This window comes from Chlorocebus sabaeus, chromosome 29, assembly GCF_047675955.1.
Source record: "Chlorocebus sabaeus isolate Y175 chromosome 29, mChlSab1.0.hap1, whole genome shotgun sequence".
In the NCBI taxonomy this organism is placed as follows: Eukaryota; Metazoa; Chordata; class Mammalia; order Primates; family Cercopithecidae; genus Chlorocebus; species Chlorocebus sabaeus.
The window spans coordinates 16,959,158-17,021,609 of record NC_132932.1 but is presented as its reverse complement, the minus strand read 5'-3'; the positions used below and the strand labels follow the sequence as shown (position 1 = coordinate 17,021,609).

Here is a 62,452-nt window from a genome sequence, read left to right as displayed (position 1 = left end):
GACAGAGCCCACAAGAATCATCCGAGGCTGCACCGCGCCCAGTCCCTCAAGACAGAGCGAGACCTAAATAACCCCCGCGCGCGGACCCGCAGCGTTCTGTGACTCTACCGCGGAGTCCAAAAGGCAGCTGAGGGTGGGAGCGGAGGGGACAAGAGGGGGGCCGCCGGCGCCCGGCGAGTAAGGCGCGTCAATGGGCCGCAGGGGCCGGATCGGTGGCCTAATGGATTCAGGCCTGCATGGCAGAGGCGCACCCGGCGGCCTGTCCGCGCTCTCAATAGCGGACAATGGAGTCCCGGGGTGACCTGAACAAAGAATTTGGAAGTAGTTAAACTGCAGAACACGTTCTGGGCCTGGGTGCCTCCTTTCAAAAGGAGCGCTGGGAGAAGAAAAGAAAGCACTGGGGGGTGAAGGGGGTGAGAAAATGCCCAGGGGAAAAGTTGGTAGGTCGCCCTAGTTGCCGCCAGCTACCAGACGCCAGGAATTCAATAGGAAATGGGGGAGGGGTGGCCTAAGTCTACCAGACCTCAAGCAGAGTCAGATAAAGTTCTCCAGGAGATGACTGGGGTTCAGGAGCAGGGCTGAGCTTTCGCCCAGGGCAGGAAGCACCTACCCCCACAACACACACACACACACACAAACACACACACACACAAACACACACACACACGGTCAAGGCCAGGAGAAGCTTCCCTAGGGCTTTGGAGCTAGAACAGGGACCAGTGAGTGGAGGGGGTGTCTGCGCCCCTATGTCTAACCATACATGGCGCTGCTTCCCTCCTTGGCTGCTCTAACAGGAGGACAGGGCCTCCTCTTTAAGCCCTTTCGCAGAGCTTGTTTTAGTTTTTCCTTCCCCATCCACTTCAGAAAGACTGGGTTCTCTCAACCCCTTTTTCACTCCCCACCCCACACAACCAGCAATCTAGGTTCTTCTATGAGAATATATGTTTTTTATTTTAAAGTCAGGCCTCTAGGTGTAAAATATAGGGCCAATTATTATTTTATTTCATTTTTTTCTAAATTTTCTAATTTTTCCACAATGAGCACAGCCACAGCATAGGAAAAGAAGACATTTAAAAGGCAGTCAGTTATACTGGTATCAAACTAACTTAGAAGAGGAGGAACTTGAAAGACTGTGGAAACCAAAAGGGTAAATAAAATGATGGAATAAATGGTTAGGAGAGGAGCCGAAAAGAAGAAAGGAGCGGTGGCTGCCACGTTCGTGGGAGGCGGTGCCTCTGGAATCCTAGAGAACACTCCCTGGCCAGGAGGCTTCCCCGTGTGGAAGGCGCTTGGCTTGCAAGGGGTTAACAGTATTGCTCATGAACTTGGCCTGTCTGGCTGGCTCGTGATGAATGGTGAGACCTGCTGACAAGTTCAGCCTAGGGACCTCCCCTGCTGTGGAAGTGGGAGAAACACACGCAGGCGGAGGGGACCCGGGGCGAGTCACCAGGGGCGCGTGGTTCGGCGTGCCAGGAGTGCTGCTCTGCCTGCTCTCTTGGCTTCTGTCTCCCTTCGGCCGATCGCCCCCTGTCCTGAAGCTTTCCAATATCATCTTGGAGCCCCAAAGTTTCCTGGGTCCTCCGCGTTGTGTGTCCCAGAACCCCTTGCCCTCCCCTGCGGGAAACGTGGAGCGGGACTTCGGGAGCCGGCCCAGGGGAGGCCAGATTCAGCATTTGGACAGCGGCTCCGGGGCGCAGTCAGCCCCGCAGCGCCGTCGGCCCCGCGAGTTTGCAGGTGCACAGCCTCGGGCAGTTGGCGGGTAGGAGGGCCGCGGGGTTGCTCTGGGTCTTGGAGAAGCAGGACCCAGCCTGGAGGGCATTCCAGCTCCGAATGGGACATGTTTTCCCGAGCTAAAAGATCCCTTCTGAGCTCACACGGGCCCCCCCCCCCCCCCCCCCCCCGGCACCAGCCAAGCCAGCGTGGATATCCCCAGCATAACCAACACCTATGCTGGGGGTGAAGACAAGACGCCCCCTTTCAGCCCGGAGGTGGACTCCCCTCCTGCTCTCAGCTCTCCATTCTTCCCAAAGCAGCCCGGATCCCTGAGTCTGGAGCTGCCAGCGAGGCTTCCAACCCGCTGCTTGCCATCACCTCCCAGGTCGTTGGCGGCTCCGGGAGAGTCTGGCGGCGCAGGAAGGAGAGAGGGGACGAATGGCGTTGCGACTCCCAGGGAAAAGCTGGGAGGCAAGCGGGGCGTGGGGAGGAAAGGCCAAAGCACACGGCTGGGTGCCCCTCACAGCCTGCCTCCGCCCCCTCCATTCCGCACTGGTCGGGGTGAAGGGGGGAGCGGGGGGAGTCGCGCTGACGTCACTGCGGGCCGTGCCCGCCCGAGAAGGCGGCGCTGGGAGCCGCTCAGAGCCCAGAGAAGCGGCGCGCGGCCAGGAGCCCCAGATCCGCCACTGCCGTGCCTGCCTCCCGCAGCTGTCTGCCATGCGCTCGCCGGGGCAGGGGCGCCCGGAGAGCGGCGGGAGCTGGGCCTGAGCCCGGGAACGCGCCTGATCGGGGCGGAGGAGCCGCTGTCCCCACAGCCGCCCCACCCGCGCCGCTGCCTCGCTGGGGCCCGGGCCCCCTTCCTGGTCCGTAAGTGCCACTGCCCGCTGTGTCTCGGCGAGGCTGGGGAGCGAGGGCTAGGGAGTGAGGGCGGTGGCTTCGGCCAGGGCAGCGTCAGGGAGCTGGGCTGGACTGAGAGAGGGGGCTGGGGCATCCCTGCCCGGCCCCCTTGGGCAGCTCAGGCAGCTGGGGCTTCCCTTTGCCGCTGGGGCGGGATGAGGGGTGCACTCCCACTGCGGGTGGGAGGCAGGACCCAGTCATCCCGGGCAAAGGGTTGTGGGGCAGTGGGAAGCGCCCAGAGGTGAGGACTTTGGGTGAGCGGAAAGGGGAAGGGTGCAGGGTCAGTTGGAAGTTGTGGACATCAGACAGGTTTAGCAGAAAGGAAGGTTTCTGAAGTGAGGTTCCTGTGAGTCCCAGGATCGCCCTCTCCCTAGCCACTGCCCCCTACCCCTTCCTTCTTATCCCCTCCCCCACAAAAAATAATAACCTAGAAAGCAGCTTCCTGAAAAAAATATTTTGAGAAAAATGCACCACACAGCACCCACTCTAGACAAGATTTACGACGTTTTTCCCCCCCTGAAATGGGAAGTTGTTGGGAAATCCTATCCACTCTGCTCCCCACTCCGCGCCCCAGAATAGGCCTCTTTGGTCTGTCCGTGGGCGTCTCTGCAGCCTCCTCCAGCCTAGGCTCCACTGAGCTGGAGAAGAATAAGGGCAGCAGTGGAGGTTGAGCCAAGTGAGGGGCTTCTTTGGGAGAAGGGTTGGTGGGGGAGTTGGTCCAGTTTGGATCCATCAGAGCAGGAGGTAGCAGAAGCTGGGAGAAGTTCCAGGGTCAGATCACAGAAGCAGTACTGGAGTCCAGAAAAACACAAGGAGCCTTTGTGGCTGGGGATAAATCGAGGTGCTGGGCCTGGAGGGAGCCCCCTTTTGTGTCCCCATATCCTGGAGGAGGGGGATTCTTAAGCCATGGAGTGGAAGAGGATGGAGTTTGAGGGTCTACCTTTCAATCAAGGAACAGTGGCCAGAGGTTAGGCTAAGTAGACACTGAGATGGGGGCAGCATACAGGGTCCCCCTCAGGACTTCCATTAGCAGTATCTGCTGCTGGAGACCCCAGGGAAGGGGTACTCCTTTGTCCAGGTCTTTTCAGGAGGGGTGTTTTCAGGTTCTTGCCCAGTTTAGGCCTCCCCAGAGCCCACACCTCAGCTGCTGAGGAGAGAGGCTGGATGTGGGAACCAAAGAGAACATTAGCGCACAATTGACCATGTGTACGTGAAGGTGGGTGTGCAGGCTTTGGGACCTCCTGGGTACAGGGAGCTGGGTCTATCTGAACTGGGCAATGCTGGGTCTCTCAGCTAGCAGTCCTGCCAGCCTCCAGACAATAGGGAGATCAGCTTAATCAAAGCTTGGGCCTGAGGAAGGAACAAGGGAGGGAGGGGGCAGTGGGGTGAGGGCACCCTGGACTTAGCCTAGATTGTGGCTGGAAACACTGTCTCCTAATTAAGAACCTTTGGGGCTCAGGAAAGGAGCACTAGCTCCAGGTTGAATCGCAGGCTGGGTGGCTGCATCTACCTGGAGTAGTAACTGGGGAGTTCCATTGGCCTCCGGCTCCCAGCCTCTAGATCAGGGCAAGTCTGATCTCAGTAGAAGGGTACCTGCACAGGGCTATTGACTAGGGTCAGAACTGTCCCCTTCTCCTGCCACTTAACCCCTTAATTTGTTATGTCCTGAAATAGAAGACACACTCCTGTGGATTGTCAGGTCCCCTGCACTGAGTTGTATAACTACCAATAGGAAACAGGAACTTGGGCCAAAGCCAGCTTGGAGTCCAAGCAGCTGCCACTGCCAGTGGGTACAAGAGTGTACACGTGTACAGACATGGGCAAGGTACCAGCCACCTGTCTTAGACTGGCTGCTAGATGGGTGTATGGGCCAAGTGTGTGAGCGGGTATTGTGCAGATTTGCTGAGTCGAGGGAGTGCAGGACCTGCATGTGTTTGCAGTAGGAATGGGCATTTCCATTGATCTGGATATGGGAGTTTCATGGCCCAGGGGCTCTCTTTCCTTGGTAGAGGTTTGAATATGAAAAATTGAGTCCCAGGCCCTCAGTGGAGGCACCTAGTTGCTGAGGCTTTCTCTTTCTCTGGCTGTTAGCTTCTCCTGGTAGCTGCAGGTGCCCCTGGAGCCTGGGTTCAGGACTGAGGGGAGGAGGTGGAAGAAGTTCAGGGCAAGTTGGGAGGTGGAGAGGCAGGCCTGGCAGGCAGCTGTCAGCACCATGGCCAGGGCCCGACCACTGCCACTGGTGCTTTGGCCTGGGTGCCCAAGTGGCCAACCAGACCCAGTACCTGATCTTCCGAAAATTTAGGGACTGTGCTGGGGCTGAAGGCCGAGGCTGGGGGTTTGGTGTGAGGAAAGCCCATGGAACCCAGACCCAGCCTGAATTGCAGGCAAAGGGGCAATCTGGGTCAATGCTGGTGGCAGGTTAGGTTCTCCCAACTTGGTCTCTGAATTGGCCTGCCCAGCAGTCTGCCAGCCTCAGCTGGCAGTGCCCAGCCCACACAATGCGCTTTTGCCTGGTGTCGACCTGGATGGCTTCCCGGGCTCCTGTTAAGCTGTGTGTGGAAGCTGGCTGCCAACCCACGGAGACTGCAGCTGCCTTGACCCACCGGAACAGCCTCCTCTCAGGAGCCTATGGCCTTGAGTCTCCGTCTTTCTGTGGCTTTCTTCCAGGGAATGGGGCTGCAGTGAGGTGGAGGAGGCACTGATTTTGGGGCAGGTCCCACTCAAGCAGGGTGTGGGAGCCTCCCCCTGGCCAGCCTCACTTGCTCCCAAAAGGGACTCGATTTCCCAAAAAGACACTAGAGTTGTGGCTCTGATGCATCTGAACTGAATTAAAATCAGGCTTTTAATTTTTTCTCCCAAAGCCCCAACCCGCCCTAGGCTTGCAGGCTGGCCTCCGCGCGCGGTTACCGTGAGTCTCGCTGAGGAGCCATTTTGTGCAGCATCCTGCTTAAATCACACTCTGAGGGGCTCGTTCCTCGCTCTCTCTTCCCCCTCGCTTCCTCTCTTTTTTCCCTCTCAGGTGAACCATGCTTCTGGGCCTCTCCCTGCCTCCGCAGCCCCACCCTTCCCACCCCTGGGTGGCCCCAAAAGGACTAGGGCTCTGAAGGCCGCCCACACACACATCAAGAAGGGAAGAGGGTGCAGGTTCCTGGAGCTGCAGGAGGAGGGGAAGCAAGGGGCGCCTCCCAATTATGGAAATCCCAGGAATTAACTGTCTCGGGCCCAAATTCAGAGCTTCCTTCCTGAACCGTGAGGGGCCTCTCTGATCCTCTGCTGGTTCAGCTGTCCAGCCCTTGTTCACCTTCTGGAAAAAGGAATGTGTCTGTGAAGTGGGATTTCGAGGGAGACATGTAAATGGTAGGTTTGGTTGGTCACAAGCTGGCTGGGATGAGAGCAGGATGTCACCTGCCTCGGATTTAGAGTTGGGATGAAATTAGAACAAACTACAGACAAGTAGTGGGGAAAGAGGCACTTGACAAAATCCGAAACTTGACAAAATCCACGTGTGTCATTTTTAGGGGAGTATACGGAAGGAAGGGGCTTTTAGTAAAATCATGAAATATTTTCCAAACCATCCACTTTTGGCCCCTTCTTTCCAACCCATCCTACCAGGATTTTGCCTGGCCCAGAGTGGCCCAGTGCCCCAGACCCCACTAAAATGAATCTGCGCGTGTAGCTCCATCTAACCCCACAGTGCTCACTGTAGACAGCAGCAGTGAGAGTCTCTGTGACTCCCGTGTATTGACGGCTGGCATCTGGGAATCCACTTGCCTAGTCCCACGTAAAATCTCTCCCTAGCTATTGGGCTTAAGATTTTTCTGGGGGCATCTAGGAGCAAAGATATTGCATTTTTCATATTTAATCCTTTGCCTCTTGGGGATGGCTGACAGGTGGAGGTGAATCATAGGGCTCAAGGCTGGAGGGTAGCCACAGCAGCAGGGAAGAAGGGGGTGATGGCTGGGATGAGCACAAAGTGGTACCCATAGGCCACTCACTTCTGGAAGGCTGCAATGTTACCACCAATTCAGCTGCCAGGCTCAGTTTAGGGGTGATTCTGGGAGACCCAAGGTGGCAGTCTCTTTCCACTGTTGTGGCTCCTTGGAGTGAGTGGGACACGTGTGTGCTGAGAGCTGGAGAAGGAGAGTGGAGGCATGGCTTTGTGCTTTAATTTTTGGTGAAATCTGAATTTAACCAGGAGCCAAGATAGAGCCTAGGACTTCTCCAAGGTGCTTGGCACAATCAGTTTTACACTGCTAGTGTGGTTAGGAACCGAGAGAGAGAAGGGACCCAGCAGCCTGGTACTCAGGGCCAAGGCCAAGGCCTGGCCCAAGGGGAGCATAGCTCAGGAACCTCTGAGTGCCAGGTGTTATGGGTAGGACACCGACCTGCGCTCACCCGGACACTTAATTCCTCCCCCAATCTCTGGTCTCTGCCGTGTGGGTTAGATCTACTGCAAGTGCTGGGCATGGGGAAAGGAAGAGAGAAGTTAAACGTGAAACGGCTTCTGCTCTCGGCCTCTCCGTGAGCGCTCTCGGCCCTCCTGTGGAGATCTCCAGGTCCTATCACACGAATCCCTAAACCTTGTCACTCGAGCATTCTTGTCTCCCAAACTCTGATGGTCCGCAGTGGCTACTGGGCTCCCTGGGCCCTGGGAGGAAGACGGAGGAGTTTGGGGGAAAGACTAGACGGTGCGCACCCAAGCGCGCAGCCCTAAAGCTTCTGAGGGCAGAGGGGGCGCTTCCTTGCCCTCCGGGCTGGGAAGCCGTGAACGCCGAGGCCATTGTAAGGCTGGGTGGTGCGGAGCGCGGGAAGGGGGCTGGGATTTGAATGAGAGCCTGTGATTGGCCGATCCCTGGACTGACGTCACTTCCCCGCGGGGCGATTAGCCTGCGAGAGAAGGGCCGGCGGTCCAGTGCGCTGGGGGCGGCAGGGGCGCCCGAGGCTCTCTAAGCGCTCGGCGCGGGTGCCCTCCGTGCGCCCCGGGACGCCGTCGAGGCAGGCCGCCAGCGCCGGTGCCTGGACGCGCGGAACGGGGAGCAGGGGAGGAATGCGCCGGGAAGGCGAGGGAGGAAGGGAACTGGGCGGGGGCTGTCGGCCTCTGTGGCGGGAGTCAGCGTGTGCATGTGTCTGTCCATTCCCTCTGGTTCTCCGCTTGCGCCCCGGGATCCGGGAACGGCGTCAGCTCAGGCTTCCGCGCCCGGCCGGCAGCAGCACGTGGAGCCCACGGCGCGGCAGCGGCAGTGGCGAAGGGAGGCCCGTTTCTCTCTTTGGTTATCTAGCTGTATGAGTGCCACAGAGCCGTCATAAAGCTAGATAACCGAAAGTAGAAATGACTCTCACAACTTCTGCGTGCGAGCGCCCGCCCCGCCGACCGCCCCGGCCCGGCCAGCAAGAGCCAGAGGAGCCGAGAGGAGCTGAGAGGAGCCCAGCGCCGGCCCAGCGGACTCCAGCTCCACGGAGCGGCCGCGCCCCGACCAGGTACCTGACCTCGGCTCTCTCTCTGGGGCCACTTGCAGTGCCAGCTTTCCCCCAGTCCTCCTCTTTCCTGGTACCCCACCCCTATCCCCCAACGCCGGAGCAGGAACCCCAAAGTGGAGCGGGCCGGGGAGAGGGAGGGGGTTGGGGTTGCAGAGGGGTCGCTGAAAGGGGAAGGCGTCAGCCTTCGCCTTCACCCCATAAATCAGGCTGGAACAATCCGCTCCCGGAGCTGCGGACGGGGATTTTGGGATGCAAATGCGATGGGAGAGAGACAGCGGTCGGTAGGGGGTGGGTGGAGGGAGTGAATGGGGTGGGCTGGGGGCTGCCCTGCCGCTAACAATGCGGCCTTTATCGAATTATTCGACGAGTCAGCCCCTGAGCGCCATTAGCATACGGCTGGGGGGTTGCCGGAGCTTCGCCCCTCGGTGAGGTCAAGTTCTTGATAATTTGATCACTTTTCACGGGCTCTGGCAGCTGCCTTTGTGTGCAGTTGGGGGGTCTGTGTGCAGCGTGAAGCGGAGCAGAACTGGCGGGGAGTGCGCTCAATGGCAAGGGGCCAGGGCAGGGGCCTCCCTCCCCGACGGGCCGGCCCTGCCCTGCATACAAACCAAGAGCCGGCAGGCGGGAGGAACCGAGCTCAGTTTCCCTACCTCTATGCTAGCCCCGGCTGGACTGCTCCTGCCCGAGCCTCCCCAACTTCCCGCAAGGTTAAGGTGCAGTCAAGCTCCCAGAGTTCCCCCTCCTCCCTGCCCCAAGAAGTCACGACATAAGATGTATTACAATGTCTAGCAAATAAAAAAGCAATTGGGGGAAATCTGAATTCGTTCCCATGGCAACCCAATGCAGCACACCCGGCCACTGAGGCTCCCAGCCCCTCTTAACTGGGCTCAGGCAGTGGGGTTTGCCCCTGCTCAGTGCGTGGGGATCCTGACCCCACACAGTGCTAGGGTCCCTCTGGAGTTTCTCATCTGCCTTCAGGTCACTTTTCACCCTGATGCCTTGGCTTGTCCTGAAGCTCAGGGCTCCTGCAGCTCGGGAAACCTCCCAAGCTCCCCAACCAGTGGCTGTAGACCAAGGAAGGGACACTGCCCGGCTTCAGGGAAGAAAGGAAGAAAGGTAGGCTCAGACTCCCTGATTGGTAGGGGGGCTTTCTAAGTATATGGGTATGTGAGTGCTGTGATAGACAGGCTGAAATGAACTGGCACCACCACCCAGCCCTGACCGCAATCCCCTCACCATTTTACATGAGAGGAAACAGATCTGGGGATCTGAGGTGACTCCCTAAGGGTCACACAGCTCAGAAGGCAGAGCTGGACCCCAGGCCACCTTATGTACATCTTGGCTCACTTCATTCCCCAGAGCCTCTCCCTCAGTGATTTTCATGGCCCCTCTTCTCCCAGCCTTTGCCCAGCCCTCTTGTAAAAATAGAAATATTTTTTCCATCTTCACTCTTGCAAGCGTTTTTTTGTTCTTTGCCTAACAAAAGTATTTTGAAAATAGGGTATATGTGTAAATGGTGAAAATTCAAACAGTACAAAAGGAAAACCCCTTGGCTCTGAGGAGAAGAACTGTGTGACTGAGGTGGACGGTGGAGGGAGATATTCACTGTATACCTTGGAATTGTGAACCCTGTGAGTGTGTTACCATTCACAGTAAAATTAAATAAAAATACAAACAAAAGACCAGGCAGGGAAAGTCAGCTGCCCTCCCACTTCGGTCCCCAGTTCTCCTCAGAGATAATCACGGACGGAAGGTTTTCTGAATCCCATTGTACCCCTCCTCCATTTTGAAAGGCCAGTCTCCCTTTTTTTCTGACAGGAGGCTGGTGAAGGGTGACTAGAGTGTTTTGGGATTCACGAGGCTATGGGCTGCATCCCTTGGGCCATCCCTCCCTTCCCAACGCACCTGGGAGCCTATGTGCTGATGGTGACCTCATTTCGGAGGAAACCGGAGCAGCGCTTCCTGCCCCCTTGCCCTGCACTCCCTGCCTCCCTCCCTCACCAGCCAGCGGGTGTGGGCAAACCCCAGGCCCAGGCTTCGATCTTCCCCTCCCACCACCCCTACCCCTTTGCTGTGTTGCAAGAACTAATCCTTCACTTGCCAGGGTGGCTTTGCAGCTTCCCAGCAGTGTCTACGCAGTTCAGATGAGTGTTGTTTTTAAACACCACTGTCCCATACCATCTGGGCTGGGCTGAAACCCGAGTTGAGGGTCCAATGAAGGAGGAGTCTGTGCGGGAGGGCAACGCGCATTTTTCCGCTTTCTACGAAAATCTGTTGATGCAAACCTCCCGCTTCAGAGAAAGATCGCGGCAGCAAGGCTGTGGAGGGCGATGAGCGTGCCAATTCTAATCTCCAGGAGCCCATCCCACACGTTCCCGAAATGGCCCTCGGAGAGAGGCCAGAGGCCAACTCATCCCATTTCGGCCTCCTGGTACGAGTGCCTGCCCCTAATAGAGCAATGTTCGAATCCCCCTTGGACACTTAAAGCCCAAGGCACAGACTCAAAATTAGTGCCTGGGCCCATCAACTTCTTCAGGCCTGCCTGGACCTGGAGTAGGGGGACGGGTCTGGGGCCTTCTCAGCCCCTCCTCTCCTCCATTCCTGTGCCCCAGGAAGGCCTTCCCCAAGCCTCCTCTGGCCACTGGGTCCCCACGTTTGGGCTTCATTTTTGTCTCCAGTTTGTGCTACTCTTTCTTCATCCAAAAAGGCGTTGGAGATTCCGAGAATCTGCTGCAGCTTGGAAGCCAGAATCTTAGAGAATCTCGGATACTCCTCACCCCATTCCTTTCATTTTACACCTAGAAATGGTGTAAAAAGGCCCAGTGGCTCGCGGAAGGTCGCACAGAAGGCCACTGACAGGGCAGCGATCGGGACAGCCACCGTGGTGGGCGAGGCATCCGGGGCTTCCTTTTCTCCGGTCCACGAACTCCCAACTCCGAACGCGGTGGGACTGCATGGGCCTCTGCCCGGGTCAATGAAATGCGCCGCCAAGAGGAGGCCGCGGCGCGGCCCTGAGACCTGATCTCCACAGGCCGGAGAGTTCTCTGCTGGCCGCGGCCCGACCTCCCGGGAAATGGGACCAGATCGCGGAGGGAGCCTGGCCAGGAGGCCTCCTAGGACCCAGCCGCGACGCTGAAAAGCATGAAGGGTCGGAATTAGGCACTCATTTAGCGAGCGTTACTAATCCGAAGTTACAGCGCTAATTCCCTGATCCGGCCGCTCCCACACGCAGCGCCGGGATTAGAGGCGCGGCCGCCGCCCGCCCCGCCCTCACACCCCAAACGCGCCCGCCCTGCGCCCTCGAGCTTCGGGCTCAGGGCTAATCCGCCGCGCCGCGCTCGCCTGGCCCGAGCGCGCGGCGGGTCGGGCTCGGCCAGCTGGGGCGAGCCGGCCTGTTCGCTGACTCAGGCGCCCGGGTCCGGGCTGGGCAAGGAGCGCTTGGCCTGGAGCCACTGGATAGCCCAGGCGGGACGGATGCGCCCTCCAGGGCCCAGGCGAGGCCGCGCGGTGGAGAACCGCCGGGATTTCTCCAACCCGCGTATGCGCACCCACAGCAGCGGCCTTTGGAGGCCGCGGCGCCATTTTAGTGGCCTTCCTTCCCCCTTGGCATCTGTCGTGTACGGTGTGGCTGGGTGTCCCCAGTTCCCCCATCCCGCCCTGACTTTGGCTGCCCGCTCCACCAGCCTGGATAGAGTGACCAATCAGCTCTGACCTAGGGTGGGATGCACGTCACCATGGCGACGGCTAGGGCGCCCTGGCGATGCTGCCCATCGTAGAGGGCGAGTCTTCACTCCGCCTGGATGGGTGTGAAGGGAAGGTGGGTACAGGTGTGGGGGAGGGGCGGACGGAGGCAGGCTGTGGCACCTCCTCCCCATTCCCACCCCATTTTGCCTACAGTCAGTTCAGCTGGGTCAGGCTGGGGACAAATGGATGTTGTGGAAGGCGCCTGGGTAGGGGCCTGGGCTCGTTCTGGGGCGGCTCTTCCACAAGTCATCTCATCCCCCGCAGGACCTAGCTCTGGTATAAAGGCGTATCTTGGTCTCTCATCCTCTTCTATGTCTCTCTGCCAAAGACAGTGGTGTTCAGGAGCCTCCAAACGCTTGCCCCTCAATTTTCTTGCTGTTAAGTGCTGTGATTTTAGACAAGTCGCTTTCCCTAGGTCTTAGTTTTTGCATCCAGAAGATGGGCTGCTGTGCAGGCTCATGCATGGAAAGCCTTGAGTGCACACTGGGTGCTCTTTCAGTGTTAGAGCTCCTTCTCCCTTAGCAGGGAGTGCAAGACCTTTGGGGGCAGGATTCAGAACCTGAGGATGTCCTTTCTGTCCAGGGCAGCCAAGTTTGGGTTTCTGGTGGCTTCCTAGAGCCAGCTTTTCATCTCTTCTCCAGACAGCTGGCAGAGGAGGGGAGGATTTTTAAAAATAGAGCCAGGGTGGGGGCTGTGGCTGGAACAAAACCTTGGTCAGTGGCTCTGAGAATGGGGCGCTACAGCTCCTAAAGCTCTGGCTCCTTCCTTCAAGCCTGGTCTGGCTTAAGCACCACTTTAAGTGGTCCCGGCATTCACTGGCCAGCCCCTCACCGCAATTGAGCTGCAGGGGTTTGAAAAGAGGGCCAGGGCCTCAATGACAGGACCTTGGGCCAGGCTAATTGGTTTTGGTTCAAGGGGATAGTGGATTTGTGAAAAGCTCCAAACCGCCTTTCCCACGCCAGAGCCAGGCCACGGCTTTAAGGAGAAGGGTTCAAGGAGCTTGGGGCCAGGCAAGAAAGCTGGGAGCGAGGTGCCTTCAGCTGATGACCCTGCTCTCATAGCTAAGACAGCCCTCTGGTTGGAGAGGGTAGGAAGCTGTTGTGAGGCCACTTCCAGGAGCACCTGCATTTATGGCCTGTCAGGTACTCGAGAGTCAGTTGGATATATTCCTAACCTTCTCCTACACATGGCTGTGCCAAGAAAGGGGGCTCCTCCTTTGGTGTACCTTAGTGGTGGATAGGCCCCATTTTCTCAAGTGGGATCATCCAGTAAAAAAGCCAGCAATGGCCAGGTTTAATATTTCTTGCCCTAGGAGCTGGACTAAACCCAGGCTTTTATATTCTGGGGGCATTCTGGACTCTATCCTGAGGCAGGTATGCAGTTGGTCTCAAGGTGATAACCCACTTCTGTCTCTTGAAATGTCCTTATACTACCCTGGGCATGGACAAACAAAGCAGAGGTGAGAAACAGGAAGCCCTTGGTACTTTAAAAAAAAAAAAGTCAAATATTTCTATTCTCAAAAGTCCAGTATTAATTATGTTATGACTTAAATCTATCATCATTATAGATAATTTTAATATAAATGCCTTGAAGCATATATCTTAAGGTGTACCAGTTACCTATGTGTTTGGACAAAATGATTGCACATTCGTATATGTAATATACCCATTCTATGTGTGCATATATATATGTATACATGGTCTATATATCAAATCATATGCTTATATTAACAATCAGTTATGTTAAGGTTGAAGGCAGGGTGGGGTGCTATAAATCATCAGCCCCATTTAAAATAACAACGTTGCATTGACTGAGACCAGTGTTTCATGGTTCATTGTGTGTTGAGGGGAGCATTCCTATGTGATCACAGGCTGAAGAAACCCCCTACCTTTTTTATTATCATCCAAATTTTTCACTGTGTTTGCCCACTTGACGCATATAAATAGGAGAAAGGCACTTTGAAGAGATATAGAACTCTGTGTATCACATTTTCCATTTTTATTTCAATTTTTAATTGCCCAGAGCCTAATTTCTTTGGGCCTCTGCTGATTTGCACATTTGAGATTCATGTGTAAATATGTATGTGGCATGTGTGCACGCCTGGGCCTCCTTATCACAAAGTGTGCTCTCTCGGTGTTTAAATACACACAATCCACATCGACACATGATTATGGGCTTACGTATTTGCTTCTTCTCTAGAATCGGGTTAATTTTCCCTTCGCTAATCCTCAAACCCATTAAGTTCCCCACCTCCCCACCCCCACAAAAAATTGCAAACCCTACCACAGACCAGTGGTCTCACCCCACTTCTCCAGCAAGCAGTTCTCCAGGCGGGGTGCTGGAGTGAAGGTTCCTATTAGGCAGACTTCATTAATGTTACCAAATATACCCTGGCACATTTACTCGCCTACTATGAAGTATTACCATAAATAATTAAAATTAAACTGCACTTGTCAAAATAAATGAACAAAGTAGAGTTAGTGATGTCTTTGCCTTGATTTGCTTGGTTTGCTTATTCACTAATTTGAAGAAAGAAAGTGGGAAAAGCAAAGAAAGAACACTGCTACAGACTGCCATGGGATGGACAGAGGAGATAGGGAGAGAATGGGGGGGGGGTGGGAGAGAGAGACAGAGAGAGAGAGAGCCCTCAGTCATCTGCCCTTGGGTTTCCAGTCATTAGGGCACTCTGGGAGGCTGGAATGCAGCCTTTAACGTCAGCCCATAATGAATATTGAGGTGTGGATGTGGAAGGAGGGATTTCTTTGTTTACTGAGGAATGGCCATGGGAGTAGGGGAGAGGATTGCCTTTGGGGATTAAGGAGTGGGCTTTGTTTTTATAAAGGGCCTTACTTCTTTTCTGAAGTTTTCTGCAGCTAATTGATTCAATTCAGACATTCCTCTTCCCCACCCGGCCCTGGCCACGTGTTTGTGAGATGTGCACAGCCCCATTTCCCCGTCTGCTCTGGCCTCTTTTTCCACTGTGACCCTTGAAAAGGGTGTGAACCTTCACATCAACGAGATCACAGGCTATGGGGAAAACAGTAAGGGGCCGAGACCTTTGTAAGGATATGTGTGTGATACAGATGCACATACATATACACGCACCTATATTAATAGACGTATAATTTACATCTAGAAACAGATCATAGGTGTACAGTTCTGTGGGTTCTGACAAATGCATTTATACCCATGTACCCAACACCCAAGATAAACCTCACTTCCTTCATTCCAAAAACTTCTTTCCTACCTCTCAGCAGTCAATCCCTGCCAGTCCCCATTCCGATGTCTCTTACCATAGATTAGTTTTACCTATCCAGAGTTTCATAGAAATGGAATGTATGCCAGGGCTTTTAAAAATGAATTTATTTCGAGTCTGGAGGGAGCACTGTCCAGGGAGGCCTGGTTGAGCATGTGTCCAGGAGCACTGGGCTTGTGTTAAACACTGTCCCCTTGGATGGGCCCGGAAGACAAACCTGTCATTAGATTTTTTTTTTTTTTTTTTTTTTTGGTTGGGGGAGCTGGTGTGGGCTGGTCGTCCTCCAGGAGAGCCCTGTTCTCACCCGAGGTCTGTTAATGAGCTGGGGACAGGTGAGCCTCACACGTTCCAACTTGGCTGCCTTCAGCGGCATCCAGGAGCAGTGGTGAGCTATTAATGGAAGGTGCTGGCTTTGTGCTAATTAGAACTTCCTTTCAGCTTCCATCTGCACAGACACTGGAGCCCCTCACTGGTCAGCCTCACCGTTCCAACCCCCCTCAGTTTGCAACCTAGTTTTTGTCCCCGCTGCCCCGCCCTCCATGAATTAGGGGGTACTATGAGTGGAGCTGCTTTCCTCTATCTCTGGTCAAATCCTGGCTCTTTGTGTATTGCAGAACTGCACTGGGTGGTATTTCTCAGGCCTTCTCTCTCTTGTTGGGGTGAAGATGGACTTGGAAGATGGAGTTGGAAAGGGATTTGGGCACCATGGGCACCCTCCTGGGTAGGCTGGACTTACATCATTGACCTGAGTTTGTTTTATGAAAGACCTCTCCCCTCTGCCCTCTGGAGACAGTGGCTTCAGACCCTTGTCCTTTCCATTACCCCTAGTCCTGATGTCTCCCAAGTCTGATGGTACCCACCCATCTCAACTACAGCTGCCATCTTTGCCATCTCAGGCAGCCTACAGGTAGGGGCTGTGTCCTTGGCCCTCTTCTGAAAAAAAAAAAAAAAAACACACACACACACACAACCTATTTTTTTTCCTTCACTTTTGCTTTTTATTCCTTTCACCTCAGGCCCAATGGATATAATTTTTTCTTTAATGGAAGTTGTCTCTTACAGAGGTTTCATTGAAAAAGAAGAAACAACGTCACATTAACGTCATTTAAAGAAAAAGCACCTCTCAGAATGGAGGTTGGGAAAGCTAGGGTTTCCTGCCTGAATATCAGTTCCTCTATTGAAACGAAGGGATGAAATCCCTTGTAAGGAACTCAAGAGAGGAGCGTTTCCTCAAAATGCTTTCTTTAGCTCCTGAGTCTCCTTAGGTCTACACTGGGGTTGTGTGTAAAAATACCAAGCCCTCCCTGACAATGCATCTCCTTCTCTTCTGCTTGAATTATCCTGATAATGAGAGTTCACCCACTTCTTTGACAGTGTAGACTAGGATTTTAAAAATTGGAAGTGAATTATTGGACAGTGTGACACTTTACCAGATTCCCTCAAGGTTCTAGACCTACGCTAAAGAGGGGTGGAAATGCGTCTGGGGTGTCCAAAAGGGCTGCAGAAATTCCCCATCACTGGTCATGGGGAGAGCAGGAGGATTGGCTTCCCTCTGTGGCCTATTCTGCCTCTGAAGGTGACAATTCCTGATTTGAGGCACTAGGGTGGAAGATCCAGGACTATCCAGGACCAGGTTAATAAACTGGCAGTCCAGATTCCAGAAGGGCAGCAGCTGGGGACTGGAGACATGCCCATGCCTGTGGGACAGAGTTCTTTTGCATGCTTTGGACTTTACAACTCTGTATCCTTGACAAGTCACAGGCATCTCTGGGTGAAATGGGGACAATAGTACCCATACCTCCAAGGGTTATGTGAGAATTAAATAAAATATACAAATAAAGTGCCTGGCATACAATAGGCACTGAGCAAATGGTAGCTCTTTTTTCCAGGCTGGGGCAAGGGATGCATATAAATGTCTGGATCCGAAGTTTGAAATTCCACCTGCTGGAGACAGTGAACACCCCAATAGATACCCCAAATCGCACTGAAGGACGGATGATGGGCTTCCTTCCTCCCCCAGGGCATGCCATACACACTGGGTCTGAAGTGGGAGAATCGGCACCCCAAAAAACGGCTTGTGGAGCGGGGTTGCACATGGGTGTAAAGTTCCCAGCTTGGCTGCCTGGGGAGGGGGACACATAAATGTCTTTAGAGATTTGAAGGGAGCAGGATCTGGACTGACTTGCGTTGCCAAGACGGCTGGGGCTGGGAGCCAAGGGGGTGCTGCCGGGAGGCCCGCGTTAGCTTGGGGTATGACATTTCTAACATACCTGGCGCCTGCGGAAAATGACCTGGGGTTCCAGCTCTGGAAGGTTCCGAATCTCAGGATTCACGAGTGGTGCTGTCCAGAGCAGCCAGGGTTGTCCCGAGGTGGTCTCGGGCAGGCTTTCCACGATGTGCTGTCTGGGTCGCAGGTGAGAACCTCATGGTTCTCCATTTCCGGAACTCCAGCTCTGAGCAGGCAGAGGGGCGCTGCCCTCCCTTGCCCCTGCGGTAGCCAAGCAGGTGGCTGGAAGCATGGCTAGCTGGCGGGTAAGGAGCTCCGGGTGAGACGGAACAGCCGGAGACCCCCAATCCCCTTAGCTGGTGCCCCACCCGATTTCTCTCCTGCGTCCTGGGAGGGCATGGTTGAGGCGCCACCAGTGACCAGCAACCTCCCCAGGCTGTGGTTGTGACCTGAGGACGCGTGTGTCTCCGCCCCCAGGCCAACGCTAGGCGACCCTGAGTGCACCTTCAAGAAGGCCTGGCATGTTTCTGGGCGGTCGTGGGGGGTGCCTGATATCTTGGCTCTGTTTTACAGTTACTCCCCTGCTGGTGCCTCCCTCCTTGGCGTGGTTTCTGCCTGCGATCAGCGCCCTCTTCGCAGTCACGAACTCGCCAGAAGCTAGCAGCACTTACTAGTAGGAGGGCCCACCGGAGGAGAGGTGAGCGACCAGAGCCAGGGAGTGGGAGGAGGAGCTGGCTGCCCGCACCCGCACTCCGCCCCAGATGGCTCAGAGAGTGGGCTGCGGGTTGGGAGGTTGGGAAATTCCAGGATCAGGTTGGTAGTGCGCCTATGTTTTTACCTGGGTCACCAGCAAGACTACTCCCCTCCTCCCTAGGCCCGGATCCAATGTCATCCCTCACCCTCAACCTGTGAAATGGCTTTAACCATACACCTGCTGGCTTGTTGTGCTCTATGACATAATTTGGCAGAGCACGGCGTGTAGCACACAGTGGGCGCAAAGTAAATGGCGGCTCTGGCGGTTCTAGCACCGGAGGCGGCTTCTTGGACACCCGGCGTTCGCGGGAGCCTGAGGCGCTCGGTTGCTAGAGCCTTAGCTGGGAGTGGCGTGGCTGCTTCCCGCCTGCGCAGGACCAGGCCGGCCCCCGCGGAGCTCAGGGCCTGGAACCGCACTCCCCACCCAGAGCTAGGGAAACGGGAAAAAGAGGCACAAAGTCGGAAGCCGCAGTACGGCAAGAGCCTAAGCAAAGAATCCTTTCCAAGCATTCACACCTTGTCTATGCCAGGGCACCGCCTGGGCCTACGGCCTTCGCAACCTGAAGCGCCCGCAGCCCAGAGCTGGCATCAGGCCGGGAAGGTCGTCGCAGACCCCAGAGTGCGGGCACTGGGGCGCGCGCCCACTGGCCGCCCGGGGCTGGGGAGGCAGGAGGGAAGGACGCCGGCAGGCCCGCGGCTGTTTCCCCTCGGCCCGCGCCGCGGACCCGGGAGGCCATTTTGAGAGCGCGAAGAGGGGCGGCAAGATGGCTGCGTGGGCACCCGGGAGGTCACCGCGCCAAGGGCCCGCCGATCCCCTCCTCGCACTCGTCCAGCCGCGCGGCCCACGGAAGCGGAACGCGCGTCGAGCGCGCCCTGCCCGCTCGCCCCAGACAGATGCCCCGTTATTCATTACCCCGAGGCCTAGAGGAGCGAATGGCTGCCGTCTTCCTGCCCACAGGCAGCCGGACCCTCCGTCGCGGCTGCCCGGTCCCCGGAGCCGCAGCCGCCGAGCCCGGCTGTGCGTGTCGTGGCTGCTGGGGAGAAAGGCGTCCGGTAAGAGCCCTCCTCACTGGGCTGCCCGCCCCGGGCAGGGGCGGAAACGGCCTTCCCCGCGTGGGGAACAATGGCGTTATTTTGGAGTCTGCAACCGAGAGCGCTTCGAGCTCTTTGATTATTTTCGAGGAGTGCTAGGTGCGTGGCTAACGCCCTCGTTTTCTTGGAACCGCGAAGCCTGACTTGGCGAGCCGCCCTCCTGGGGCTGAGTGTGGTCCCAAGTGCAAGGATAGCCACGGGCCAGGGAGCCGTGGGCTTTGAGACCCGGGCAGGAGCTGGCGAGGGCCTCCATGGTCCGTGTGGTTGGGTCTGAGGACCGGCCGGGAGGCTCCATTCACACCATCCCAGGGCAGGCTGCGGGTCAGATGCGAATGAAGCGGGCTGGGCATTGGAGCTGCATAAACGTTTGAGCTTGCCCCCTCCAGGCCTAAGGGCCAGAGCTTCTGCTCTTCTGCCTCCTTTGCCCCTGTCCTACCCTCGTGAATAATTTAAGCACAATCACTGTTTTTCTAGCTGTCCGCACTGACCCACGGCAGCCTTGAAGCAGATCCCAGATGTGTGCATTTATATGCAGAGTGACCAAGAAACTTCAGTAATACTAGTTTGTGTCTTTGGAGTCCCGCTTTGTGCCAGGGCTATTGCTAACAGCTTCAAGAGAATTCGACCTCACCTTGACAGATAGGGTGATGATTCACTATTTGTGTCTTTTGCTATAGCTAGGATGTGGTAGAGCCGGTTGTGGACTCGGGGCTATCTGCCCCAAGGCCTGTGTTCCCAACCTGTCCCTCTGCACGTACACAGGAACACAGGGATTCATCACCGTTGTGGTTTCGTCTTTCAAATAAGCACCAAGCCTCTCCTGAATCCAAGTCCTCATCCCCACACAGCCCTGCCTCCCAAGTGAGGGCTCTCCTGTCATCCCCCAACCTCCCAGTCTAAAGCCCTGGCCTCAGATTGTGTGACTGAATAATGTGATTATTCTGAGCTTCCTGGCAGCCACGAAAAGAAAACATGATGGTGATAACCTTGTTTTTAAAATGAAACTCATCAGGATTTTAGAGAGATGAACGTTTTTCCTGCATGAGGCTTATAGAAAATGTAAAGCTTAGTGGTTATGTAGGTCAACTGCTCATGTCACTGATGAGGAACCAGGTCCAGAGAGGTTAAGTGATTTTCACCAAGGTCACAAAATTAGCTAGTACAGTGAGGACTGAGACTCAGGGGTCCTGACTCCCAGTCCAGTTCCCATCCTCTCATGAGCAGGCTTTAGTGGGCTTCTCAACTTGGAGACAGTTTAATTGTGGTCTAGCGACTCCATTCCTCACTATAAATTGCTCAGACCTGGATGCTGCCTTGTTCCTTTCTTTTCTCCCAGTTCCTAGTGCTGGGCTGGACTCATCATTGTGGGTGTCTCTAAATATTTGATAATTGAGTGGGGCTAAAACCTCTGATAATGAGGGTATGGGGGGGTGGTGGTAGAGGGGAAGTCCCTGACTTCAGTTTTCTAGGGGGCCTTTATTTTTTTAATGTTAGGTTCCTGATCCTTAATTCCCTAGGTCTCTCTCCTGGCAAGTGGTACGAGGTGGGTTGTGTGTTTTCCCTTTTGGCAGTCATCCTATTCTGCCCCATCACATTATTGGACCTTATAGGAAAGGGTCATTTGTCTCTTGGGGGACTATGTTGTCAGTAACACCTGCAAGTCCCTTTAGGTGAACCAAGGGAGGTTTCCCCACCAGCACAGTGGCCATGAGACCTGGCCGACTCATTTTTTTGTCCTCTTTGGGTGGAGAGACAGCCTTTCTGTACTTGCTCAGGTTTGATTCCCACGGCTTAAGTACAAATCACAGAATGTGGCTTAGATTAGTAAATTTCCGTGGCTCCCAAAAGGTAGCATTTGAATCCCTGGCATGATAACTGTAGGTGCTGAATAAATTTAGTGACCTGCAGCAGACCAGATTCTCTAGAATTCTAGGCTGGAAAAGTGTCACCCCTGGGTGTGGGGAGGGTTGTGCTTCTTGATGGGAGTCCCTGTTGGCAGAAAAGCTCCAACAGATCCTGGCCAAATTCTGTCGTCTTTGGGTAGAATCTGCATGAACAAAGCAGAGTAGGTAACTAGGGCTGGTTTGCAGCTAAAGCCCCAGCTGTGGAAGAAAAACAGGGTTCAGCTCCCCAGATTAGTTACTGTCTACAAGGATTAAAGGCCCCAAATAATGGCTGGCTTCTCCCCTCCTCTGTGCCAAGGGAAGACATGTAAATACAGCCGCACGCCAGCTTAGGCAGTAGATGTGTATAAATCGAATTTAGCAAATCAGATCATGGTTTAAATGCACTATTTAAAGCAGTCCTGCAGTGAAGCCTTTTACAAAGGGAATAATCATTTTGTGATGCTAATCATCAACCTCCAATTTATCTCCTTTGTAAGTTCAGATGTTGGTGCACTGGGTGTTCTGAAATTGGGGCGCTCTTGCGTAGGGCTCTGGTGATGGCTGTCTGCCTTCTTTTTCTGACCTCTTATTTTAAATGGGTGCATGTCCTGTTTCACTGGGGGCCTCAGGATGCTTGTCATTTAGCCTGATAGTTCTCATCCATCCCACTTGTCTTTTTATAATCTGATAGAGCCCACCATTCAGCTGCTCCTGGCTCCTTTTTTGAGATTTTTGCCTTTCCTGGGGAGAAATACAAGCCCTGCTGTTCTTGGGGTGTTAAAACCAGCTCCCTCTCTGATCTGAACCGTCTTTTGTTTCCCTGAGCTTCTGGTACCTCTGGTGCAGATCAGAAAGATGATCTTAGAGTTGACTAGATAACACAAATCAGCCCTGAATTTAGAAGGCGAATTAAATGCAGCCACCCATCTGCTGAATAGGCAATATCCAAAATATTCTCCCCATTCACGGCAAAATAACTGAGGCCTGGATGTTAAAGGGACTTTTCCCACAAGTTAAAATCAGGACTCCAAGGAGAACCTGTCTCCCAATTGCTATAGAAGTGTTTTATATGCTGAGCTGTAGTTCCTTTCTCTACAGAGAAAATATAATCAGAGACCATCTGGGTGGGAGAGAAAGAATGAAGAGAAAGAAATGGATCAGAGTGGAATAAAGGAAGTGGGCAGGAAGCTGGGGGGCTTCGAGGAGCCTGACCTTGCTTAGCTTACAGGCCCTGATATAGTGTCTTTGTCAATGCTGCCACTATTGACGCGTTCCTCGGTAATTATGACTGTGTGTTGGCATGGCGACTCGGAGTAAGAAGACTAGAAGCACTGGGTAAATGCACGACTTGTTCTTGCCTTCTAAAGCAGAGAGGAGCTTTTGTGGGTAGTTCCTACAGGGATACACGGTAGAAAATTCACCAGACCCAGTGCTGGAGTATTTACACCCCATAGGAGCCAGGTAGCCCTGAGCAGAGATTGTACAAACAGAGGTCCTTAGCAAGACTGGCATCTAATGCAGAGGTCTCCCAGAGCCTCCCTCTTGTGTCTTCCTGTTGGTCTTTGTTCCTTAGCCTTGTAATGTCAAGTATATTCATTTCTGCTCCTCTCTGGGTTGTCTGCTTCAAAATAGGTTTATGTTGCAGTCTCCCTGAATTTGATTGATCATAAAATTATCTATTTCATAGGCCATGACTGTGTATTTGGAAGCTGAAGAGAAAGGCTGATGGGCACAGCTGGGACTTCCCTTTCTATCCTCTTGCCCTTTTCTTAGATACTTGGACCACATTCTCATCCTCATCTGAAAATGGGGAGAGGTTGCTATTGTCCAGAGCTGTGCTGTCCTGTATGATAACCACTAGACACCCATGCTGTTGATCTCATGAAATGTGGTCAACGTGGCATGTTGAAATGATAATGTTGGGTTAAGTACAATATATTGTTAAAATGACATGTTCATTCTTACGTTTTAATGAAGCTTCGGAAACATTTAAAATTATACTTGGAACTGACATATTTTCATTGGATAGTGAGGTCTACACTAGAGGCTCAAGACCTCTTCCATCCCCAGTGCTTAGTAACTAATCCTGATCTCCCCCAGGAGGCTTGTGGCCACACAGGGCTCTGTGCATAGAGGTCCATGGAAAAGCTAGAGAGGAGGCACATAGAGAGCCTCGTGCCTTAAGGGGCTTTTAGGAGTGCCTAGTATAGCCCTTTAAATGGGGATTACCCCTCAGTCCTTGGAGGCAGAAGTCGTGGCTTGAATCTGTAGACAACATTGTATTTTTCAGCATTTAAGGTGGGGACAAGGCAACCAATAGGTAAACCCCAGAAGAATCTTTGGATGAAGGTTTAGCAGTGCCCCAGTGGAGTTTGAATGGGCACAGCTGTAGATAACAGGAGGGTCGTCCTCCTTCCCCCGTCCCTAGCAGTGATTTCATAGTCTCCCAGATGTGCAGAAACCACAGGGCACGGGAAGGCAGCCATGCATCCCAGGTTCGTGCCAAACCCACTTTCAGCAGGTTTGTTTCCTTTGGCCCGAGGGCTCCTTGTCACCCCTCTCCTGGCTGCCCCTCCTCCCCTCAGCCTCTGCTGCTCTTCCTGAGCTGGAGCTTCTGGGATGCGTCTTGGCTCAGAGCCAGCGTCTTCTTGGAGAGGCCTCCTGCCCTGGCTCCCTGCCAAGCCTTAGGGCCTCAGAGAGATTTTCCGGGGAGGTGCTGGGCTCATACTGCTGTCAAAGGGCAGAGGGGCCTCAGTTAGCTTTCTCCCCTTGGAGGACCCCTGGCTGTGGGTCTGGGCTTGCCTCCAGCCCCCTTTCCCCTCAGAAACTCCAGTTTCCTGCCCTGGAAACCCTGGACTGGGTTAAGGGCCTTCCAGCTCCAGTAAGCTTTGAATTTATAAAAAGAAGGCTCCTCACATGAACCTGGGAGGTGAGAAATGGGCATCGAGGAAGTCATAATGAGTCATGATGATGGGGACAGGAACCATTTACTGAGCACTTACTCTGTGCCAGGTTCTGTGCTAATGCTTTGTATATTGTATCTCCTTTGAGGGCTGTCTCTTTGGGAGAAAAAAGAGTAGTAAATTGGACCAGGGATTTTCCCTTCTTTTCTAAGCCAAATGCCATTTGGGTGACTGTATGGGGTGTGTTACAGGGGCTACAGCCCTTGCATAGGAGGGACTGTCAGCCCCCAGTGAGTCCTTGTCTCCCAAAGAATCAGCCTGGGCTTTGGGAAGCAGCTTAAGTTCATTTGGGTTGCCAAAGGATGCCTCTGCAGTGTCTCCTGCTTGGGTCTGGCAGTACACCTGGAGAATCAAGATGGGAGGGCTCCATGCTGGGCCCCTGGGAGCCTTGGTGCAGTGCTAGAGGAGTGAGCAGAATACCACCCAGTCCGGATTTATCTCCTAATTGTGTGTTCCATATCCCTGCTGTGCCTCAGTCTGTAAAATTATGGGGTTGGCCCAAGCCTACCAGCCTGCCCACAGTGCCAAGGGACTGGGGACTGTGGCTGCTCAGGATGAGGCTGGCCTTTTGCTTTTTGCAATGTTGTATCCCCCTGATGTAGCACCCATGGTCTTCTGGAGGAGGGAAGGGGGCCCACATCCTCTGTCCCATCTCATCTTGTCCTTAAGCAGACAATGTCAAGCCTTCCTCCTATCTGCCCAGTTCTGCACCATAGCTCCTACTGTCTCCTTAGGTTAGGAGAGATGGCAGATGCCTCTGAAGGCATGTTACCTCCTTGATGAGTGCTGGGGAAAAGGGGAGTAAAGAAACAAGTCTCAAGTTTATAGCTACCCTTCCCTTTGAATGTGCAGCTTCTTTTACCCAGTATCGAGTTCACCGTTCTCTCTTCTACTGTGGGTGACAGACTCCGAGACCATAGTGGTGTGAGGCAGAGGCAGTGTGGCCCAGTGGGTATCCAGGTGGAGGGGTTGGTCTGATCTAATTCAGAGCCCACAGGACACTCCTTCCCCTCTTCGTCTGAGCCAGTTTTCCCATCTGCAAAATTGGGAATAGTAATACTTACCTTGTGACACTCAAGATGCATCCCCCATCTTGCTGGTCTGTCACGAATGAAGGCCACCTTCCCTGGCCAGCAAGGGACCAGGGTCAGCTCTCTGTTAGTCACTCTACAATAAGCTGTGGTGTTTATAGACCAGCCATAGGCTCTGCAGTGCAGGGAGAACTCCTGACCTCTAGGAGCAGAGAAACTAGCTATTACCAGCCTAAGGCGGCACACATCCAAGGAGCAGAGTGTTTTGATGTTTTGTCTCTGTCCTTGGGAGTTAAGAGAAGAGGAATTAGATTGGGGTGGAGAAGCCTCACTGTGCCCAAACAGGTCTTCTAGGCTGTCGAGAGGGCAAGACGGCATTCCTGCTGATGGGGAGAACTCTTCGACTAGGGCCTTTTTTTTGTGGAGATGAAGTGGGAGGAGGATTCCTGCTGGCCTGGGCCTGAGATTTGGATGTAGGTCAGGTCAGATGGTGGAGGATAAGAATGACGAGGTAGGGAGCAGGCTACGAGAATTGGTTTGGTCACCATGTGCAAGACTGGTGGGTATTGGAGGCTATCAGGCCTTGTGCTGCCCAGGCCAACCTGAGCTAAGCAGCCACACCCACCCTGTGCCACTCACCTCTTATGGTACCTGGCCTAGACGTCAGCAGCCCCAGCGCTGTGCTGTGGAGCCATTTCCCACTTTGCAAGGGAACTACGGGGCTCTGAAATTGGAAGTCTTCCCATGCCACACTATATTTTTTCTTACCACACTCATTTATTCATTCAATGTCTATTGACCACACATTATGTGTCAGCCTCTGGGCAAGGCCCTGGGGATACAGAGAAGGAAACCACAGTCCCTGGCCCAGCACTTCAGCTTGTGTGATGTGGAAAGGCATATATCTGTTTAGAGCTGGAAGGCCAGGCTAGCAGGGGTGGTGTGCTAGATTAGCAGGCGCTCCGGGTCTGACAGTTATCATCAGTTTGTGGTTTATTGACTTTCCTGCCCCTCTCCATGTCCCAAGAGCCTGGGAGAACAGCGTCAGAGGACATGTCATGCTTTGCCTGTGATGACCTTAAGCTGTCGTTTAGCCTCAGCTAGAACTGTAATTCTCTAGATTCCATTGTTTCTGTATAGAATTGTGACATTTCAGCCGGGCGCGGTGGCTCAAGCCTGTAATCCCAGCACTTTGGGAGGCCGAGACGGGCGGATCACGAGGTCAGGAGATCGAGACCATCCTGGCTAACCCGGTGAAACCCCGTCTCTACTAAAAATATACAAAAAAAAAAAAAAAAAAGACCTAGCCGGGCGAGGTGGCAGGCGCCTGTAATCCCAGCTACTCGGGAGGCTGAGGCAGGAGAATGGCATAAACCCAGGAGGCGGAGCTTGCAGTGAGCTGAGATCCGGCCATTGCACTCCAGCTTGGGCGACAGAGCGAGACTCCGTCTCAAAAAAAAAAAAAAAAAAAAAAAAGAATTGTGACATTTCAGTTACCCTTTCTTCATTTTAAAAACACCTTTTTTTTTTTTTTTTTTTTTTTTGAGATAAGGTCTTGCTCTGTCGGTCACGCTGGAGTGCAGTGGCCTGATCATAGCTCACTATAACCTCGAACTGGCTTAAGCAATTCTGCCTCAGCCTCCAGAGTAACTGGGACTACAGGCATGTGCCACCACACCCAGACTTTTATATTTATTTTATAAAATTTAAAAAAATTTATTTTGTAGAGACAGGGTTTTTCTTTGTTGCCTAGGCTGGTCTCAAACTCCTGGCATCAAGCGATCCTCCCACCTGGGCCTCCCAAAATGTTGAGATTATAGCATAAGCCGGGCACAGTGGCTCACGCCTATAATCCCAACACTTTGGAAGGCAGAGGCAGGTGGATCACCTGAGGTCAGGAGTTCAAGATCAGCCTGGGCAACACGGAGAAACCCCGTCTCTACTAAAAATACAAAATTAGCCGGCGTGGTGGCACATGCCTGTAATCCCAGCTACTCGGGAGGCTGAGGCAGGAGAATTGCTTAAACCTGGGAGGCAGAGGATGCGATGAGCCGAGATCGTGCCTGGGCAACAAGAGTAAATCTCTGTCTCACCAAAAAAAAAAAAAAAAAAAGATTACAGCATGAGCCACCACACCCAGACTAAAAGGCAGTTTGATTTTATAAATCAAAATAGCAGTAATCTATCGAGATTTACTTGTGAGATTGGTAGGAAACATCTTAAATGTAATCAAACAATAAATTACATCTTGATGAATTCGTGTAGGTTTCTCTTCCTCAGAAGAAATCAGATGCTGTTCAGAGCACCAAGGCTAGAATTTTACCTTGATTCTCATGCTACCCCTGCACCCAGGTTGGATCCTGAGTACAGTTTTTGGCAGGTGGGCCTGTATATAAGTTAGCAATGGGGGATACCCAGCTGCCTCTCTTCATACAGCTGAGGTTTTGGGGAGTAATTCTCACAGCCCCTGGGTTGGGCCTAGTCCTGCAAATGAATTCACTAGCCCTAAAGCCCAAATTGCAGCCTCTGTCATTCTTTCTTGCCTTCCAGGAATGGGAAGGGCAATAAGTGTCATCTTATTATTATTGCTTTTTTGGCGGTTTTGTTGACGTTGGTGTGTGTATGTTAGTAAGATAAAGCTCTCAGAAATTACATAGCATTTGTCAGGGATATAAGAGGGACTCTACCACTTCTGGCTGTATAGAAGGTGGTTCTGTATCTTTAAATAGAACCTCAGGTCCTTAGCCACCAGAAACGTTTTCAGGGGAAGTGTGCACCCTCAGCAGCTGCTGCTGGTGGGCAGGATGGGCACACATGGAACAGGCTTTCCTCTGTGGCCAGGTGAGAAGCAGGTGGTGAGACACAGAGCAGTGCTGTGCTCTGCTTCTGAAGCCTCCAACCTTTCCTTCCTTAGGAAACCCCAGAGAGATTGGTGATGGTGATTTCCCAGGAAGATGTGGTGTGCTCCGACTTCTGTGACAGTGAGCAACGGAACCAATGGATGTCCAGATGCTGGCAATGAGTAGGCCTTCCCTACGCTGGGTGGCGTCCACACCCTTTGGCTTCCATTGCCTGGGTCTCCTGGAGGTGATTTGCTGGATGAATACTGCATGCACAGAATCTGGCCTTGGGTTTGAATATGGCAGCCAGTGGACAGCATGTGCTTGAGTTATGAGGCTGCCCAGGAGATGCTTCTTCCAAGGCAGAGCGTATGCCGAGTCCAGTCCTGGAGAGGCTGGGTGTGCAGTTGACCAATTTCCAGTTCTAGTTTCCCTCTCCTGTTCCTCTGTCCCCATCCAGGACATGCTCTGGAGTCAGAAGACAGCAAAAAGAGAAGCAGAAGCCCTGGTGGCAAGAGTCCAAAGGTGGGTCCCTTCCTGACATGGGCATTGGGCTGCGCATGTGTGTTTGCAGTTCTTTCCAGCTGCTGGAAAGATGTATTTCTGTGGCTGTAGATGGATGGTCCAAGGTAGATTTAGGTTTTAGAATACTGTTATTTTTTTTCTACATTCAGGGAGAAAATAACCCAGTTTGGGAAGGACAATTTAAAAAGGGAAAATATTAGGTATGATGGCACACCTGCAGTCACAGCTATTCGGGAGGCTGAGGCTGGAGGATCACTTGAGCCCAGGGGTTCCAGGCTACAGTGAGCTATGATCACGCCACTGCACTCCAGCCTGGGTGACAGAATGAGACCCCCGTCTCTTAAAAAAATGTAATTTAATTTAAAAGGGGAAAATATCCTTGGTGGTTCTTGGAACCAGCACCTACTAGGTTGACCCATATGAAATTTCTTTCTTGTTGATGAAAAATAGTCAAATATTGACAATTTCTTATGGTTCAACCTACTATAGTTCCATTCCTCTGGGATGGTAGAGGGAACCCCAGAAACACATTTTAAAGAGTTTCTGATACTTGAACCATTTGTGTTCCTCTTCATCCTATGATACCCTTCACAGAATTTTTTTTTTAACAGCAGGAAGGAATCACTGTAACCTGTGGATTGTACTGCAGTAGGAAACTATCCTAGCAAGGCTCCACTTTGCCCCAGCTTCAAGGTATATCATCTCAAAATGCAGGATACTTCAGATGAGTTTTGAGCACCCTTTCTTTTGTTATAAAAAAAAATTCCAGACAGTTCAGCCAATACTAAGGGCTGAGACCAGTTCCAAACTTTTCTGTCTCTGGAGGAATTTGCTTCCATCTGGATGCCTGAAACGGTATTTTACTTCACCTCCTGTGTCACCGGCAGCAGTCCTGGGAGCCTTGGGGAGGAGGTTGTTGGGAGAGCCAGTTCACAGCCTCTCCACAACCTTTTAGCCACCCCGGTGCTGGGCAGCCAGAGTGTGGGCTTTTGACTGAACGTTCTCGCCCTCCCACATTCATTACACCATTGTCAGTGTGTGTGTCTGGGGCTGCCTCTGGGTGTGTGTGTGTGTGTTTGTGTGTGTCTTTGTGTCAGTGACAGGCTATGTGTGTCTGTTTCTGTTGGCTTGTCTAGGCGTGCTCAGTGCAACAAGGAGCTTGGGGAGGTGGCGGTAAAGGGGGAGGGCATTTCAAAGCCCAGCTGTCCTCCTCAGGGACCTCAGGAGTTGCGTGTGTGTGTGTGTATGTGTGTGTGTGTGTATGTGTGTTTGTGGATTTTTTTCCATACTGCTCATTGTATGGGGCTGCATGCGAGTGTCTGACCAGGTGTGGTGTGAGCAGCCGCTGAGCTGGGTGAGCCCCATCTGCTGTGAGCTCCCAGACTTGCCTTCTAGCCCTCTGCCGCCATCCATGGGGAGCCTCTCCCTTCGCAGCTCACCGTCTCCTCTCTAATTTATTAGCTGGAAAGGAGGAGAACATGAAACGTTGCTTGAAGACAATGGCCGAGACAGCAGGTCCCACCCTGCACAGCCGCCAACATCTCTTCCCTCAGCCTTGTCTCCTCTTCTGCAGTTGGGATCTGCACATTTAAGCCTGAAGTAAGAAGAAAAGAAGCCCCCAAACCACCCTATTAAAAAATGTGCCTGGCCTTAGATGTGCAGAGGTAGCTATAAACTATTGAAGGTGGGAGAGGTCAACAAAATGAAGGTTTGAGCCTTCTACTCTGGGGACCCCTAGCTCTGAGTCCCAGCACTTCCCCCCAGCTCCAAGCCAGGTTGAAAGGGGGCAAGGGGCCCAAGGCAGCTGCAGGGGCTGTGTTAGTAAACACTTTCCTGGGTTCCCATTTTCTGTACACCCCCCACCCTTCTCTACTCCCTGATGTCCCGTTATACACTCCCACCCCCCAGCATCCCCTTTTCTGTGGCCTGCACAATGAGCTCATTGTCCCGGGTGTGATTTGAATAAGGGATCGGTGGGCCTGTTCCCAGCATTGTCCAAGGGGCTGGGAAAAACCCCAGCGCAGGCAGGAGGACCAGACCAGACAGAGACAGATGCCTAAATTAGCAACAAAGCTTTGTGCACGTCCCCTGGACAAGGGCTTGCCTTGTTTGCGTGGACTCGAGGGTGTGGAGCTGGCCGGCTGCTCGCATGTCTCCCCATGTTAATTAGTTTTGCATGCATGTCTGAGAAGGTGCCAGGGGAGATGTGTTTGCCTTTCCCCGGGAGGGGGCCCTGTTTGTGGCTGGCCAGTAGCCTGGGGGCCTGGAGCTGAGAGGGGCTGGGCCTACCTGGAGAGCCAGGCTCTGAGCCTGGCCAGGGAATTGCGGCTTTCCCATCCTATAGTTCTGTCTCTCTGCCGTCTGGGAGGCCTGGCTTTGCTCCCTATACCTTCTTCCCGCCACCCCTCCATGTCTGAAAGTTGGTCAGCTCTGACTGCTGGGACTCACTGGCTTCCTCCCAGACCCAGGCCAGTGCCTGTCCATCTGGCAGTCTGTCTCTTGCGACACAGGGCCCCTTGGGACCGGGCAGCAGAAACAGCCAGTCTGGACTCTTCTCCGTCCCCGAGCCAGATGGCCAGTCTGCTGATCGCATTACGGCCTCCCCTGTCCCCAGACCCCTGCCGCCTGTGGTTGGACCAGGATCTTGTGTGGGATATGATGGAGAAGCTTCCTTTTAGGACCTCATAGAGGCCTGGCCTGAAAGGAAAGGGGTCTGGTAGACAGGGCGTAAGGCATGTCCTTGCTACCGGTTTCTATGTGACCTCAGGCAGGCCAAGTGACCCCAACTCCTGAATCTTAGTTTTCTTGTTGGCAAGAGGAGTGAGTTGAACTTCAGGAATCTCTTGGCTCTCTTCTAGCTCAGAAAGCCTCTGATGGTGGTAACAGTGGTGATCGTTTCAAAACTATGTTGATTTAGCATTTGCTAATTTAGCACAATGACAGGAATGGGACTAATGAATTCTGGCTGGGGTGGAGGGGAGTGCTGCAGGAAGGATTTCATCCCTGTTTTTTTTTTGTTTGTTTGTTTTTTTGAGATGGAGTCTCGCTCTGTCGCCCAGGCTGGAGTGCAGTGGCCGGATCTTAGCTCACTGCAAGCTCCGCCTCCCGGGTTTACGCCATTCTTCTGCCTCAGCCTCCCGAGTAGCTGGGACTACAGGCGCCCGCCACCTCGCCCAGCTAGTTTTTTTTGTACTTTTTAGTAGAGACGGGGTTTCACCGTGTTCGCCAGGATGGTCTCCATCTCCTGACCTCGTGATCTGCCCGTCTCGGCCTCCCAAAGTGCTGGGATTACAGGCTTGAGCCACCGCACCTGGCCTCATCCCTGTTGATATTCAGTGTGGGCTCCTGTTTTCAGAGTGTGGGGAGGACCAAGAGCAGGCAGAGCCTGTCTTCCCAGGTCTTCACAGAGGAGCTCTTCCCCATCCCTAACCTGCAGTGGTGAGAAGCAGGCCCTGGTTCTCTGCACAGAGACTGCCAAGCAGAAGAGACCTTGGCAGTGGCAAAGGAGAAGCTGGAGGGAGGGCAGCTGCTGGCCAGGGCCCTAGGTGTGTCCTGGTTTGCCCCTGCAGGTCCTGGGACAGGGTTGGTGGGGGTGGGCAGGGGACAGGGCTGAGAAGGGTCAGGGTTCATCTGGGAACTTCAGAGTTCCCACCTCTCCACAGCCCCTCAGAATAACCCCAGGTGGTGGGTGGGGAGTGGGATGAAGCATCACCCTGCTGTTTAGTGCAGGGGTCTCAGGTTAAGTGGCCAGGGAGTCTGGCTCCTTCTTTGCCAGCCTCCCAATCTCTGTCACTCTCCCATTCTCTCATCAAGTGTTGTGGGATATACCTTGCACTGAGGCCAGGCAGCTGACCAGAGCCACCCACAAGGAGCCTCTGGAATTAACCTCAGGTAGCCACTCAGGCCAGGCAGGGGAGAGACCCTGGACCTCCCTTCCAGCAGGGACCTTCCTTCCCATGCCGCTGTGCCAGCCAGTTCCCATACACAGTGCACTTGTTCCTTCCATCTGGGCTGCCTTTTTCCTCCCCGCCTCTCTCTCTCTCTTTATTTCTGTTTCTGGGGTGCCTCTCGTTCTACCCCTTTCCCTGTCTCCCTGAACTGCTCCTCACTCAAGCTGGATAACTGGTGGTAAAGTCCAAAGTTCAAGAAGAAAAGAAGATAGAAGTTAGCGCTTCATGGCAGGGATAGAGTGAGAGAGTTGCCTACAGTACGGGTTGGGAGAAGAGGCAGGGCAGCAGGGCCTTGGGAGAGCTGCCCACTGGCCTCCCTGCCCCTCCCCATTCCTACCTCCCAGAGTTTAGCCGCCTCAGCTGTAGCTCTGAGCTCCTTAATCTGGTGATCCTTGTGGTGCTGGGGGGCAGGCTGGCAGAGGCTTTAGGAGGTGACAGGGGATCTTGGGAGTCGCACTCTGCTAACAGAGTGTCATGCAAAGCTGGAGAATCACATTCCGAGCGCAGCTCCCACTCCTAAGGCAGTGGCCCGGCAGGGTTGGACCCAGCACAGGTGGTACCCAGTGGAGGGCTGAGGCACAGACCCTGCATGCAGTCGGGCGTCACCTCCTCTTTGTCCCTCAGGAGGAAAGTTCCCAAGATTAGGGCTTTCTGGCCCTTTCTGCATGGCTAAGTTTTTATTGTTTGGTAGCTGCTCCCACCCTTACCCCAGCCCCCAAATCCTCTGGCTGCCAATCCCAGTTAGAAGAAGTCTCTGTAAGTTGTAGGTATCATCCCCGTGGTCAGCCAGGAATATGCTGTTGGGTTAGTCGGGGGTGGGGATTTGTCTAGAACTAAGCAAGTATGCTGGGTGGAATGGCTTCCCTGCCTAGATGAGCAGGGGAGAGAACCCCTGAGATGAACCCCTGATTCTCTCAGCGATGAGCCCTGAGAAAATCCAGGAGAGACAGGAAATTGAGGTGGGGGTGTGAATGCAAGCCCGAGTGGTTCTGAGGCATCCAGCTTAGCAGAACTGGGGCAGCCCCCAGGCCTTGGACCTTGGCTGGAGGGTAGGAACAGAGGAGAAGATGCTGTGGGCCGAGGCCCAGGGCTCTGCTTCTGCCATGACTCTGCAGCAGACCCTGGATGTCTCAGAGCCTCCAAACCCTCATTTATAAAATGAGCATCATAATCCCTACCTCCATTGGAGCTGCTATGAAGACTCTTGGGCACATGGGAAACACTCAATGGGGTTAATTTTTCTTCTCCTTTTCCTTTAGATATGGGGCAGAGATGAAGGAGTTAAGGTTCTGCAGGTCATTTAAGATAGCTGAGATTTGGAGAATGTGGACAGTGGTGATATTCAGAATATTTAACCACCTGTACAGGTTGGGCACCAACCAGTCAGAATGACAGCTGGCCCAAACCATCACCCAGGGAGGAGGGCACAGCTGAGCAGAACTTGTCCCTGTGTCTTTCTGCCCCATCATGAGTCCATTTATCAGCAAGCATACAGACATCCCTTGAGGGCAGCTCCTGAGGAGGTTGCAGGATGCAGGATCCTGAGATCTTTGCATTCAAGCAAGTCAGGCGTGCCTAGCATGGGGCACCCTGCCTGACCTGAAAGAGGACCTGGAAGCAGAGGGCAGTGAGCTGAGGGCCTTCCCAGCTCCTGCCCCAAGCTGGCAGCAGACCTGCCCACCAGGCTCTGAGGAAGAGCTGCTTCTGTGGGCTCTCGCCATCCTCATGTCCCCTAGAGCTGCCCCTCCTTCCTGTCCCTTCTCAGAAGCACCGTGGGTCAGGATTAGAGGGTCTGTTTGTGCTCTGATCTAACTCCTCATGCCTGTTTCTTAATCAGCCAGGGGAAGTTCATGGTTTCTGTTATCTGACTGTGGAGTATGGCAGTGTCGTGTTGGGGTAGTGTGGAGCCATGTTCTGTCATTGTGGAAAGATTCTGACCTCAAGGCAGGCAGCATCTTCTCCCAGCCCCAGGCTTTCCGAGGCCACATCTGGACACATGGTGCACTTAGCCAACACTGACTTCTTTTACCTGGCCTATCTCTTTGCCTTGTTGGGTGAAATTAATGGCTTTGAGGGCCTAAGGTGGTCTGGTTAAGTGACAAGGGCATAGGAAGACACAACCTTACCTAGCTGGAAGTCAGAGATTTGGACTCTAGCCCACTTTTCCACTGAGTGGTCTTGGGCAAGCCACCTCCTTTACTGGACCCAGAAAAGTAGCATTGAGCTAGTGCAGTAGCTTACACCTGTAATCCCAGTAACTGGGGAGGCTAAGGTAGGAGGCTCTCTTGAGGCCAAGAGTTTGAGAACAGCCTGAGTTTGAGAACAGTGAGACGCTATTCTTAAAAAATGAAAAAATTAGCCGAGTGTGGTGGCATGCATCCATAGTTCTGGCTACCTGGGAAGCTGAGGCAGGAGGATCCCTTGAGCCCAGTAGTTCCAAGGCTGCAGTGATCGCACTACTGCACTCTTACCTGGATGACAGAGCAAGATCCTATTTCTTAAAAAAGAAAGAGAAAGAGAAAAAAGAAAAGGAGCATTGAATAGGATGGTATCTGAGGTACCTTTTAGCCCCTGCATTTTTTCATCTGGGAGTTCTTCCTGCTTCTTTTACTCTGTTACCTGCCAGTAACCCCTGCTCCCAGCTCCCTGGCTTACAGGAAACAGTTAGCTTTGTCCTGTTCAAGCTGGCCTGGGATGCAAGGAGGCACCATTACCTAGAGGCTACAAAAATGAAAACCCAGCTCACTGCTGGCAAGGGGCATGGGGCTGGGCAGTAAAAACCTCTAATCTGGATGCTTTTGTCCTTTCTTCTACTTCTCTTTGCTCTGAGTGGTGTTTGCCTTGGTGACTTTGTTTGCTCAGGTGGCCCTCAAGGTGGGTTTGCAGTGTTCTCCTTGGGACTTGCCGCATTCCACTTCCTTAGGCCAGAACTTTTAGACTCAAAAGCTCCAATCCCTGAGAAGCAACCATGGGGGAAACACTACTTTTTGGTGCTGACCCCTCTCCGAAGGACCCCAGCTAGGCGGCTCTTCCACTGGTACAGCTGATACATGGATGTGGGCTCAGCATCTTATATGACTGGCGTGACCTTGGGCCAGCTCCTTAGCTTCTCTGATCCTCTATTTCCTTATTTCTAACATGAAGATAACCACACCTTTCTCATAAAGTTGCAGTGAGGCATAGAAATAACACAGATAAAGTACCTCGAAATGATGTTCTGTCTTACCTTCTAGTGCCAGCTGTACCCAGAGGCTTCAAAGGCCACAGACATAAACGCTTAACTTTCCTGACCTCTTGCCTTTGAGTTTCAGGACTGCCCTGATGGGGAAGTGCTGAGACAACCTTGGAGGAGCGCCTCCCCCCAGCCCACTGCCCCTCTTTCCCCAGGGGGCAGAAATACCTAATTTCAGCCCTAATAATACCTGAATGAGATTTATAGGACACCTTCCTCCCCAGAGTGCAAAGCTTCTCACATATTATTTCTCTTATCTTTAGATTGTCCTGTGAAGTGAAGTATGATCGGACAGCCTCTTTTCAGCTTTTATGAAAATGGAGACAGAGGAATTGTGGCTCTTGCCAAGGTCACAGGATTGGAACACAGAGCCAAGCCACCCCAGGACATGCAAGAGCCTCAGAAGGGAAAAAGCCCAGCAGGAAGGGAGAACAAGTAGCCTCTGTTCTGAGGTTGTAACAGCCAGGGACCAGGATGGAGGAGGAGGACCCCGTAATCCTGCCCATCTGGGACTTGGCAGGGGATCTGGGAAAATGTACCCCAACCCATCCCTCAAGGGCCTTTGCCTTTGGCCCATTGGCCTAGCATCTCCTTCTTCACTGTGTCTGTTCTTGTCAGATCTGTTTGGGTCTGAGGTGCATGGAACATTCTGGGTAGGCCTCCAGCAAACGGAAGCTCTTCACCGTGTTTCCAGCCTAGGACCAAGGGCAGCACACTGGCAAAGTTGCCAAAGCAAGGGACTCCAGCCTTCTAGGAGTTAACGACTCCCTCTCCCCAGCTGTCCTCCCCTTGGTGCTCCTCTTCCTCCCTCCTCCTGCTCACAGCAGGCAGGGCCTGGACCCGGGAGCCATGCTGCTGTGCTGTTGCCAGGGGAGTCCGGAGGCAGATCTGAGCTATGCAGGGAAAAGGCCCGGCCTGTCAAAGTGTCTGAGATGAACCGCCGCCGTCCCTGTGCAGCTGGGCTCAGACGTGTCTCAGCTCTTGTTCTATGCCTGAGAATGGCGAAACCCAGTGAGGTTCAAGGGCAAACTCGCTATTCATTAGTCAGGGGTTCTTGACGTCCCGTCTCTCCCAGGGATGGGTTCCCCCCCTTCCTCTTTCTCCCCCTCCTATGACACATTCCTGGGTGCCTTTGGTGAGGACTGCACACCCTCCTCCTGTCTAGCCCCCTTGCCAAAGGCCTCTGAATAAACTCCCCCCAAGGAGACCAGGCGGGGCAGAGACAATGGCTGCAGGAAATCATTCAGGCGGGACATGCTGGCCTGCCCTCCACCCAGTCCCCCTGTGGGCCCCACTCCCTTCTGATTCAGGGCACCCTTGGGCCCTAGCCTATACAGGCCTGGATAGGAAGAAACCACTGGGAACAACCCTAAGGACATCATGTTAGTCCAGTGCCATTCTCCACTGGCTCTGTGGGTGCCTTTGTGGCCTGCACTAACTGGCAGGCTAATTTTGTGGTTTCTGTACCATCACATGCCTATTTCAAGACACTCAAGCACTGTCAGTTGGGGAGTGTAAATTCTACAATATTTTCTGAAATGTGGCAATATCAAAATGTAAAAGGCAAATATACTTGGTCACAAAAATGGCACTATTTACTCTGTGGGCATATTCGTAAAAGTTCCCAAAGAATTATGTAGAAGGATGTTCATCAGAGCATTTCTTTTGAAGAGTGTAAAGAAATGGACATGAACCTATGGTCTGTTCATACTGTGGAATACCTATGCAGCTGTAAAAATCGGTGTGGTAGATCTCCGTATATGAGTTGATGTGGAAGGTTGGCCAGTTCCCATGATAAGGTGAATAGAATAAGTTACAGAACAGGCTGTGGAGTACGATCTTATTTGTAGATGTTTAAAAGTGAGTCATAAGTATGCTTATATACGGAAGTATGTACTGGAAGGCTACCTCTAGGGAGTGGGCATGGGGGAATGCACTCTTCTATACTGTTCTGTTTTCTTTTCATGCTCCTAAGATACTTTTATTGAAAGATGTAAAGGGTTGTTCAGTATAATAGGCTTAACTTCTATCAACTAACTTGGCATGGGTGCTTTAAGAGGGTGGTAGTGATGTTACTGGAGAAAGTATCCCACAATTACTGGTGGCTTCAGCCATGGGCCATTTTGGGGCCTAATAATCACATATCATCATGGTTGCTAGTGTTAATCAAAAACCTACTAAGTGCCAGGCTTACTGTCTCTGGGTCTTGCTTAGGTGGGTATCATTATTCCAGTTTCACCAAATCAAAAGAAGTTAATTGGTTTGTTGCAGCTCCTCTGCAGGTGAGGGGCAGAGCCAGGAGCTTGGCTAGGGACAGGGGAGGTGGGTGGGGGATGGTGGCTAGATCTTGGTTCTCAGTTTCCTTCCATGCAGACATTGCCCCTCTGCCCTGAGGACCTGCTTGTTTGGGGGAGGAGGCCTTTGGAGGCACTGGGGTCATGCCAGGTGTTGGACATGGTGAACTGGGAAGTGTCCCCATTTGGCCATAGCCCAAAAGTATCACCGTGCTGGGGGGTGGGGAACAGGGCTGTGAATGGGCCTATTTGCATAAGCAGCATGTGTGGAGAGAAAGACATCACAGGGCGGAAGAGGTGCGGGTGCCCAGTAGGGCAATTGCCACCCCTACTTCATCCCTGAAAGAGTAAATGGCCTGGAAAGTGTCTCCAAGAGGTAATGCTGCACACCACCCTCCCTGGTGGCACTGGGTCAGGCTACACCTGCCTTAGGTCAGGGGCTGCAGCAGCCTGCAGAGCTCTCAGTAGTGCCTCAGTAGCCTGGGAGGGAGCAGGGGCAGGGGGCAGGAAGAGGCATAATGGGGCTGTCCAGAGGGGTCTGGGAAACCTGGTCCCTGGGGCCTGGGCACAGCTACAGTCACTTCAGATTGGCTGTGGGGCCAGTGGACTGGGAAGAAAAAAAGCATTAAGAGTGACCAAGTGCAGAAGGCTGTCAGGTCCCAGGTCACATGCCTTAGTGCAGTGACTCCTCATCATTTTATGGTGTGTGGGTGTCATTGGTACACCCATTTTGCAGATGAGGACACTGAGACCCAGAAAAGTTAAGTTATATGTCCTAAGTCACACAGCTTGTAAGTGCCAGAACTGAGATCAAAACCAAGTCTCTTTGACTTTGAAGTCTGTACTTTGACTCCAAAGAGATCCTGTTTGGTTTGGCCACTTATAGGAGGTCCCTAAAGCTGCAGACTCCCCTTGCCAGTGCCCACATATAGAGATATTAACCCCTGCGCTGCAGGGTCACTTCAAATAGTCTTTTAGCTGGGCTTCTCCCACAGTTCCACCTAATGCCATCCCTTGGGTTTTGCCCAAACCTGGACTGGGCAGCGGGGTGAAAGGAGGGGTTTACAGGGTTACAGAGCCTCATACAGATTGGAGCCCATGGCTGCTGGTCATCTGCATTCCTGCAGGATTGGCTGTTCCTTGGGGTCCTTGGCAGGAAGATGAGGATGCTCCCGAGACCTGCTCCAGTGCTTCCCAGAGGCTGGCCTGGTGGGCTCTGGAAAGACTGAGGCTGGAGAGGCAGAAGTAGGAGAGCAGCAATGGCACTCAGGTAGCTTGAATCACCAGGACCCTTCCAAGCCCCACAGGTCCTCCTGAGGGAGTACTAGGGCATCCTCTGGGAGAGGTCTCTTCCTATGCTGTGAACCCCCTGCCTTTCTTGCAACCTACAATGAATAAATTTTCTTTGCAAAGCCTTCCATGTCTCTGGTCAGTTTTTCTAGGAGGACATGAGTGAGGAAAGTAGCACTCTGCCACCAGCAAAAACAACTCTTCATGTCTTGGGGTGTGGTGGGGATCCTGGTATGGGTGCAAAGGATGGAGCAAGAAGTCTTACAAGGCTTAGAAAGTCTGTCGTCTTGACCTGAGCTAGGGTCATTTGGGCAAGAAGAGAAGGTCATGGCCAGTGCAAGGCCCACCTTGCCTTGAGGGTGCCCTGCTCTCAGGAGAGGGGTCCTGGAGGTTCTAGGTTGGGAGCTAGCCCCCACACTCCTCCTCAACTTCCATCAGTGTCTTCTCATGTAATTCTCACAATGACTCCGTAAGACTGAATTTTATATTATAGTCTAGGAAACAGAGGCTCAGAGAGACTAAGAAAAAGGCAAAGCCACACAGCTGGGAAGCAGTGGAGTTGGCCTCCAGATCTCATCTCTGTGACCAGAATGGGATGGGGGCAGGCGGGGGTGGTGAGTCTCTTGAAAGCCCCTGGTAAGTTTTTTCGTGTGTGAGCTAATTCACAACCCTGCTTTCATCACAGCATTCATTCTCACAAGGCCTTTGGACTGCAGAGAATAATCAAGACTTACTGTGCCAGGCACTATTCTAAGTGCTAGTTTGTGTCTTAAATCGTGGCTTAATCCTCACATCTGTGTGCATAGCTGGGCACTATCCTTATTCCTATTTAACCAAGAACGAGAATGAGGCCAAGTTGGGCATCCAAAGTGGCCCGTGTAGCTCCGTGTGTGGTGGAGGAGGGGGGATTGCAGCCAGGATGCCAGCACACTCACGTTTGTCTGTCCAGATGCCAGGCACTTAACTGCACACACTGCCTCCCTAAAAGCCCCATCAACCTAACCCGGGCCCACGACCCCAAATGAAACATCTTTCACCCGCCCCCCAGTAGCCCGGGCCGCGTTTAAACCACTGGTAGGGCGGAACCACTGACCGGCAGGCGGCGCTCCCCGGAGCTCCCGGCTGGAGCCCCAGGGCACCGGGAGGAGCCAGGACCCCGAGCGGGAGAAAGACGACTGGGGGGCGCGCGGCACAAAGAGCTTTTTATTCAAATTTGTTTAGAGTTTCGCGAATTTGCATGAAAAATGTGTGAGAAAAGCCAGCTCCGGTGACCTCATCCGCACCTGCCATTAACGTTCAATTAGCGGCTGAATAGCGGCCGCCGACACGACGTGCAAAGAATCCGGCCTGCCCCGGGCAGCGAGGGCGGCGGGCCTGGCCCAAGAGGGTGGGACCGAGGGAGGGGGACGCGGCGTAGGGCCCCGGCCTACTCCTCTGGCCCGGAGACCCAGGACCTCGTCCTCACTCCAACTCTCCGAGGGAACGCGGGGATCTCAGGACCCTCGAGCCCAAGATTGCTTGGGGCGCGCCGGGACCCTTAGGATGCCCCGCTCCCTCTGGGAGTAGAAAGGGGCGGGCTTGCCCCCTACCCAGGACTGAAGGTGGCCGGACGAGCCCCGTCCCAGCACAGATGGGCTTCCCCGCCACCTTCCGGACAAAGTGTCAAATACAAGTTCAAGTTCAGGGCCAGGCCCGAGGGGCGCTGAGCCTTACCCGGCCGCCTTTGTTCTCTGGGATAATCGCTCCCACGTCCCCTCCCGGGCGGGGCCCAGAAAAGACCCCCGCCCCGCCCCGCCGCGCCCCGCAGGAGCCTCCTCCTCCCGCCGGCGCGGCGCCTGTCCCCTGGTCCCGGCGTCGCTGCTCGGTACCACCGAAGGATCTAGGGGCTCGGGCCGGCGTGGAGGGAGGGGGGGTGCGGAGGGGAGTGGAGGCGCGATACGAGCCCGTGGGAGCCTCCCCAACCCCGCAGTCCCAGCGGCAAACTGTGCTTGGTCGGACGGATGCCCGCGCGGAGGTAAGAGCCCTTTGCGGGGTTCGCCGGTATCCCTGTGCCCCGCCCCCGCCAGGGACTATGCGGGCCCCAAGGAGCGGGGCGGAGGATGGTGTGCTGAAAACCTGCTGGGCAGCCCCGCTGGGCCTCCGGTGGGGTGGGGAGTGCACTGTCGCTCCAGGGCTCTGGGGAGTACCAGGCCTGGGCAGTGGGTATGGAGGGCAAGTGCGCCCAGCCGAGGCCCAGTAAGATCGCTGGCCTTTTCCAAAGTCGTTTGGCTCACCCATCTCCCGGTTAGCTTCTTGGTCTCCCCTTCTGTGTTTCTGACTCTGGCGCTTCCTTGGCTCCTCTCAAATTTGGGCTGGAGGGGATCCTAGTTAGAATGTAGCTCCCCAGGTCCTGAGGCCCCTCCTAAAGAGCCGGACATGTGTGTGTGGCTCAGCTGTTAGGGGAATCAACTGTGCCCACTCACTCCCCCATCCCATTCCCAGAGCCTAAAATAAAGTCCTGGGCCAAATGGTGGTTGCTGGGGTGGAGTGGGCTAGGCTGGGCAGTGACTTAGTGGCAGTGCAAGGACCATATGCGTTCTTTTGTGTGTGAGGGGGGACCTCTTGCTGTCCCTGCATGCCTCGTTCCTGGATTCCGTGCGGTGACAGGTGTTAGCTTGTACCTAGCTTATACCTCATCCCGCTGCCCCAGTGCACTCCCAAGCTGAAAGGGCACAGGGGGCTTCTTCTGAGTGGCCCAAATCTTGTCCCCTATACCTGCCTTTCACTCTCAGGTGCTTGCTTTGAGGTCATTTATGTATCCATGCTTTACATACAGTTCTAACATCCACAATATTTGGCTTCTAAATTCACAGCAAGTTAGAAGTAACAAATTAGAAAGGAGAAGAAAGTCTTTTCCCTGCAGCTATACTGCTGTCCTTGTGTGTTCCTTCCCCTCTTCTCTATGTAGTCCTGGGATTTCTCACTTCTGGGATTTGACTCATGCTGAAGCGCCAGCCTACCCGAGTACATTTCTTCCCAACTCCAATTGGCCAAATTTTGTCGGGTGCCTCCTCCTCCAGGAGGCCTACCCAGATTTTCTCCACATCTCTCCCTCTCTTGACACCTTCAGCAGAGGGTCAGCTGCACATCTGAGTATTTAGTAAATACTCAATAAATGAAGTCATTTCTGGATGAATGAATAAAAAAACATACATACACATAAATCTAACAAGCATTGAGATGGTCAAATTTTTGTTTTTAATATTGATTCAAATATAACAGCTCCCAGGGGCTCCTCTCCTCTGTTCCATCACATGTGAAGTCTCTCACTTGCAAGCAAGAACCAGCCTGAAAATGCTGGTTCTGTGTGCTCTGTTAAAAAAAGAAAGGAGAAAAATTCTATGCAAATTGCTTTAAAATTTAAAAAAGAAGAAGAAATGCCAGAAGGGATCCCCTCAGCCTCTGTGCAGCTCTGCTCTTCATCTGATGGGGGTCCCCAGAGGGCCTAGAGGAGCTAACGTTTCATGAACTGCACACGACTTGGGACCCTTCTGCAAGGTCTCAGTGGAACCACCAGAAACTTGACTAAAAATGGAGACTGACCTACCTAGTGTGTGCGTTTAGATTCCCGATGATTCATCACTGACACACTGATGTCAGAGGAGCCTGGGAAGATGTTTACATCTTTTTTAAAAAGGGAAAACGGAACGTTTTTCTGCAAAACCATCTGTAAAACCATCTGTAAAGGCTGCTCTAGACTCTTCCTCTTCCTCATGGGCAGTTCCGGCCTGAGCTCTCGGACAAACCACTATTTTTCTCCTGTAGGTTCCCTAACTTGGATGGGTAAAATGAGGACATTTAAGGCAGCCACAGTTGGCAAGGGGTGGTATAAATACTACTCTGCAGTAGACTGAGAGAACAATAATTTATTTATATATTAACTCATTTAGTCCTCCCAACTAAAGGAGATGGCTCCCTTTTATAGAAGGGGAAACTGAGGTGTGAAGAGGTTAAGTAACTTGCCTTCAGTCTCACATCCAGAAGAAGGTCCAGTAGGCTTTATACTTGGCAGGAAGGGTTAGACTCACTGTGCTTTACTATGCTACCGACTTTGTAGCTTTGCTCCTAAGGTAGTGGCTAAATGCCTCCTCTCCCAAGTCACATTTCATGTGGATTTCCTTGCTTTCCTTATCACCCAGAGACAGAAAGGAGTCAGGGGTTGGGGGGCAGTGAACAGCCCCCTTTGGGGTCTTTAGTTTAAATTCTGGCTCTCTCCCTTACATACCATGTGACTTGTGTCAAATCTCCATATCCTCATCTGTAAAATGGACTTGCAAATTGATCTCATCTCATGGACTTGTGAGGATGAAAGAGGATGCTAGGTTTGGCCTGTGGCCTGAGTCATAAATGTATCCTTGAATGACAGCCATTATTACCATCAATCACCTCTAATGACAATGTTACTGTCACTATGCATTTTCAGAAAACAATGCCCCTCCCCACTCCGAAAAGAAAATACAACACCAATACATCTCCACATGCTTTAACCAAGCAGCTGAGGGGTGCCAGGACTGTGGAATGACAGCAGCTTCATTCTGTACGCAGATAATTCAAACTCTCAGTAGGTCTTGTGGACTCCCAATGTCTTAAATACAGACCCTTGAAACCACGTCTCTCCTGGGCTCTCAGCACTTAGAAAGGTGTGAGTGTGTGAGCCGGGGCGGGGAGGGGGAGGGGTTGAAAGGTCCTGTGGATAATTGAGAGAATTAGAGGCCAAGATGACTCTTAAGGAGAGAAATCTGAAGCATGTTCTTTTTTACTTTCTTAGCCATAAACTCTGACTATTACCTATTGATGAGGAAAATAAATTAAGACTAGACCCTGCTTTTCATCTGACGGGGTCTCTAGAGGGCCTAGAGGAGCTAATGTTTCATGAACTGCACATGACTTGGGACCCCTCTGCAAGGTCTCAGTGGAGCCACCAGAAACTTGACTAAAAATGGAGACTGACCTACGTAGTACGTATAATAGCTGTAATAGATCTAGTCAGTGGAATGCTTCTGCCTCCTTTCATGTGATTTATATTTATTTTTTAATTCAGTGTTTATTCTGTGCCAGACATTGTTTTAGGCACTGGGGATACAGCAGAGAACAAAACAGAAAAGCCCCTGCCCTCAGGGAGCTGACGTGTGTGTGTGTGTGCACGCGTGCACGTGTGTGTGTGTGTGTGTGTGGACAAAAACATCAGAAACTCTGTGCTTTACCTCCCTCTGACAGGATCCCTCATGAGTGGAACTGGTCAGCTTGGTCTCCCTCATTCTCTCACCCCTTAAAGCCAAGGACACATGTTTTCACACAGCTGTCTCCACTTCGGGGTATTATTAAGAAGAGAGACAGAGACAAGCTCAATTTCCCTCCATATCCAAAAATAAGTAACAGGCCGAGGTAAAAAGGTTATTCAGGCAAGGTACTCATCAAGCAGGCAACACACTGGTGCCTGCCTTCTTCATCCCATTCCTGACCAGATACTGGATCCAGGGAAGGCTGAAATCCTGGCATTGGAACAGGGGTAGAATTGGTGACAGTCCATGGCATAAACCAAGAGGACTGGGAAGGGACAAGTCTGTATCCAGGGGTGTGGGCAAATCATATTAATAGCTGACCTGTGCCAGTTAATCCTCCCCAGGACCTCTGATTTAGAGATGAGGAAATTGAGGCACAGAGAGACTGAGTAAAGTGACCCAAGGCCACATAGCTATTCCTTGCAGATCGGGGGCAGATTTGAACCCAGGGAGCTGGCTCCAGGGTCTGTGTGCCTTATCCCACTATCAAGCTATTTATTTGACCAAATTTCAGAAAGAAATGTGTGCTTCTTTTGGGTGAAACTCATTCTTCAAGTATCCTTAGAAGTCTGCAAGGAGTTCTTTGTAGCCACCCCCTCCACACACACACTTCTTAGAGGCCCAGGTTAGAGATGCTAGGAACCTTCTTTTACAAGCCCCCTCGCTTGGCAGATGAGGAAATAAGCAGATGGAGAAGGACTTGCTGGAGGCTATTATCAAAGTGGACACTAAAATCGTAATCTCTTAGCAGAGCTCACACTGGGGCTGCATGTCAAGGTCTTGGGGAGAAGAGCTGCTTACCTTACTGGAGCCTCTTCAAGGGCCTAGCTACTTCTATAAAACACCTGCCTACTCTGTAAAGAAGTCCCAGATAGTTTCTAAAGGCCTTAGTGGACTCGAGGTACCATGGTGTCCAATTAGAGAGCCAATGGGCCTTATATCTGGTCCTTGGAGATCTGTCCTTGTCCTTGTGGAGCACTGCCCATGCTCTGGGCATGCCCTTGGTAGGATATAGTTTCCTGCCAATTTAGTGAGCTTTACTCCATCCCTGAGCCAGGGGCCATGGAAGTCACATTTGTTGCCCTCCCCACTCTTGGTATATACCTTGCACAGAAGTGGGGACTCAATGACAGTGGCATTCCATTGAATGTCTTCACCTCTTGGTGCCAAGTCAGGTCCGCATATTATCCCATAAGGCTGCCTGAAAGATGCCCCCGTCCTCCTTGGAATTGTGTGGGGAGGGTCAAGGACCACCACCCTGGACTTGGAATCGAGGCCAGGAGGAATCCTGGCTCTACCTCTCCTTGCTAGGAGATCTCCTGGTAACCCAGATCCATTCTTTGAGCTTCTGTTTCCTGAAGGAAGCTGACAGTGCCTCCTTGGGAGGCCTGGCAAGTAGGGGATTATAGGAGATGCTGCGTGTAAAGGTACTTTGCAAAGGGTGAGGTGGGTGGAAGATCCTGCTTACCCAATAATGTGCTTACCTAATCCCTGCCTTGTTTGGTCCTGGGTCAGAGAAATCTCAGTCCTTTCATTACAAACCAAGAGAGAGGATGGAGGATTAGGGGAAAGAGGGCAGGGTTGTGCTTCCTCCAAGTTTCCCCGGAGAGGCTCCATCTTGAAGGTTACCACCGTCCTACTCCCTGGAGGGGGTTGCTGCAGTGAGGAGGGAGCTGGGGTGGGAAGTGAGCCTCGAGCCTCAAGAAGGGCCAGCCTACACCACACCCTGTGAGTCAAGGAGTCTATCTTCTAGCCTGGCAGTTTCTGGTTAGAATTTGACATTAGTAGCACCAGCTTTACATCAGTCACTGGACTGACAGTGAAGAGGATGCCAGGTTAACGAAATGTTCCTGGCTTTCCTGGCTGGACATGGAGATTCTATCACCAAACAAAGATTAGGCATTTGTGTTATAATAGCTGGAGTAACCAAAACTCTTTGGAGATTCCTGTTTGAACACACCCCAAAACCACGTAAAACTTTTCATGGGTTAAAGGGTTCTGCTCTTCATGGTTCTGGAGTCAGATTTGGGTGCATTTGGTCTGATCTACCCAGCTGTGCCCGCCCAGGGCTCCTGCTTGGCAGGTCTCATGGCCTAAGTCACTAGATTGCCTGAGGGGGACCCGAGGTCAGTGGGGGTTAGCCAGAGTGAAATACACAAATCAGAAAGCGGGAGGTGCTGCGCCGGAGGGAATGCATGTGCTCAAATGCCTCTGTAGGATATGGTTTCCTTCAGTTTGGGGAGCTTTTTCTCCATTTCAGAAAAAACAAACTTACAGCGAGGGGTGAGGGGTTAGGATTTGGGATTGGGGGAAAAGGTGGGTGGAGAGCCCACCCAAGGAGGTGAGGAGGGGGCTGCAAAGATTACACCTGGACATATGTTTCCCTAGAAATCACATTCATTGTAATTTTGTAATTTATTCTAAATCTTTCATGCGAAGAAAATCAATAGTGGGTGTTAGTACTGGTGGCCCTCCTGATCACACCTGCATCTCCTGAGTGTGCCTTAAAGGTCTTGGGAATGGAAATATAAAAGCTGCTTCGTGATGCGTCATCTTTATCCCCCACTCCCCCACCCATTCCAATATACTTTCTACTTCCAGCCTAAATTCGGGGCCCCCTGCCGGGGCCGGCCACGATCTTGACGCCGTCATAGGGGAGGCCGCGCTCTGTCCACCCTAGGCTGGTGATGCCGTCAGCTTCCTGTGCCCGGTATTGCAGGCTACACGCCTTTCTGGCGTACGGAGCTGAGCGCCCAGGCCACCGCTCCTCAACCTCTCAGTAATGTTTACCCGAGGCCTCGTGCAATGAGACTATTCGTAAGGCATTGTCAACGCGGCGGCGCGCGCGTCTCCGGCCCTCCGCGGCTTGCCAGACTGTCCTGCAAACCACCTCACCCGTCTCTTTGGCGCAGGAGACTCAGGCTGTAAGAGGAGGAACCACTTCACCCTGGAACCATAACTCAGGTCCTGGCAAAAGATGCAAGAGGAAGCCTTGCTCTCTTAGTAAATCTCGGCCGCCCGCACATCTGGCCCCTGGTCTAGCTCGGTAGAGGACTGGCTGGTGGCTGCGCGGTCCAGGCCGTGGGCACCCGACCCACCTCTGTTTTCCTTCCTGAGGCGCCCCTGGATTACCACTTTCGGTTTGCGCTTACATCCGGGTTGTCGAATTTCCCAGGGAATCATAATTATTTTATCTATAATTTATTCTAACCCCAAGGTTCCAAGAAAATTTGTAATGAACGTTAATATCTACAGACTCCTGGTCAATCTGCATCGGGCCTGGTGAGACAGCCGTCGGGTTCTTCGCAGTGGGTGACTTCAGGTCCCCGTGCCTTGTTTCCTATCACTCTGAAAGAATTTTCTCCCCAGAGGGAATCCAACTTGTTTGAAACACGTCTCTCCTCTCTGATTTTCTGCACTGGAGAAAAATCTAGATCTGCTTTTCGAATTTTTTTTTTTTTTTTTTAAAGAAGCATCCGGGCAGGCCCGAGGAGTCGGGCTGAAGGTGAGCCAGCCATTATTGCCTCAGACTTCCGGACGTTACGTACCCCAAGCACCTGAGCTACTAGGGGTATATCAGACAAGATTTCCCGGCGCAGCCCCAGGAGTCCCTTCACCCGCTCCCAGTCCGCAAGCGCAGGGGATCCTGCGCTCTCTCCTGCAAGGCCTTGGCGTTTGCTGAGCTCTCTCCGCGCGCGTCGAGGAGAGGCTGCCTGTCGTGAGCAAAAGCTGGGAGTTGTTAGAGATTCCGCAGCAGCTCTGAGGGCGAGATCGGGTTTGTCCCACGACCTCGGCGCCAAGAAGTTGTAGAAAGAGACAGACCCCAATTTTCTCCCCTTGGAGTTGAAACAAAACCTGAAAGCCCGAGGTTGCCAGCACCGCCAGAGGTGGCGCCTAGGCGGCGGGGGCGACCTGAGCCGCGTGCCCGCGCGGTTCCCAGGCCTGGGTTCTGTTTCTTCCTATTTTAGTTAGTTACTTAGCTGGTTAGCTAATAGACAGCTCACAGGCAGCACTTATGCAAACGCCAAGCCTGGACCCATGCTGAGTCTCCGCCACCGCTAGAACTATAGTTGCCCGGCTGGGCTCCCAGAGGAGTGACGAAGGGAAATTCCTGGTAATTAAAGGGGAGGTTTTCCCGGGGCGCCCCTTGGTGAAATGGCCTTGGCTTCGAGTGAGGAACAAAGGACTAAGGTGCCTGCGCGCAGCGCGCCCTCGGGGCCCGGCGCGACCCGCATTCACGCCCCTCCCTGCTCCACGGCTGCCGCGGGCTTTGTGCGCCGGGGCCGCGCGCCGCGCTGCACCTGCCCGGCTTTAAGTACCTTGGCGAGGCAGCGCGGGCGGCTGTTCTAATCGCCGTCTCCAAAGTACCTGCTCATGAATAAACACCAACCCCATTTATCAGGTACTTAGCGCTCATTGTGAAGGGGAAATTGGCCCTTTTTGAAAGTGTCTATCCACAACCCATCTGCGCAGTTCTGGCTGCAGAATTCCCCTCACCCTTGAGACACACACACACACACACACACACACACTCACACACACACTCGCAACACGAGGCTCCTCCAAGCTAAGATAAACTCGCTTTTCTTCCCGTAAGTGCGTGATTGAGCCGCGACAATAGGCGGCGAGGAGGAGGCCGTTGGGTCAATAGCCTGCGTCTCTCCCATTGATAGGAAAAGTCAATGCGCGGAATGCAGGGACTTAGGAAAGCCCTGTCCGGCATTCCAGTCACAGGGGTCACACTTGCGTCAACGTGCGGGCACGTTGCCCCTTGGGTCCCCCAAACACGGAGCAAAATATTGGAAAGGCGGCCCGAGGTGTCTGTGGTGCCTGTCAGCATTGGTCGGGTGGGCCCCAGCTGCACCCTGGGTTCCCCTACTTTCCCCCAGTAGGGCCCCATATCTTGATCTGGCTCTTAAGTCTTGGGCATAGGGGATAGAGAATTTAAGGATCCAGATACTTTGCAATTCCCGGACCTGTAGGAGGAAAAGTGGCTCCTCTGGGAACCCGGATGGGCCGAACAGCAGCTTCCGGCAGAGGGCCTCAGGTTTTAGAGTTCTCCGAGTGGGGAGAAGGGCGGCCTGCTCAGTCCGCGGACCGGTGGCAGCACCACGGAGGGAATAAGAGCAGGGTAAACAATTTGAAGATCCCCACAAAGGCAAGACAGTAAATTTACAAACTCATTTGCGTCCTGAATGCTCGCTTCTTTTTCACTCATATATTCCTTCTAAACTGTGGGCTTTCTGTGTACATGGGCGCGCATTCCCAGGACTCATTTCCCTGGGTGGAATTCACCCAGGAATACAATCGATTTTCTGAACCTGCGTATGGCCACAGGCAGCTCTGAAAATGAAAGTGTTTGCTAAGTGGGGGAGACCTCACCAATCAAACGTTTAAAAATGGCTTTGTCTTCATTCAGCTCTCGATTTATTTTGTGTTTTACAAATAGAAACTCAGAGCTTCTGTCGCCCAGTCCTTGCGTGACTCATGGCGGTGGCCACACGGGGTTCAGGTATAGGGATGTTTAGAAAATCGCTGCATATCGGAGTTTCCTAGCACGTTCCATTTATAGTGAGCGCAGGCGGCCGCCAAAAATCCAGCCTCGACTCCTGCCATTGACTGGGTAGGACCCTCGGGGTCCTGCCACCGCACTGGAGGGTGTTCCCGGCTCGGGTCTGGGGAGGCCTGCGCGGGGACTAGGTTCTCGAGAGGCGAGCGGGCGCGCTGGAGAACCCGAGACTGCTGCGGGATGGACGCGGGATCCCTGGGCTGCGGTTCTATGCAGAAACACCAATGGCCATGCCTCCCCAGCTCCTCCCAGCCCCCGTCACTAGGCCGGCGCCTGGCCCGGAGATCCTCCCAGAGCCCTGGTAGCGCCATCATGTCGGAGAAAACAAGCTCGGCCCCGCCGGAATTCGCCCCAAACCCAGATGCTCATTTTTGGAATATTCTAGAAAAATAACAAGATCTTGTTTGTCTTTATGATTCACGGGAGGTAACTGATGGGTGGGCCATTTACATGAGGGCAGACACTGTGGGGTGAAAGTGACTTCTGGACGTAGGCTTTAAAGTATGAACGGTTCCAAATTCCCAATATCTCCGGCCTTTCCGGTTGCAAATCGGACCCCCGCGGCTGCTGTGGCGGGAAAACCAGACATTTCTGCTTTGTGGCTTTCGGGCTGCCTCCACCCCACGCAGGCTCATCTAGTAGCTGGGGAGTCAGGCCCGAGCCTTCCTAGTCCCAGAACAAGGGCTCCAGGTCGCGGCCGTGGGAAGCCTCCGAGAGGGCTGGGGGTAGGGATTCCTTTCAGCTCCGCAGGGCATATCACAAGCCCCTTCTTCCTCTGCGCCTTCTCCCACCTCCAGGTGCAGGGGATGAGCTTCCCCAAGTGAAGCTTAATTTTATTTGGTGAAAATTCTGGAATTCGAATTCGTTGGTCTTGTGTGTTTGTGTTAAATGCCTTGGTGGCATAGGTGTGTGCGCACCCACACAAATTTATGGAATTTATGGGCGGTGAGTGTGGCCGGGAAAGGTTTGGGGGACAAGTAAGGGAGGGCGCCTGCAGGCTCTCCAGGCCCGGGACTGGCCCCCAAGGCACGGCTGGAGCAGAGCGTGGTGGAAGTGGTAAAGGCTTCAACTCGACCCCCTCTCTTTTAGGAGCCCTCATTTTCACCCTTCTCAGCCAAGCCCTTCGTTCACATTCTTGCGCCCTCTGGGGTCACGAGCCGACCCCTCACAAAAGACCAAGGAGAAGTGGAATTGAATCAGGGCCGGAGCAGGGCTCCCCCAAGGCCAGTTCCCCGACCTGCATAGTGCAGCCAGGCCTGAGGCCTGGGACGGCCATTTGGGAAACCCTGGAATCGAGGCCCTCCAGACTGGACTCAGGCCGCAGGAAAGAGCATAAGCCCAGCCCTTTCACATAGTGTGGCTTGTCCTCAAACCTCCCACCTCCCCAAATCGCCCCACTACAGTCCACCCTCACTAATCACCCCCCTTCATTTTGGTTCTTTTGAAGGGGTGACCACGGGGAGTGCCTCTGCCCATGACAGCAGTGTGCGGAAAGCTGACCTGGAGCTGGGAAGCCAGGAGAAGGCACGAGGGGCTCCACCTAAATAAACCCCAAAAAGACAGCTCCAGTGAGGGCCCAACAAACCTGAGACCAGGTAGGGAGTAGCATGTCCGCAGGGGCAAGGAGGAGCACCAAGTTCCAGAGCCTGAGATTTGGGCTCTCACATCCCGACTTGGGAGTACTTGTGGCTCCTGGATAGTCATCATATGCAAGCCTCGGACCCCTTGGAGGGGTTAGCGAAGGATCTGTGGTCCCCCTCTCATGTTGGCCCTGGGTTCCTTGAAACAATCTAGCCCACACCAGGAGCATCCATCTTAAAGCCGTGGCTTTTGCTTCCCCAGGACCCTACTCAACTCCCATGCCGTTAGATCACCACTTAGAGCGTCTTGATGCCCAGGCTGGAAGGATCTCGGTTGCACCAGGTTCCCCCACTGCAGTTCCAGGTTTTGTCCTGTCCGACTTTCAGCAAGCGGCTTAGCTCAGCCTTGGTGCTGCCTTCCAGGAAAGAGGGGCAGCAGCAGCCTCCGCTGACCCGGGTGCCCTTGTAGGGTATCTAGTGGGGGCTCGCGGGTCCTTGCCTTCTCTGCCTAGGGTGGGTGGGAGATAGGTTCCTGAACTTCCCAGGGCTTCTCCCTGGCACACTTTGGCTGCCACATCACGGATGGAAACGCTGCGGCCAATGGGCTCAGGTTCGCTAGCAGCACGCAGCCGGCCCTGGTGTGCTCGCTCTGGCCTGGGTGCCCTCCATACCCCCGCGCGCGCTTGCTCTCTGTGGGGCGCTGGTAGGTACAGGTGTTCTAGGAGCCACGAGGAGAAGCGGGTGGCGGGGCCGGGTCTTGCGCTTCCCACGCTCCCTCTGTTCAGTTCACTCTCGTGGCCACTGTTCCAGTCTGGCCTGTGGATCCCTGGCTCCCCACGGCCAAGCCGAGAATCAGCGGGCGCAGGTTTCATTGTGCAGACTCCCGGGGTCAGGTCCCAGGGTCACGTGCACGCGTCTGGCCTCCTCCAGGCGCGCCTGTTCCAGATTCGCCGACAGAGGGCGTCGGGGGCCGGAGAGGAGCGCGTTCGGGAGCCTCTCCCGGGTCCCTGGCACCACTCTGTGGGGCTCGGTGGTTCAGAGCCACACCTGACACCCTCACGTCCCAAACCGGCATAGTCGCACCGACAAAGTCACAAGAAGGAGAGCGCAGCTGACGGCGGGCGGGCGGGACGGTGGAGCCACTCACAGCGGGACCTACGAGGATATGGCTACAGGACTCCCCGGCGGACCCTTTAGTTTGTAACCGTGTGAACACTGGAGGGATTCACTGTGTGCACCGTGGAGGCGTGGACTTCCACCTGAGTGCAGAGGGAGGGGAGGGACACAAGCGATAGTCCCTGAGACTGGCTCCTACCAATTTCTGAACTGGGAGGGTTTTCTAGAACGTTAGTTCAAATATCCTCTTTAATAGCAGGAAACTCAGGCCCTGAGAGGGCAGTGACTTATCCAAGGTCCTGCAGCACTTAGAAACAGGGCTGACTCAACTAGCACTGGGGAAGGGCGGCCCCTCCGCTGCCCTCTGAGCCTCAGTTCCTCCTTGTGAAACATGGCAGTTGTACTAGGTCGTGGTTCTGGGGGTATGCCTGAAGGGGTGTGCAGGGGTCTGCATGGGGTCAACATGTGTGTTGGTGCACGTGTTGGTGCACATGAACGTTGGAGGCAGCCTATGGCCATCGGACAAGGGCTATGTCTCCATGCGTGGGTGCCTGTAAAGAGCTCCGTGGGTGCCTGGGTGTGTTTGCCCTTGAAGGAGTAGATGTGTCTGCAAATTGTGTACAGATATATTTGTGCCTATTCAAGTGTGTGTTTGTGAAGAGATGTGTTGTGAGGAGGTGTGTGTAGAAGAGTGAAGGGATATTTGTGTCTCTGAATTGTGTACATGTGCTTAAAGGAGTAACTCTGGATTGTAAATAATTGTATGCTGGAAAAGGGCCTGGCACTCCCCATCCACTAGAACCCCACCGCCTGCCTTTACTGCTCCTTCACATATGCCCTAGAGCCCATTCTCATTCTGGGCCCCACAGAAAGGCGCAAGGGATGAGAGGGTTGAGGGACACAGGCTCTGGGGTGTGGCTCTGCCCCAATGCCCAGCAGGCTCTAACGGGCTGCGATTAGGCAAAGCTTCTCCTGGGCTGCACAGGGAGAGAGAGAGAGAGAGGGAGGGAGGGAGAGGATGAGGGAGGAAGGAGGATTACGGCAAATTCATTTCTATTTTCCAGCCCACTAAGCCTGCAGTGTGTCTCTGGTGTTAGCATGAGAATGGGCCAGGGCTCTGTGAACACCCCCCGCCCCCGACCTACTGACCCCTCTTCCCCCCTGACGTGAATAGCAGGACTCACAGCCTCCCCAGCCTCTCCAACTAGTGCCTGCAAAGCCACAGCTCCTAATCAGGGTAATTTAATATATTTTAAGCCCCCGGCGGCTTTATTTTCCCTCCTTTTCGAGTTTGTTTTAGGCATTCACAGCTCTCACCCCGTCATTAGACGGCCTTATTTGACGGATGGAAGGAGCTGCTATGAGACCACAGCCCTTTGTGTCCCCCACATAAGCTGGGCTTCCCCGTAATTAGAATGGTATTCCCAGCCATTGAGGCTTTTCATGAGGCAGAACAAAAACTCCCCGAGATGAATATCCCCCAACTCCCAGCCCCCTGGCCAGGAAAGGGGCTGTGAGTTAAAGGGACTCCTTGGGGAAAGCAGTCCAGAGCAAGGACAGCCAGGGTCCTACCAGGGTGAGGAATTTAGGGGCCATGGGAAGTGGGCACCAGACAAAGGCTGGTGGCTGGTCACCGTTACTGGTAAACACCAGTCACCTATACATACTCCACCCAGCACTCAGCCAGCCTCAGGATGTGCTGGGCTCATCCGAGGACCTTCATATTCCATGGAGTCCTGGGGCGTGGAACCAGGCTGGAATGTGCATGTAAAACACAAACATACACAGTCACACTAGTCACTCACATGCAGGCTTGGGATTACATTGTAAACACATATATACACATACATGTACACATGCATGCTCAGCCACAAGATTACAATGTCACCAAACTAGGTTAGGAAATACCTGTAAATATACACATATCACACACATGCTACCCAGACAGAACCAGACTGCAGTTTGTCTTTATATCTATGCACACACACACACACACACACACGGCCAGCCCCTCAGACAGATTGCTTGTGAACACACACACACTCCTGCATACTCGTATACATACATACACCCTTAGGGTCATCCAGACCCCAGTTTTTCTGGGGGCATTCACCAGCCTGTGCACACTGTGGCACACCACCCCTCCTCCCCAGGACATAGACTCACTTCTGGCCACATTCCTAGGTCCATGCTTGCCTACGTGCAAGTAGTTTGACATGCACGTACATGCATGGATGCATGCTCATCCTTTGGCTCACACTGACATGTGAAAACTCAGGAAAATACTATAGAACCAACATGACATTGCAGTGTTTCCATATTTTCTATCCAGCCTCTCCCAGATGCTCATTTCCAGACATGCCGGGGAGTTTTGAGGATAAGCCCCCACTCAACTACACACTATGCTATGAATTCAGCCCCCAAGTGGGCTGGGTTCTCTGGGGCTCAGGTGGGTCTCCTAAGTCCTTTGGGGAGAGGAGATCTCCCTTTTCTAGATTGGACCATGCTCCAAGGACAGAAGGCAGGTGTCTGGCTGTCTGGTACAATCAGTAGCTTTTTTTTCAGGATTCAGGAAAGGCTCAGAGGGTGATAACTAGGTCTGGGAGTCTGCAGAAGGGAGAACTCACCTGCTAACTGATGCACAGGGATGCAGTCCCATGGAGAAGTAGTGAGTGCCTCATCTCTAGGAGGATTCCAATAGGGGCAGCATGATAACCAGGCAGAGATGTTGTGGGAGAATTCATTTGTTTAGTTCAGCTCCTACTCTCTATCAGACCCTGTGCCCAGTGCTTGGAGTACAGTGGTGAGTAACATACAAGCCTGTCTTCAAAGGATCTTAGAGTCTTAAATGGGAAAGTTACACACACACAGTTAATAGATAGGCCTGGGCCAGGGGACAGGGATAAAGCTGGAGCAGAGAGGAAAGTGATGTAATGGGTCTCTAGTTTCCACAATGGAATATTGGCATCAGGGACTGAAGTGGATCGTTTAACATCCTGTGCCCAAGGCACACTTGTGGCACTTTGGAAGGTTTTTTTTGTGTGTGGTTTTTTTTTTTTTTTTTTGAGACAGAATCTCGCTGTATCACCCAGGATGCAGTGCAGTGGCATGATCTCGGCTCACTGCAACCTCTGCCTCCCAGGTTCAAATAGTTCTTGTGCCTCAGCCTCCCAAATAGCTGGGATTACAGCTGTGTGCCACCACACCTGGCTAATTTTTGTTTTTTAAGTAGAGATGGGATTTTGCCATGTTGGCCAGGCTGGTCTTGAACTCCTGGCCTCAAATGATCTGCCTGCCTCAGCATCTCAAAGTGCTGAGATTATAGGCGTGAGCCACCGCATCTGACCCTGCACCTTGCAAGTCTTTGTGCTGGATAAGTGATGTGTTAGCTGGTCTCCAAGGGCTCTCTACACTCTAAAATTCCTGTACTCCTGGTCTAGGTCCATGGCTTTCTCACTATGGCACCCTTCCCAAGGTGGGCGGTCTCACCCTAACTCAGGCTGCACAGTGTACCTTTACCCTGGTACTTATCACCTCCACCAAAGCTGTGCCCAGGCTCTTAGTGAGGGGAGTGGCTGGACCCATTCAAGGTCTCCAGGAACAAAGGAGAGGCTCATAAGGAGTGTGATGAATTCAGTTTGCTGAGGCAGGGTGGGGGGAGTGTCCAAAAGAAGTATGTCAGGCTTCTTCATGCTCCTGACTTCTTAGGAGTGAAGAACAGTCCACTGCGTCTTATGGAGCCTCATTCTCTTCTATTCCAAAAGGAAGTACAGCTTTGAAGTGATGGGGTGGGGACCTCAGACAGGTATTTGTTTGCATACTTTTTTTTAAACCTTACATCTTGTTCAATATGTGGGGCAACCATCTTACTCTTATATCTGCCGGTGGCCCACGCAAATGCATACCCAGAAAATGACCAGAAAACTTCAACATCTCTCTCTAGGTAAAACGTGTGTCTGTTTCTCTTAGTAGGAAAAATTTCACAGGGAGAATTAGAGGACAAGGGATGCTTTGAAGCCACTTCTTATGTCATATATATATATATATATATTTAATTTTACCATAGCGTTCCATGGTGTGATGTAATGGTTAGGAGCCTGGGATCCGGAGACATCCCGGTTCAAAGCCTGTTCCCCGCTTTGAGAGAGCTTGGCCACGTCTTTTTGGGCCTGGGTGTGTCTTCAACTGCAAAGTGGGAATAATAATAGTACCATCCTGCTAGGGTTGTTGTGAGGATTAAATGAGCTGATACATGTAAAAGACCCCAACAATGCCTTCCATGCAGTAAGTACCCAGTGTTCACTGTGGTGATTAATATTAGAGTGAGTGCTCAGTAAATATTTGTTGGGTAAATGTTTGCATTTTTCATTTTGTTTGCGTTCAGGATAAAGTTGTGGGAAAATAAGATCTTCCTGGTAGCCTCTGCCCAGTAACTGGCAGGAGGCGGAGATGGGGTGGGGGTGCGCGGAGGGTCTACAGTAGTTAAAAAAAATAAGCGTTCAGAGAGGATGGGGCCTCGGGTCGTTACTGCGGTTTCCAGCAGGGGGAGCCCAGGTAGTCATCGCTTGCGGTCTCCGGACCGCAAGGCGGGAGGGAATTACCCTTGACCGAGCACCTACTGTGTGCAGTGCCCCCGCCAGGCGCTGGGGAGCGCCGCGAAGGCAGGATGACCAGTAAGTGGCGGGTGGTTGCAGAGGGCGCAGTGAGGTGCTTTTGAACCAACGCAGACTTGCAGGGCCGACTTCCTGAGCGTCCCTTTGCTGCAGCGGGGCACGGGTTTGGTTCCTGGCCAGGCCTGGCCTGGGAAGCGCAGGGCTGAGGGCGGCGTCCCGGCCGCGATCCCGAGTCGGTGCGTGCCTGCGCTGCAGGAGGGCCACCCGGAGCTCTGCTTCTCCGCTGCACCCGGCTCGGAGCAGGCACTCAGTACCACTCAGCGAAGTAAAGCTGCCTGGCCGGGACACTCCGGGCTGCAGGCGTGGGTACAAGGGGCCTCCTCATGGCAGTTTGGGGGTGGAAACAGTACCATCCCCCCGTACGCCACCCTTCCCCCTATCCCTGCGGCTAGACCGGGAAGAGGTAAAGCCCAGAGACTCCACCTTGGAACGGGGCAGGGGTGCCACGTGGGTTCTGGCCTTGAACGGGACATTCCTCATTCTGCCTCCCGCAGCGCAGGTTTTCTCGTCCACTACTCTGCGGTGGCGGTGGCGGGTCGGCAGCTGGAGGGACAGCTAATTTGGGGGCCCTGGTATGTGTTTATGTATATATGCATGCATCTATGTATATATGGAGTAGTTTTCATAGATATTTTCAAATATCAGAGCTCCCGAGAGTTCATCATTGCAGCTAATTAGCAAAAGGAGTTGCACCTCAGCTCAAAAGATGCCAGAATCGGAAATGATTGGAGACGGTTTCCCCTTTGCCCCAGAGCAGGCGGGTTTGGGTTTGGCCCTGTAGATGAGGGCGAGATCGGAAGAGGGAGAGGCCGGGTACGCATGCTCTCTGCTGGCCCACGTGGTCCCGGAAGAGTGGCTGAACCAGTGAATCCAGTGAGGGAGCTGGCGGTCCCGCCGGCCCTGCCCACTCCTGGCCCCTGGTGTTTGGCCCAGCAAGCTCAGGAGCTTGGCTTCTGCCCTCCCAGACGCTCTGTGTCTGGAGAAGTTGGGTTGGAGTCGCGAAGCTCCACATTTCCAGCTGTGTGAACTCGGCCAGATCTTTTAACCTCTTGAACCCTTGGGAGCCAAAATACCAGCCCCTCAGAGGAGTGCCAGCAAGCGTCTTCAGGGAGACTGTAAACCTCTGTGGATGCCTGTCAAGACCGAGTGTTGAGTGTCTTGCTGGATGTTTGTGTCGTTTAATCCTCATCTGAGGAGTCTTTCTCCCAGTTTTACTGAGGGGGTAGTGGAAGTCTTGATGAAAGGAAGTGGATGCCCTTGTTCCTGGGGCAGCCAACTGGAAGCCTCCTGTTGTCCCTCAGGCCGCTTTTGAAGTTCCTAAAATGGAGTGCTGGGACCCCAGGAGGGACGAGAGTCACACAGGATAATTCTGGCTGAGAGCAGAGGTCTCCTTCACCTGAGGTCTTGGTCTGAGGAACTGAAGTGGGAACCTGGTCAGGACAGATCACCTTCGGGGCCTCACTTTTTGGGTGGCAGCATATTTGCCCAGTCCCCATTGAAGGTTGCAGGAGTCTAGAAAGATACAGGATATGGGCTGGTTGGGGGAAGGGGGAGTCTCCCTTAATTCTATGAAGCCTCCTCAGGTATCCCTTTTCCAGAAAAGGCATTCATATTTTATCAACAGAGGGCCAATTATGGGGCATTGATCAGAGGTTTACTTTTGTTTCAGTGACTCCTGACAGCAGCCCCTTGGGAGGAGCTACTTAGGGTTAGAATCTAAGTCCAGGAGCGGTGAAGTGAAAAGTGACTTACCCCAGGTCACATAATGAGGGAGCAAAAAGAGAAGGGGATGGGATTTGATTCTAGGTCTGGTCTGGCCTTGCCTTCACACCAAAAACCTAGTCCTGGCATCCCCCAACTTCTGTATCTACCTTATGATGTCCCTTAGAGCAGGGTAGTTCTGAAGTTGGAGCCTGGCCCATTTAAGGGACATTTCCAGGATGAAGCCTGCCTAAGGATCAAGCCCCCACCTAGTGCAGGGAAGCTAGGTGGGCACAGGGTGCCCATGTGGACCTGGGCAATGGCAGAAATGGAGGGTGTAGCACTGTGGAGCAGATGGCCATGACAGGGTGGGTTCCCACTGTGGTCTGGGGTATCCCTAAGGTCAAAGTCAGAGTCTTTGCTGCTCCCTTTCCCCTCTCATAGGGAAGCCGAGAGAAAGTTCCTCTTTAGGGTTCTGAAACCCAAAGGTCATTTCTGAGCGAGAAGGCTGAGACCCTTCCCATCTTCTCTGACCCTCCTGACAGCACCTTTAGGAGCCAGAAGTGGCACAGCAAGCCTTCCCCAGGCCACTGACCCCAAGTGGCATCCCCCAACTCCTGAAAGAGGATTCCTGATGGGCTCCAGATTAAAAAATCAATCCAGTTCAAAAGTGATCAGGGGAAACTAGATTCAGTTAGAGAGGGCAGAGTCAGGAGGGCCAGGAGTAGAGGGCGGGCCTCTCACTACCCCATCCTAGAGAAACTCTGCCATTGGAGGGAGAAAATCTGCACTGGGTCTGGAATGATTAAACTGTCCAGCTCTCAGAGAAGCAACTTAGTTCTTGGGAGCTTTGTCAGCAGATATACAACAGAGCAGTGCAGGCTAACAGAAGCTGTGCAGAAACGCCCTTTTCCCCAACCTACTGCACACCTGGCATCTTTTTTAATTTTCCGAAGTTGGGGAAATAAACTCCGGTGTCTACGACAGACACTATTTTCAGAGGGTTTGCTTTGAGTCTCCCCTTCCACTGGTGACCCCTAAAATCCGTAAGGGTCTGGCTTGGTGGTGTGGCAGCATCGTTATCTCCGTTATGAAGGGTAGAAAACAGAAGTCTTCAGAGAAAGGGCATTCGCCTTTTTCTTCTAGCTGCCAGTCTCTGAGAGGACGCTGGACCCCAAGACTCTGCAGGGCTGGCCTCAGTGCAGAGGCTCTGGATTCTCTGGCTCTGAGGCGAGATGGGAGCTGTCCTCCCAGTGGTGCTGAAACTCGGGCTGCCTCCGTTGGGGTCACCCACAGAAGCTCACTTGTTCAGGCACATCCTGGGTCAGCCTTTCTGCCTCTGAGACGGCCTCCTCCCATCTCAGGTGAGAGATTCAGCCTGGAAGGGAAGTAGTCCACGCCATAATCATTCCCCAAAACCTTAATAGCCATTTAACAGGATTCACTATCTTGCTGCCTCAATCCATTCTCTACTCAGTACCCAGAGTGGTCTTTTCAAGAGGCAAATCTGATCCTATGTAAAGTACTCATATGGTTTTCCATATCATTCAGAGTAAAACTTAAAAGTTCTTGCTAGAGCTAAGAGATCGCTCCCCCTCAATGATCTAGCCCCTGTCTACTTCTTCCACTTTAATTGCCTATCAGGATGGCAGGGATGGGTTAGAACTGGCTTAATTCTGATATGTTTTGAAGATAGAACTGCTTGTATTTGCTGAGACATTAGAGGGGTGTGCAGGAGAGAAATAGTGGAGTCAAGGATGACCCTGGGGGTTTGAGGTTGAGCACCTGGAAGGATGGAGTTTCTATTTCCTGAACTGGGGAAGGCTGAAGGAGGAGTAGAGTTTTGGGGATGGGGATCTGAAGCTGTTTCTGGACATGTTAAGTTTGAGAGATCTACTAGATAGCCAAAGGGGATAGCCTAGTAAGCAACTGGAAATATAAACTTGGCATTCAGAGGAGAGGTTCTGGTTGGAGATATTAATGTGGGAGAGGTAAGCTTATGGTCTTATCTAAAACCATGCAGCAAGATGAGATCACTAGAGAGTAAAAGTACAAAGAAGAAAAGTGTTCCAGGGGCAGAACACTGGAGTACTTTGATTTTAGAGGAAGAAATTAAAGAAAATCAGTAAAGGAGACTGGGAGGGAGGGTCTTTGAAGAAGGAGAGAACAAAAAAAGTGATGTCCTTGAGGCTGGGGGTTGGGGGCAGTGGAGGTATCTTAAGAACAAGGGAGAGATCAAAAGTATCCAATATTCTGACAGGCCAAGAAAGATGAGGATTGATAATTGACCTTTTGATATGGCCTCACAGAGGTCCTTTCTGTTATTTACATATAATATAGTGTATATAATTAATATATTATTAATATAATTAATATATTATTAACATATAATATATTATATAATTAATATATAACATCATATATTATAATATATCATATATCATATATTTAATATGATATATATATTATATAAATATATAAATTTAATATATAATAGATATATTTAATATATTTAATATCTATTATATATGATATATTATGTATAATATATTATAATGTATAATTGTATATAATATATAATATATTACATATACTATATAAAATATAATATATAAAATATATCTATTATGTGTATGTATATATATGTGTGTGTGTATATATATATATATAGTAGAGATGGGGTCTTACCATGTTGCCCAGGCTGGTCTGGAACTCCTGGGCTCAAGCGATCCACTTACCTTGGCCTCCCAAAATACTGGGATTATAGGCATGAGCCACAACATTTGGCCTCATTTATTGTCTCTTAACCTCCATGCCAACTTGCTTCTAAAGCCATACCAGGGTGACTACAAACAGGAAGGTTCTGGTGGAGATGGGGGGTCATTATTTAACAGAACTGATGAGGCTGTTCATGCCCCTGACCCACCCTCAGCCCACTTTAATGACCCTCCCTGTTCCAGATGAGGAACCAGGTTCAGAATTGTGAAGTGAGTAGCCCAAGGTCATACAGCTGGAAAGTAGTGGGCATGGAAGCAATTCCAGGTCTTTATTGTGCTGCAGAAGAAGCAGGAGACCCTGTGAGCTTCATCTCTAGCAGAGGGACTACCATAGTGACTCTGGAGCCAGACGCTTTGGGTTTAAATTCCAGCTCTGCCTCTGACTGACTGAGTCTCTCTGTGCCTCAGTTTCCTCATCAGAAAAAAAAAAAAGGATAATGATACTGCATCCCTCCTAGGATTACTGTGAAAATTAAATGAGATAATACAGAAAAAGTGCTTAGCATAACACTAGTATTGTTATTACTTTATTATTATTACCAGT

At 52.7% G+C, this 62,452-nt stretch overlaps 2 long non-coding RNA genes across 6 annotated transcripts; both read left to right on the top strand.

The window, feature by feature from the left end:
* Positions 1–2,354: 2,354 nt before the first annotated feature.
* LOC119620310 (uncharacterized) lies at positions 2,355–39,294 on the top strand. 5 transcript variants are annotated; one of them, XR_012091808.1, is made up of 6 exons: positions 2,355–2,580; positions 27,955–28,127; positions 28,341–28,405; positions 29,020–29,098; positions 29,867–30,004; positions 35,851–39,294. It is a non-coding gene; the product is annotated as an uncharacterized lncRNA (long non-coding RNA). The 5 variants fall into 5 exon arrangements; XR_012091806.1 differs by having other exon boundaries at positions 29,017–29,098; XR_012091807.1 differs by having other exon boundaries at positions 27,955–28,405.
* A 1,680-nt stretch (positions 39,295–40,974) lies between these two features.
* On the top strand, positions 40,975–60,713 carry LOC140710652 (uncharacterized). Its single transcript, XR_012091749.1, has 3 exons — positions 40,975–41,185; positions 51,509–51,656; positions 60,278–60,713. It is a non-coding gene; the product is annotated as an uncharacterized lncRNA (long non-coding RNA).
* The last annotated feature ends 1,739 nt before the right edge of the window (positions 60,714–62,452 follow it).